Source organism: Phyllostomus discolor, chromosome 1 (assembly GCF_004126475.2).
Source record: "Phyllostomus discolor isolate MPI-MPIP mPhyDis1 chromosome 1, mPhyDis1.pri.v3, whole genome shotgun sequence".
Taxonomy (NCBI): domain Eukaryota; kingdom Metazoa; phylum Chordata; class Mammalia; order Chiroptera; family Phyllostomidae; genus Phyllostomus; species Phyllostomus discolor.
Window position 1 is genome coordinate 48888384 of NC_040903.2, and position 72089 is coordinate 48960472.

General features: G+C 35.9%; 1 protein-coding gene across 1 annotated transcript; it reads left to right on the top strand.

The window, feature by feature from the left end:
* The first annotated feature begins 252 nt into the window (after positions 1–252).
* MRPL1 (mitochondrial ribosomal protein L1) lies at positions 253–59039 on the top strand. The gene is made up of 9 exons (XM_028506513.2): positions 253–490; positions 1608–1716; positions 11547–11805; positions 14417–14500; positions 15601–15672; positions 19644–19755; positions 28721–28827; positions 51159–51240; positions 52491–59039. Exons 1-9 carry the CDS (start codon positions 460–462, stop codon positions 52607–52609), a joined length of 975 nt encoding a protein of 324 aa, XP_028362314.1. The 5' UTR covers positions 253–459; the 3' UTR covers positions 52610–59039.
* The last annotated feature ends 13050 nt before the right edge of the window (positions 59040–72089 follow it).

The window sequence follows — 72089 nt, forward strand, 5'->3', positions numbered from 1 at the left end:
TCTCAGATCTGTCATATGAAAACTAGATATGTTATATAAATTTGTTAAGTAGTATTGTTCAGTTGATCCTAATGACACAGTTTGCCAGCAGGGGCAAAATGTAGTATTGATTGTTAAGATTAATTTACACCCCCGCTGATTTTGCGCTGAGTTAAGAAAAAGTTTGTTAGTGATTGGGATGTAGGAAGAGCCGATTTCCCTAAAGATGTTTAGGCTGTCCTATCGGAACCCTGAAACACAGTTTCCTGGGCAGCACGGAGGACTGAAGGTAACACCGCCACGGGGCGCCGGGGTCCAGTGCCTTCCCGCCTCCGCACAAAGCCTGCTTTCGGTTCCCGCCCCTTTCTTGCTCCTTTTAATCCTTTCCCCCTCTGCCAATTTCGGAAGGGAACCCTTTCACAATTTCTTTCGAATTGAAGCGTAGGACTTATTTTACCAACACAATCCGGAACGATCAACATGGCGGCGCCCGTAAGATGCCTTGGTAGAGGTAAAATAAGGTGGTGTGTGGGTTTGGGGGGGAAAAGACTTCTGGTGCAGGGTCTCCTGTTGCAGCCATACTCTCCTACGCACGGGTCTGCACTGGTAGCTGGAAAAGCCGCTTGCTCTTTTGGACTCTAAGGTCTCCTAAGGGTCACTGCTGCTGAAAAGCGACCTTTTCAGAGGTTTCACTTCTTTCTGGAGCCGTCCACCCTAGGAGTGGTCTGGGAAGGGGATGTACATCGACACCCGTAGGGACTGAGGCAAGGACAAGGTTCTATCTCTGATACTGGGGGTGGGGACTGGATATGTGAAGTTAGTTTTGGTAAGAAAAGGTGGTGTATATGTGTGGCTCACAACTGTAAACTCTAATGTTTATAAAAATGCTCGCTAGTGCTTCAGAGTTTTACATAGTTGCAGGCGATTTCAATTCTTAAACTTCCAAAGACGTTGTCGATTTGATCAACATTTTTCATTTGGCGTTTGTTTCAGACATACTTCTTGGTAGCAACTCTTCCCAGCGTTTTACAGCCCTTTTTTGGTATTTTTATTTTGTGTTTTTGAAGCACAGTGATGTGTATTGTTATTAAGATAGATTTAGGTGGAGGCAGCATCACCCCTACTTTACACATTTTAGATATCCATACGTGCATGAATCTCTTGTTGGGCTGTTTTTTGTCTTATTAGTTCGCCATTCTATACTTCTGCCAGTACCATAGTGTATTAACTACCGTAGCTTTATAACAAGTCTTGATCTCTGGTAAGTCAATTCCCTTCACTTGGTTCTTATCTTTCAGAAATACCTTGAGCAACTCTGTGAATGTACTATTTATGAAAATGAATAAAATTTAAATTATTTAAAACATTCAGGATATGTATTCTGTAATAATATAGCTAACACACTCTGAGCCTGAACTAGATTAAAACTAAGTTAAGGCAAAATTGTTCAATTAGTTGTGTTTACTTGGCTTTAATTTCAAGAAGTAGAGTGTTCATTATTACACTTTTCAAAGAATGGTTAAGAATCGCAAAATGTTGAATGTTTTTGTTTTGGAAAATAATTAAAACTGTAAGAATTGTGAGTGTAATTATTTAATATTAATAATTTACATTTTTTTTCTTTCAAGTCTTGATACATCAAAGGTATAACATCTCTAAGGTGGCCTATCAGGCACCTCTTCATCCTTGTTCTGCATGCATTCAGGTGCCCAATAGACATTTTGCTGCTGCTAGGAAGTAAGTATTTTTTGTTTTTAGTTATTTCATTTGCTATCATTTAAAATTCTGATTAAAAAATATTATACTTGGTTCCATAAATAGATACAGGGACATACAGTTGTAAAATCTGTCATCTCTGCTTCTTTGACTATAGTCCTGTGTTCAAGATATGACTTATTATAATAATACTTAACACTTATTGAACCCTGACATTCAATTATGAATTTAGTCTCCAAAGCAACCTTATTTAGAAGCTATTGTTACTTTACTTTTTTAGAGACAAAAAACAGGGCACCAATAGGTTATGGAATACTTGCCCAAGGTCACAGAGTTAGTAAGTGTTGGGGCGACTGGAGGATTTTGTGACATAATAAATTTTTGTATTGGTTTCTGCTCAGTGCCTGACATAGAACTCCTAAAACCCTTGTAAATCTTCTGAGTGTAGGGATGCCAGGAGCATCTTTTGTTCCAATATTGGGTCTTTGATCCATTTCCTGATACAGATCTCCTAAAACCCTTGTAATATCTTGGGTGATAGGAGCACCCTTTTACTAACAAAGCAACTCTTGGTGAGCTCCTATGTTGGGTCTGGTTGAAACCATGATTAGAAGCGTGGAACTTTCAGCCCCACTATCTATCCTCCACCGATGGGAAAATGCCTGCAGATCGAGTTTATAATTGATCATGCCTACGTGAAGAATCCTCCATCAAAACCTCTGAACTGTGGGATTCAGAGAGGTTCTGGGTTGGTGAACACAATCCACCTGTCAGAGGGTGGTGCTCCAAAACCCAGTGGGGACAGAAGCTCTTATGTTAAAGACCCTTTTTGATCTCACCCATTTATCTAGCTGTTCATCTGTATCCTTTATCATATCCCTTATTATATAATAAACTAGTAAATGTTAAATAAGCGTTTCTTTGAGTTCTGTGAGCCATTCAAGTAAATTATGAAGCCCGAGGAGGGGATTGTGGTACACCCAGAATTAATAGCCTATTGATCAGAAGTAGTGGAGGCTGGGCCTTGTGATTGGCACCTGGGGGCAGTGTTGAGGGACTGAGTCGGTAACTTGTGGGATCTAATGCTGAACCACGTAGAGAGTGTCAGAATTGTATTGAATTGTAGGGTACCTTGCTGATATCAGAGAATTGGATGATGTGAGAAAAAAAACATGCATTTGGTATCATAATTCTTGTGAGTAGAGGAAAATAGTTCTATTTACCTATACGTGCTGTTCTGTTCTTGCTTGCTTTTAACTTAACCACATATCTTGGAGATTGTTTCAGATGAAACTGTCCATTCTTTTTTTTTTTTTTTGATTGAGTTATAAATGACATATAACATGCTAGTTCCAGGTATACAGCATAATGATGTGATGTTTGTATATATTGTGAAAGATTGACCACAATAAGGCCAGTTAACATCTATTACCATACAGTTACGCATTTTTCTTGAAATGAGAACTTTTAAGATTTTTCTCTCAGCAATTTTCAAAATACACAATACAGTATTATTTACTATACTCACCATGCCGTACATTATAGCTCCATTACTTATTTATTTTATAGTTGGAAGTTTGTACCTTTTGATGATCTTCACCCATTTTGCCTATCCCTCGCTTTATCCCTCTGGTAACCACTAATCTGTTCTCTCTCTCTCCCTCTCTCTCTCTTTTGACTTTCATATGTAAGTGAGATCTGATAGTATTTGTCTTTTTCTGACTTACATCACTTCGCATAATGTCCTCAAGGTCCATGCACGTTGTTGCAAGTGGCAAGATTTCCTTCTTTTTCATGGCCTGATAACATTCCATTGTATACAGGGTGGGGGGAAAAGTAGATTGACAGTTGTATGTTGATAATAATATAAGAATAATATATTGTATTATTGATAATTAATTCTTATATTATTATCAATTATTGTATTACTTTCCATACAAACAACTGTAAACCTACCTTTGCCCTACCATGTATATACCACATTTTCTTTGTCCATCCGTCCATCCATTGATACTTTGGTTGCGTCCCTGTCTTGGCTATTGGAAATAATGCTATAGTGAACATGGATATATTTCATTATATGAATTTACCATAATTTAACCATTTTCTTATTGATGCACATTTACCCTTTCAATCTTTTGCTATTACAAATGATCCTGCAGTGAATAGCCATGAACATAGATCTTGTCAAATATTACGAATATTTTTATAGTATAAATTCTGAGAAAAAGAATTTTTGAGTCAAAAGATGTGTGCGTTTATAATTTTGGTAGGTAATACCAAATTACCTTAATAAAGATCTTGCCAGTTTAGGTCCTTCCTTACCAGCAAGCAGTATTAAAATGCCTGTTTTCTGATACACAGTGTAGCCAAAATTTTTTATTGTTGCCAATTTGATAGGTAATAAATGGTATCATCGTGGTTAAATTGTAATTTTTTTATTGTTGAGGTTGTATATCTTTTCACATGTTAAAGAACCATTTATATTTTTCCTTCCTGTGAATTTTATGCTTGTGTTCTAGTCCCATTTTTTAATTTGTTGATTAGTAGGAATGCTCTATATATTATAAATTAACACCTATGTGCACTGTGACTTTAATGTGATTGAACTGTTAGACCAGAGGCATGGACTAAGTGCTGTGGGATCACAGATGAAAAGTCAGTTCTACTTGGAAGAGAGTAGTGCAAGAAATATTTGAACTGGGGTTAGAAAGATAGGATTTTGAAGGGGTATTTGAGGAAGGTGTTTCAGTTGGATAGAGACATGAAGTAAGTGATATGGATGTTACACAGTGATATGACTTGAATATAGGATAAAGAGAGAAGTGATGGAAATGTAACTAGAAAGGAGGCTTCCTTTGAGTGTGAATAGTGCCTAGGTTCCTTTCTGTTGTCGAGAAGGTGGAGAAGTGTTGATTGTGCTGATTTACTTGCCTGCCCAGCAGTGAGTGAGAGTGCCTAGCTTTCCATATTCTACCAGCCCTAGATATCATCAGTCTTTATTTGTGTTTCTTCAGTGTATTTCTAATTTACATATTTTGTCCATGTTTCCATTGGGTTGTTTGGCTTTTTTTTCTGCTTTGTTAAAGCATTTGTTTATTGGGGATATTAATTATTTTGAGAATATTTTATCTTTAAATGTTTTCTTTTATCCTATAGAAATTTATAATTTTATATCTTTAAATTCTATTCTAGTACAACTTTCAAAATTTCACCAGCCTAAAAAGCATGGTATTAGAAGTATGCATGCTTCAAAAATGAAAAATTATAGCAGTTTTTTCCATGCCTGACAATGAGTTATTCAGTAACTTGAAGGGAATCACAGTATTCATAATTATAGTTGTGGTTTCAATTTTTTAATGTACTGACTTAATAATATACTAAAAAATAGTTTTTTCATGGCTAATTTTTAAAATCAGGATCTGAGACAGTAGGGAAGCTTGTGCTTGCTTTTCTTCTCTTGTCATTCTGAATCTCCCCACTCCTCCATGCATGTGTATACATGTGTACACCATGATTTGCCAGTGGTGGCTCCCGTTTAAAAAAGGCCACTGTGTCTTCTCTGACTCTGGCTCTGTTCCTCTCTTGACAATAGGTTGTTTTTCTTGCTTCTTGAAGTATTTCATCACTTTTTGTGGACTGCCAGACATTTTGTGTGGAACATTTGAGACTGAAGTACATTATAGTAATTCCTGGAAATGCGCATGCCTCTTCTGTCATGCGCAGGAATCAATCCAGTCAGTTATCTAAGGTTTGGTTTTGTTGTTGCTATGGTTATCATCAGCCTCGAATTTCTGTGCTGTCACTTTGTTCTTTGGGTGGGGCCTGGGATGCTGGAAGGCTTTTCTCAGTATTCCTGGTATATGATCAGTTTTCTACCTTGTCTGTGCAGCTGTGGGGGAGAGGATTCCAGGGGCGGAGGGTCTCTCTCCATGCTCTTGTCCCTCCCCTAGTAGTAGAGTGTCCTTGCTCGGTGCTTGTTAGGCTGGTGATAGGTGTGTGTGAGATTCTCTGTTTTTCAAATCCAGCCTTCATCTTAAGTAGGCCCAGCGTGGCTAGACCTTGGGGATGGGGTTTTGTCAGTATTTCTGTCCCTTGCCCCCGTGGTGTGTACTTATTGCAGACCTTGTGCGAGAATGTCTGGCCGTTCCACATCTTTATTGGTAGACCATACTGTGCACAGGACTGTTTCCTGCCCTACCCCCAGGGGTAGAAGTTTCCGTGTTTTGTTTTGTTTCTTCTTCTTTCTTTCTCTCACACTAAATGGGTATTTATTTACCTGTGCCCTGGAGGGTTTCAGGGTTACTGCTTTTCTGGCTGAATTGGCCAGTCTGCTTCTTGCCAGCACCCTCAAGGGAGGATTTCTACTCCCCTGGCCTGCTCCAGTATTTCCCAAGAGTATCTGGTGGAGGTCTGTGGAAGGGCCCTACAAACTGAGGGTGAACTCCCCTTGCGTTTAGATCTCCCAGGGGATTTATACTGTCACCCTAGCCCTAAAATTTTAACTGACTTTTTTCCCTGCCTGCTTGCCTTTCTCTCATACTCTGCTGCAGGTGAGACTTGCCCTGATGGTGTGTGTGTGGGGTCGGGTAGGGAGTGTGGTTGACGCCTTGGATTTCAGGCTACTCAGTTGCCCTGCAATCTCAGCTCTGTGACAGAATCAAGAAAAGTTGTGATTTTTATTTGACTCTTTATTATTATTAAAGCTCTTTCCAGATTTTTAAAATTTTTATTTATTTGTATTATTAATGCTTGGGTTTTATTCTGTCAGCTTTTACATTGTAAATGGCAGCACACCTTCTGCATTAAGTTTAATGAATAAACCAGCATCAGAAATGTTAGTGAATTTATTTGTGATTTATACTGTGAAATAAGAATTCCAAACATTTGCATGCCATTAATAGTTACCTGCCTTAGGCATTTTCTCTTTAGTTCTGTTTAATTCAGTTTAGTTCGACAGAAGTTGTGTACCTGGCCACCCTACCCACTTCCTTCAGTGTAAAAGGCTTCTTCAGTCTTCAAAGGACTGGGATCTCTGGGGTCGTAGATCTTCAAAGTTCTTGAAATTACCTTTATCATAGCACTGATTTTTTCTTATATTGTTTTATTTGGGTGTGAACATGGAGTTATTTTTTCCTTTCCTGCTTTTGCTGTTGGGGGAGATATGAGGCAGGGGGAAGGTTGTTACCTGAGTACAGTCTCTTCCTCATTTAATCTCCGTGGTTTCGTTACCCAGGTGACTGCAGCTCAATTCTGTTCTCTTTGATTCAGATGGCCAGGTGTTTCTCCCTCATTTTCTGAAAAAAACCTTTCTAGTATGATTTGTTTTAGGCTATGAGAATTACAGTATTTAAGCTCTCCTGATAGGGCCTTGCATAACTACATGAACAGCAAAGTTCTTTTGGACATGATTCTTGTGAATAAAGATAGACAGTTTTTGGAGGTCATGGAAAGCAGGCAGTGGGTCTATGAAATTAATTATTGTTTTGGAAGAAAGTGTTTTCCTTGGAGTCCTATTTGATCTATGTTATAATGATACATACTTTTTTTTTTACTAAAGCAGTGTTCCATTTGTAACTTAAAAATATTTTCACTGAATCAACTCAAATATGTATTTTATAAAACATGGTCTGAAGTATAAATAAATAAATTGTTGTATACCCAACTCAGGCTCTTTATGTATCAGACTTTTGTTGAGTTTTGCAAATATTTATTAATTTAAAAATCATAGTTCAGCCTTTGGGAATTTCATGTTAATTGCAAACTAAATGGACAGGTTCAGCCACAATTAAAAATTTAGTGGTGAAATCTGCATTTATGTAAAGGAAATGTATAGGTTATGGCTAGGGCTCTTATTCATTTTGTTTATTATAGGTAGAGAGTTTGTTACTAAAACATGCTCTCTGGACTCCTTCTTCCATTGGCCTCACTGTTCTTTTACTAAATATAAAATAAAAATGTGGTTTTTCCAGTTTGGAAGGTTTCAGGATTTTGTGGAGTACTTCTCAGGTAGCTGAGATGTGTCACATGCATCCCCTTGGGCTCCTGCTTAGACTTGTCATCACCTGTGTCCTATTGAAAATGAGCATTGGCATTATCTGCTGTTCTGTGAAATTGTTCATTAGCTGTGAGGATATCATTGACAGTTGTGGTAATGAAGTTTTATTGAATGCTAAAAGTGAGAGTGGAATTATACTTTTGAATGGTTTTTGAGGTTCTTTTTTTAAAAAATTATTTTGCTGTCACCCATTTCTTACACATTTTATAGTACCTCATGTTAATTTTCTGTTGCCGACATAACAAAGTACCACAAATCATGTGGCTTAAAACAAGTTTATTATCTTGCAGTTTAAAAAAAATTTTTTTTTAAGATTTTATTTATTTATTTTTAGAGAGGGAAGGGATGGGGAGAGAGAGAGGGAGAGAGAAACATCAATGTGCGGTTGCTGTGGGTCATGGCCTGCAACCCAGGCATGTACCCTGACCGGGGATCTTGCAGTTTTGTAGGTCAGAAGTCTAATGTGGATTTCCTGGGCTAAAATCAAGGTGTCAGCAGAACTTCATTCCTTTCTGGAGGCTTTGGGGAAGAATCTGTGTCCTTGCCATTCCCTGCTTCCAGAGCCCTCCTGCATTCCTGGCTCGTTTCCCCCATCCTCCGTCTTCAAAGCTGGGAACAGCAGACTGAGGCCCTTTTCATGCTTGAATTTCTCCTGTCTCTTCCCATCTTGGTCAGATGCTGGTGGGAAAGGGTCAGCTTTCTCTGTTCTCAAGGATTCAGTGTGATTTGGCTGGGCCTACCTGGATGTTTAGGATACTCTCTCTGTTTTGAGGTCTTTAACCTTCATGACATCTGCAAAGTCCTTTTTGCTGTGTAGATGTGGACATTTTTGGGGAGCCATTATTCTGCCTACCACAGAATCCAAACATCATTATCAAATATTATTTCACTAATTTAAAACGTTTATGGCTAAAAGATTATAGGTGTGATTTGAAAATATATAACATTCTAGTGTTCTTAGCTTCAAACACTTAACTGCAATTTCCTGTTGAACATATGTTTTAGATATTTTGTAAGCACCTTGTTAGCTTTTGCTATATAACAAACCACCCCACAATTATTTGTCATCGTGCACACATCTGTGGATCAGCTGATCTAAGCTAGATTTGGATGGGTGTCACTGATGACCTTGGCTGAGCAAACTACATCTGTGAGCAGGCAGGTCAGGTGCCAATTGTCTAATCTCGCCTCGGGCTCTGTGGGGGCAGCTGTGTTTCATATGTCTCACCTTCCTACTTTTGGGTTAGCTCAGGCACGTTCTTATGAAAATGGCAGAAATACAAAAATACAAGTGAAAATACATGAAGCCTCTTGTAACCTAAATGTAAAGCAGAAAGACTGTCACTTTTGCTTGATTCTGTTGGCCAAACTAGTCACATGGCCAAATCAGGGTGATGGGAAATATATATACTTTACCTCTTTAAATGGGAGGAACTTAGCAAAGGAACTTGAGTGGAGAAAAGGTTGTAAAAAAGTAATATAAACAGAGCCATTTCATTTATTTTTTAATCTTCACTCAAGGATATGTTCACTTGTTTTAGAAAGAGGGGGTTGGGGGAGAGAGAGAGAAAGGAAGTGAGGGGAAGAAAGAGAAAGAAACATCACTCCTTAGCTTCCTGCAGGTGCTCTGACCCTGGATGGGGCCAGCGGCCTTTTGGTGTACAGGAGGAAGCTCTAACTGAATCACCTGGCCCGGGGGGAAAAACTGAGTCACTTTAAAATAGAGTTGGAGCTGCCATCCCAGAGGAACTTGCTTTGCAAGTCTACTCCTCAGAGCTTTGGAATGTTAAAACTGGGTAAAATAACCTTTAGACTGTGCCCAAAGCAACATAGAATCCTAAACAACTGTTTGCAAAGATAACAAGAAATCAGATAATATGGCTGTGACTATTTGGGTTTCTGCCTGCATCAGTTTTTCCAGACAACCTATTTGTTTGGGTCTCAAATAAATGCTGCCTCTTTCTCATGTTGGTTTTTTATTTTAGGTTAACAGGGAAAAAAGAATTGGGGTCAATGATGCAACCCCACACTCAACTCTGTATTGCCCCAAACTACACTCATCTCGGTGACAACCTTCCTGTTTTGCTTTATTTCTAGTCTTAGTTAGTGATACTACTCTAAGGCCTAGTCAGTCACCCAAGCCAGAAACCTAAGAAGTATTCCAGAGTCATCTCTTACCCCCTTTCCTGTATTCAATATTTATCTTGTAAATGGCTTTCTAATCTCTCATCTTCTGTAGTCTATTACCCTCACTGTTCTGGTTTAGGCTGTCATATCTTGAGAAGAAAGGGAGGAAATAGTCTCTTACTTGTCTCCAATTTAGCTTCCTTTAAATCCTCCCTTTATATTGCAGCTGGAATACTTGAAATACAGGTGTCACTCCTGCTCAATGGCTTCTCATTCATTGCCTCTAGAGGATGCCCCCTGTTACCAAAATTCACCAGCCCCATCTTCTGCTTTACTCTTTAGTTCAAGAGTCAGCAGAATATGGCCAGTGGGTCAAAAATTTTGGTCCACAGTCTATTTTTGTATGGTTCTTGAGTTAAGAATGGTTTCACATTTTTAAATGATAATAAAAAATAAAAAGAATGGTGTTTTGTGACACATGAAAGTTACGAAATTTAAACCAGTGTTTATAAATAAAGTTTTATTGGAACACAGCTTTACTCATTAATTTTTATATATGGCTACTTTCAAATTACAATGGCAAAGTTGACTCCTTGAAACAAGAGACCATAAAATACTTGCTGTCTGGTCCTTCATAGAAAAAGTTTACCATCCTCTGCTCTAGTCAGGTAGAACTTGTAAGAGCTCCTTTGTGTACCATTCTGTTTCATGCCTCAGTACTTTTATGTTGTTTCTTTGTCTGGCTAACTCTATTTTTTAAATAATGGCTTTATCGAGATGTAATTTACATATTTTACAGTGTACTCATTTAAAGTGTACAATTCAGTGGTTTGTAGCATAGTCACAGAGTCGTGCTATCATTGTCAAGTCAATTTTGGAACATTTTCATTACTTTCCAAACAGCCCCATGCTCATTAGCAGTCACTCCTCATTTCACTAATCCCCTCCCCTCAGCCACAGACAACCACTAAACCTGTTTTCATCTCTACAGATTTGCCCATTCTTGATTTTTCATATGAATGGAATCATACAATATGTGGTGTTTTATGACTGACATCTTTCACTTAACATAATGTTTTTAAGGGTTATACATATTGTATCAGCTATCAGTATTTCATTCCTTTTCATTGCTGATTAGTATACCCTTGTATGAATATAACACATTTTATGTATCCATTGGTGAAGAGATGATGGACATCTGGTTAGTTTTTACTTTTTGGCTATAATGAGTAATGCTGTTTAAACCTTTGTGTACAAGTTTTTATGTGGTATGCATTTTCATTTCTCTTGGGTACATACCTGGGCTAATTTTTTTTTATCCTTCAAGCGTTGACTTTGGGTCATGTCTTCTAGATCTGTTTCTTAGCCTCCTAGCTAGATTAAATGTTCATTCCCTACAGTTTAACACTGGTATGTTGAAATGATCTGTTTGCATGTGTATTCCTCTAAGTTTCTGGAGAGCAGCATGAATGCCTTATTTGACTTTGTATCAACTGCAAAGAGTACAACAGTTCACTTAATATTTGTTGGACTAGAAAAACTGTAAAGCACTCTGTGCTTTATCTTATATTATTTTTTCTGTCTTGGGAATGGGCTTTTTTTTTTTTTTTTCAGTTTCTTGGAATACGTATTGAGATAACTGATCTTGAATTTATCTTTTTTCAAGGTCTGAAAAGAAAACAAAAAAAGGTACTAAAGGAAAAGCATCAGATGAAAAAAAAGATGAGATAGAAAAAATAAAGTCATACCCCTTTATGGAAGGCGAACCTGAGGATGACGTCTACTTAAAACGCTTATATCCAAGGCAGATGTACGAAGTGGAGAAAGCGATTCATTTACTTAAAAAATTTCAAATTCTGGACTTTACGAATCCAGCACAAGGAGTTTATCTTGACTTGACACTGGATATGGCACTGGGGAAGAAGGTATATCTACTCAATTAAAATGAATTTATACGTGAACAGTGGCTGTATAAATTGCCATTCCTTAATTTTTTTTTAAATCTTGCCTTTTATAATAATTTTTAGAAAAACTTTTGCACTTTCTGTACTTTAGCATGAAAAATACATTTGTTTTTTAACTTTACAAATATAAAATTGAATGTTAAGCGTACTCTGCATACTTGATGACATACATCTTCTATTTAGCAGAAAATCATTGGTATAGATTTCAACAATAGTAGTATTAAAATTAATTGAGGTATTACTGTAACTTTGAAAAATAACTTAAGCTGGATGTCATGTTCCTGCTCTGTAAGTGAGGGTTTTGGATGAGCTCATTGGCCTTCAGAGATTTCCTTAAAGTTTATATAGGTGGGGTGCTAAACCCTCTCATTGCCTCAGTCAGAACCTCTGGTTTGTTTATACATTGCAGTTCCATGGAAGACTTTTGTTTATAAAACTCTAAAAGTAGGAAAAACACTACATTAGGATTGATGTCCATTATAGCTCCAAATTTTGTAAGTTTCTCATAATTTCTTGGAAATGATGTTTAAATTTTTATTCTCAGTATATCTTTTTTGGTCAAGCTCAAAGGTGTAAGTTTTTGAATACAATTCAACAGCCTCAACAATAACAACAGTCGCTGAGCTTGTGGGAGGAGGCAGCATCCAAGTGCTTAAGAGCATGGGCTCTGGAGTCAGACTCCAGCACAGGCCGGCCTCCAGACGTCACCACGTATTTCCTCCTTGAGCTTGGGCTTCTGGTTTAACCTCTTCAAATCTCAGTTTTTTCATCTCTTTAAAAAAGGAGATAAAATGCTTAGTTCAAATGGTTATAGCAAAGATTGAATGAGATAATGCATATAAAGGACTTGGTAGGTATTTAATAGTAACAATCAACATTTACTGGAACTTGTCATGTACCAGCCACAATACTAAATGCTTTGCATGCATTTTCTCATTTCCCTGCATAGTAGTCTCAGAAGAAGCAGCTGAGACGCAAAAAGTGAAGAATTTGCTCAAGGTCACAGAGTAGGGGGTAGAGTTAGGATTTGAACCAGTCTGTTTTGTTTCTTAGTTTTTATCAGAAACAGTTTGTACTAGCTTTGTTATAATTTTATTTTATACCACAGTATTACTGTTAGTTTACTTATTTCAGAAATATTGTGGTGTTCAAAATGATCACTTTCTCAGTCAACTGTTAATGTGTTTCATAAAGATGTCTTGTAGGACTACAAGTTTCATTTCATAAGTGGAAGCCACTTATAAACTAGACACATTGAAAGGGTACTGTTGTCTTCCTGAGACATTTTTTGTTCTTGATAGACTGCTTGTACAACAAGCCAGTATTCCCCAGGGGGTGCTATTATTATGATTGCTTGCCATTAAAAATGTACTGAAACCAGTTGTGACATGTTAATGGCAAAGGAATGCCAGTGAATAAAATTTGAGTTGCATGTCTGATAGAATGCGTACTTAAGAGTTGGTGCCTCTTGTCTGAAAAGAAATCCTCAGGAGGTTTTTTCTACTCAAAGTAAACTAAAAATGCAATTTTTCAGTTGTAATTGGGAAAGAACCCCTTTTCTCTTTTTTCCCAGACCTTAAGATTGCACCAAAACTGTGGACTGAGAGCTTGTTTCCCTGTGAAGTTTCCCTGAGAAGTCGGAGGCACAGGCCTAGACAGGTCCTTTACTCAGCGACTGAACGAATTAGTTGTGAGGCCCTAGGATCTCCACCCATGTTGGGGTGCCTCAAGTGCATACCACTGTTTACTTTAGATTTGCCAATTCTCTTCCTATGTATATCTGAATGTGTAGGTGGGCTAGGTTGTTTCAAACTAGAGCCACTTGGAAGAGCCTTTTAGGCTTGGCATTCTGCCTTAGGTTTAGGGTTAATATCACTGGGTTGTTTAGAACCAATGCTGGAGATTAGGGGTGACCCACTGAGCTCTCAGCTGGATATTGTCTGTTTTTCAGCATATTACAGTTAAATTCATGTTATCCTTGATGATGTCAAAAGATTGCATTTTCTTTCTTTTTTTTTTTTTTTTTTTTTTTAATTTTAGAGAGAGGAGCATTGAATTGTCCCACTTATCTATGCATTCATTGGTTGATTCCTGTATGTGTCCTGACTGGGGATCAAATCTGCAATCTTGGCGTATTGGGACAACGCTCCAACCAACTGAGCTACCTGGCCAAGGCTAAATGTTCTTTTAAATTTAATTCGATGTGGCAAACATTGGATTTATTGCCATCCATGTGGAAAGCATTGTACTAGGTGCTGGGGAAGATATGGATATGCGAATACATCTCATAATATATGAGAGACTGTGATGAAGAATGTAGAGACAAAAGCCAAGTACCATGGAGTATGGCTCTGGGAAGAGAGATACAGATTTTTGTCATGGTTTCTTACAAAGGAAATATAATCTCTTTCGTCTTAAATTGTAATCAGTGAATAGTTCTGGATTAATGAGAGGATATGTAGTAGAATTAAAACATTAAAAACAAAATATGTCACTTCTTTTTATAGATATGAGAGATACAGAAAAGATGAATAAATTTTTCATAATCACTTTTCCATTGTTGTGTATTTAGAAAAAGGTGGAGCCATTTGCCAGTGTTCTTAGGTTGCCGTACCCATTCGTTTCAGAAATCAATAAAGTTGCTGTATTTACAGGGGTGAGTAACCTTTATCAGTGTTTTATGTCATTTAATTAAGTACAGCACATTAATCAATGATTAGAATAACTGAATGAGCAGAGTTGCAGAGAGTATTCACCTAGTTGCAGAGCATTCACCTAGTCTCATTTTCCCTCTTCGAAGCTCAGAGCAGTAAGACGGCTCATTTGAGGTTATGTTGTTAGTGTGAGAAAAAGCTAAACCAGAAGATTGCCTTCATTGTTATTAGTCCACCACATTGTATCTTTCACAAGATACGGAAGAAAAGTATAGAATTTATCCTACTAGCTCCTGCTTCCTACTCAAACTCCTCAAACAACAATAAAATTATTTTAAAGCAATGGGCCCACATAGTGCTATGAAGACATGGAAACCACACTTTTAAAAATATCTAGCCTGGAAAGTGAGGAAAGTCAAGGCTGTAACAAATATAGTAATAATAGCCTTTTGTCAATCTTTTTATATTATAAACATCTGTTTATAATGTGTTTATGAACTTGCTTTGTAAAGTGTTTTGGTTCTTCTTCGTCTGTCTCACTTTCAAGAAAGAAATTCTTTTTTTCCAGAAGAGTGGAGCATATGGCTGTTAGAATGCCACAAAACTTTAGTAACTAAGGCAGTGATACATTTTCACAGTAAAACCAAATGATATAAATGGAACATAGAGAAAAAATAACTAATATTGTATATCTTTTTTTGAATTTTCAGACAATAGGCTAAATTTTGGTTCTATCACTTATTAAATTAAAAAAAACTTTTCTATTTTGGTTTTATAAAATATCTCCATTTAAGTTAGCAAAACTAAGTGTTTTTAATCTTTTACTTTTGGAAGATGATGTATTTATGGCATTGGAGATTTAGGTTGAACCACTAGGTAGGTTCCTAATGCCTTATTTTTTAGTACTTGCTCATGTTACAAGAAATACCTCAGTCACCAACAAACTAATATTTCTGATGCATCTCATTGAAAATTGACAGATTTCAACTCACAGTAAAAGCCACAATTTTTATTTTTAACTGTGATATTATTTCTGACAAAATACTTGAAAGTAGAATGAATTTGTTTAAAGATTGTTGTTTAAACTATTGTATTTCGGTAGAATGCATCAGAGATTAAAATAGCAGAAGAAAATGGAGCCGCTTTTGCAGGAGGAACTAATCTCATTCAGAAGGTATAGTGTTATTCTCACATTCTTTGGTTACAGAAATTACTGTTATCTTTGCTATCCATTTATTTATTCCATGTGGAACATAGCCACTATATTCATGTATTTTGATAAATGGTTAGTAGAACTTTATAGAACAGGGAAATATTTTCTGTTCTTTTGAATTTCAAAATCAAGCTAAGAAAAAACTGTCCAGACATTCTGATATGAATTATGCTTGATTTATATAGTGATTGTTATTTTTCTTGCTTTCCGTGTGTTTTGTGAGAGTTTCGAGGGTAGACTGGAAAGGGCAGTATGACTCTTCATGGTTTTCAATGTGAGGTTTAAATGAAATCTGACAGGTAGCACACATAGATATCTCCATTCATGTTTTGAAAATCAAATATTTGTTTTGCCTTTTTTCGGGGTGAAAAGTGTGATTAGTTTTACTAGATCATAGAGGATAGTATCTGACCTCTATAATGTGGTACTCTGGGTTACTTTCAAGTTTTAACGCCCCACCCCTCGGCCCCTTCCTTTCAGTTCAGAGTGACATAGGCTCAGCATGGAGGCAATAAATGATTATGTAGCCTGAATTGAGAAAATAACAAAAAATTTGTGGAGCCTGTTCAAAACAGGACTTTTTTCTTTAAAAATAAACAGGAAGAATAGGCATGTCTGTTGAATGTTGGGAGTTATTTCTGTAAGTACAAATGATTTTTCTTAACATTCTCTAAAATCTTTTCCAAATTTAATCATATAGGTTTTGGAATGCTTTTCTTTTTGTTTTCAGAACAGGAAACAATGATTTGAAAATGTGTCTTTTGCCCCACATTCAGATTTTGATTAGGGGAAGTTTAAACTGGAACCCTCTGTTGTGATGTATAACAGTGCTTATAGTTTGTTTTTTTATTCTTTCTTTTTTAAAAAAAGATTTTATTTATTTATTTTTAGATGGAGGGGAAGAAAGGGAGAAAGAGAGGGAGAGAAACATCAGTGTGTGGTTGCATCTTGAGGCGCCCCCTACTGGGAACCTGGCCTGCAACCCAGGCATGTGCCCTGACTGGGAATTGAACCAGCAACCCTTTGGTTCACAGACTGGTGCTCAATCCACTGAGCCACAGCAGCCAGGGCTGCAGTTTGTTTTTTTCTTTCCCAGTAAAACTATAAATTTGGTGTGGGTTCTGGATTTTTAAGGAAAGTCTCCACATTGATTTTTCAGAACAGAACTAATGGGAAATATGAAGAGATTATGCTTTCATACGGATTTCAGGTCAAGGAGAGCGGTATTCAGTTCTTACTGATGTATCATGAATTTTAATTTAATAAAATTATTAAAAATAATACTACAGATTCTTCAGAGATTGAGAGTAGAGGTTGGTCTCTGGAGTCAAGAGAACTATTCTTATTAAGCTTGTGTACTGCCTTCTATCTGTTTTCTTCCTGCAAGCATAAGAGTATCTTATAGAACTGTCATAGCAACAATGGAGTTTAAATAGTTACCTCCACTCTTTAAATGTTAAGAAGTTAACTTCTAAAGCGTTATGCTAAGTGAAATAAGCCAGGAAGTGAAAGACAAATACCATATGATCTCACCTTTAGTAGGAATCTAATCAACAAAACAAACAAGCAAAATATAACCAAAGACACTGAAATTGAGAACAGGCTGATAGTGACCAGAGGGGAGCGAGGAGGGAATTTCAGGAGAAAAGGGGAAGGGTTTGCAGGAACAATTAGAAAGGACACGTGGACAATAACAAGGGAGGTGTGGAAATGGAGAGGAGGTGGGGAGGGCTGGGGAGGTGGGCTGGAATGAGGATAAAAGGCAGAAAACTGTACTTCAACAATAATTAAAATTAAAAAAGTTAACTTCTCAAGAAAGTAATGGTAAGAGAGCGGGAAGTGTTCTGTTGCATTAAGTTAATTAAAACATATTTGAAAAAGTAACCCAAATAAGGAAACCCAGTATATTTTGAAATTTTTTGATAAATACAATATTATAGAGACAAAACATCTCTTTCAGTGCCTATGATCTATTATTAGAGGGGAAAAGGTCATCTATATGAGGCATCATAACCAGTACAGTTTTGCATGTTACTCTCTGGTATCTTCTAAAGTGCATCCGTGGTATTTTTAGAAGGTATTCAGGTATAGAAGTAAATTCAGTACAGTTTTATAAGTAGTATCTTGTCTGCAATTTTTGTTTACACATTCTTGTACTTTTTAACTAGTTTAAATACTATTATTCTTAGTGCTTCTAATAGGTGAATGTAGAATAAACTTACTGAACTTTTACTTATTTCTTAGGTAAGACCTTAATTTTTTACAAAATTTACTTTGTTTTAAATTAACACAAGTATGCTTGGTTCTGAGGAAATTTAAAAATAATTTTGTTTTTACTTGTCTCTAAATAACTTCACTATATTTAATTTCCTACTCCATGATGTAATGTTAAGATCAACTATAGCATAGCTTTCAAACGTAATTTTAAATTTAATTTAATTCAAAGAAACATGTTTTAGAATTAGTATCAGAAATTCTTAGAATGGAAATTTCACATACCGTTCTTCAGCATTTCAAAATTGCATCTGGCTTAATAGTTCCAGTGATGACAGCCCTGGTTCTAGATCCATACTGCCTGTGTTTAAGTTCTGTGTCTGTCCCATAGAAGTGCACAGGTTGACTCATCCTCCTTCAGCCTTCAGTTTCCTTATCTGGAATGTGTGGTCAGTGATAGTACTTGCCTTGCAGGGCTATTGTAAAGACTGGATGAATTAAATTATGTTAAATATTTAGCCGAATGCTTGGCATATGATAAGTGCTTATTTATTGTAAGTTGTTATTATTAAGAGGAGCACAGTGTGTTATGTAGAGAATAAAGAATTTATAAAAGGAAAGAACAGTAACAGGATAGAATTTTAGAGTCACAGCTTAGTTTTGCTGGGGTTCAAGTCTTTAAGGTTCACTATGATCCCAAACCATGGCTTTGAATAGTGTACAATGGTAGGATTTCAAGCAAAAAGAATCACTGATAAATTACAGGTTATGGCGCAAATAACGCCCCTTTTACTTACATAAAAGTCTTTTATTACAAAATCATAAGTATGTAATTCTATAACATAACAATATCATACTCAAGCACACCATATGACATTTTAGGTGAAGTGTTAAAATTGCAGTCCATCTCCTGTGAGACATTCATGTACCTTACCAGTCACACTCCGTGGCATTACTTCTGCTGGCCCCTGTATTTATTGCCTACGCAGTGTTGCTCTAAAAAGTTGCTTCATTTTATAATCAACTAAATTTTTAAATGGAGTATATTATAGTAGTGTAATAATTACTGTGGGTGCCTGCCTAAATTAAATTAAAATGCCTTTCAAAATTGATATTATTTGTTCTTAGAATGGAATTAGGGTATGGAAAATAAACTGTAAATGAGCTTGTCTTTGACAGTCCCACTCTTTTATTTTTAGTTATTGGAGGCAAAGAGAATTTTAGTTTCAATTCTTTGTGAAAATAAGTACAGATTCAGTTCTGATGCTCTAACGTTAGGAAGGGAGTGTAGTTGCTAGTGATTTGGCAGCTAGTGGTTATTAGTGTTACCTGTGATCTACTGCAAAATTTTTGGCGTGTTTCTTCGATTTTAATGGACATATGAATTCAGCTTTGGGATATTATGAGCCAGTACACATCAGTGCTGTGTGCTAGCTTCTTAACACGTTTACCTAACATAACCTCGTGAAGGAGTTAAACTTACTAAATATATATATTTTAATGGATGTGGCTGTTTTTAAAAGAAAGGTCAGAAAATGTTTTGCTTCTAATGGTTTTCATAATTGGTAAATGTATTCATATCCTTATGTTTGAAGAAAAATACTGTGCTTAATGTCTGTTTTCTAAATTATAAGGGAAATTATTGCATTATACTTTATTGTCAGAAGGATAAAGTTTTTCTTAAAATCTAAAGTTATCTTTTTTTTCCTGATTTTTAGATTTTGGATGATGAAATACATTCAGACTTTTATGTAGCTGTTCCAGAAATAATGCCTGAGCTTAATCCCTTAAGGAAGAAACTGAAGAAAAGATTTCCAAAGCTTACTAGAAGTAAGGGAGAGTTCTTTTTATTATTTTTATTACTTCAATATGCTATCAACAGCTTTCTAATACATGTTTGGTTAGGAAACAAAATTGTTAGTATAATATATAGAATAAAGAATATGTCCTGGTATTTGAGTTTTGTGTTATAAAATACATGCAGATTTGATTTTTTTCCTTTGGCATTGATATTGGTAATCTGTTATAATTTGAAAACCTAATTACTGTGTAGTACTTTAAACTTAAGTCACGTCCTAGCTTGAAATTAATTGAATGTATTATCTACTAGGTATGTTACCATCTTTACCTCTTTATCAATATAATATGTATGCTAATTTATATCAGCATTTACCATCTGTGTCAATGCTTACAGTATGCATGGCTCTGCTGATTTTTTTCTTTTACGGATATTTCTCCCTTAAAAAATCTAGTAAGAGAAGTAAGGTTGCTACATAAATAGCCATGTTAGAAATTATGAAGTATTAAATGATAAATTCATGATGTACTGCAGGTGTTCAGTAGAAGAGGAATTTACACATAGGTGGGGAAATTAGAGAAGGCGTTATTTAGGCAGTGACATTTAAACTGACCTTGATAATTGGATGAGTAGATTAAGGGGAATAATATTTTAGGTAGAAAGAATCTGTTAATCATAGACACTGAAGCAAGTCAGAAATTATAGTCCATGTACAAGAAATACCAATTAGTTCTCTTTGGTTATATTGAAAGGTACCTCTACATCAATAAGAAAGAGAATAATGGGAAATTGTGTTGGAAAGGTAGATTGGTGTCATTTTCGGAAGGAACTGGAATAAGATCCTAAAAAGCTTGGACTTCTTTTCCATATTCAGCAGGAGTTCCCTAGAAGTTTTTAAGGTGGGGAGTTCGTTAGATGTTTAATCTAGCACAAGTTCATAAGCTGTATTGTCATCAGTCAAAACTAGAAGCTGGGAGACCAGTTTGGGTGCAATTACCAGAGACTAATACGGGTATTGTTTAAAGTAAAGCCTTCATAATGAGACTGAAATGAGGAGAGCAGATGTCAACGATGTTAGGACTTTGCACTAAGTTAGGAATGGACACTTGGAGAGACAGAAGGGAAGAGTCAAATGAGGCTGAGATTTTTTTAGGTGGTACTGGATATCTGCTATAAATAGGTGTTATTTCTAATAAAAATGTTATAGTGTAAACAGAATAAATATTTTGAAATTGTTTTAGTAGATTGGGCTTCACATTTCAAATCTACTTGAGCTGAAAAATCCTGCTAAAATTTTTCATATGTGGTAGCCTCTAATACCAGCTTGAATTATAGATTATGTTCTGTACTTAAGCAATTTCTTATGTACTCTCCAATTCTTTTGTTGTACCAGAGTTTTATTTGTTTATTTTTGATAGCCTGCATTGAATAACACATCTTTATTAAATATTGGGCTGAGGTTTGGCACTTTTCTTTAGGGATTTCCATTAAATAGTGTTTGTTGTCATGGAATCAGACTTAATATTCTTTTCCAAGACAGACCTGAAATCTAACATTATTTTAGAAATTAAACATGAATTACAGTTCAATTTGATGAAAATATGTTTCCTAATTTTTTTCTAATTAAATTCAAGCCTAACAAAACCAAACAGTACTAAATATATTCAGTTAAAACAAACTATATGTCTGCTGAATGTATCTATTCAGCTAGCTCCTTGCTTTTCCCAGTGAACTGGTTTCTCACGAAGTTAGTCTTCTCTACTTCTTTATCCATTCTCTGAATAACCCTTTAGGCCTTTATGTTTTTAGCCTTGAGGGTTTTTTTTGAAAGGATCATTTTCATCACAAAATTTGGCACTGTTGTTTTTAGTCTGAAAGGTTTTCAAATAACTTCATATCAAATAGGAAAAATTTCCCTTCAAAATGCTTATTTTTATTAACAAGCTTTATTTTTACTTTCATAATGAATCATGGTTTTTGTTCACCAGGGTCAGGTTACCTGCGGATGTCCCCCCCACCCACTCCTTTGCTTAACAAAGCATCTTGAAAAAACTGACAGACCTTTCTCTTTCTCTAACTTTTTCTTTTCACCCCCACATTTTCTGTTTAACAGCACTGGCAAAACATTCGTGTTCTTTAAACATGAAGACAAATGATTAACCTGTCAAAAATGTTAAAACAGAATACACCAGATGTGCATTAGAACAAATGAAGCTTGCATTATGCATTTTCAGAGCTTGTTCAGATTCTTATTTAGGAACATTTGATTCCCCTTATATCCAACAAAAGACTTTAGGGTAAAATAGAAATTACATTTTGAGCAAATGGATGAAATTAAAAAACAAACAAGCCCCTACAGCTAAGCTCATTAGTTTCCCATTTTGTCCTACATTTTGCTTTACTAATGGGAGTGGGTGTAACCATCTTGGCTGGATTGAATGTTCATATTTTGCATCATGTTTAATGCAGCTTTAGTTGTTTTATTTTTTTATTTTAATTGCTTATGTAACTGTAGGCAAGTTGTCTATTTTTCAGATGCACTTTTGGTTTGTTTTCTAAGTATTTCTTTTTTATTTCAGAAAAAAAAAAGACATTTAAAACTTGATGTTTAAAATTTCTTGGAATAAAAAGGGTTTTATTTTGCTTGTAAACTAGCTTCCTTCCCCTCAGCCCCCACAATATAAGTGCCCTCTGAGATTTTTTTATCTGTAATTTAGATATGTTTTGTTGACATTTTTGATATTTTTATTCCTAATTTTATATATTATTTAGAATTTACTTAAAAAATACTGGTATGAAAAATATCTTGACTTAATGGAATCAGTTTTCTATTACACATATTAAACCATGGTAGGTACTGCAGCATATATGGAAACAGATTCTTTTAAACCATACTGAGTTTTAGGCAAATATTTGGGAAAGGGACATGATTAAAATTTGGACCCACTGCCCTAGCGGGATGGATCAGTTGGTTGGAGTGTCATCCCCTACATCAAAAGGTCTTGGGTCCAATTTCTAGTCAGGGCACATACCTGGGTGGTAGGTTGGACCCCCAGTCGGAGCACGACGGGAGGCAACCAGTCAGTATTTCTCTCTCACGTCAGTGTTTCTCTCTTTATCTCCCCCCTTCCCCTTTCTCTAAAATCAATAAATATATCCTTGGGTAAGGATTTAAAAAAAGTGGACTGACTAATGTGTATTTCTCTTAATATATAGCTCTTAGAATTGGATGTCAGTGCTCCAGTTGGAGTCTTGTCAAAAGGATACTCCAGCAGAGTTGTCCAAAGAGTATTCCCATCTGCTGAGCAGGGGGCTGCTTTTTGTAAGGAGGTTGGGGTTTTGTCACATTTGATAGTAACAGATGTAAAATTATTGAAATCTAACGTGAAAAATACTTTTAGCTCATAAACTGACATGGTATGGCTTGCACTAGTGAAACAGTCTGAACTCTTTGGTTATATGAAGAAAAATACTGAAAAAGGAATTTTTATAGAGTAATAAATTTGAAATTTTTCTAAATTGTTCCTCCTGTGTATTAGTTTAAAAAACATTTATGTGTGAAAGATTCCAATGACTAGTTACTGTTACAATTACTATAGACGAATTATTGATGTATGACAGCTGGTTCTGTTACTCTTTTTAAAAAATTTATTTTATTACAGCCCCCTTGCCCTTCCTCATACACACTAAATGTTCTCCTTTCCAGGTCTTTGGACTTACTGTCCATTTGTGTGTAATGCTGTTTGCTTATTTTCCTGGCTTACTTTCTCATTCTAAACAAAAAGGCCTTCCATGACCATCTTATATAAAATATGAACTGTCACTTCCTATTAACACTGGATTTCTAATTTTTTGTTTTTATATTCTTTTTAGGATTTAATGCTTGTGGCTTCTTAGATTTTTTTTTTTATTTGTGGGAGTGTATTCCTCCCATTAGAGTAAGGGCATTTTTTGGTTTTGTCCACTGCTATATTGCTATGGCCTAGAGTAGTAACCTGGCACATAGTTGGTGCACAAGAAATATTAGTACAGTACTTGAACATTTAGTGCAGCATTCAGTTGTGAGAAAATACAGATTAAATACTGCACCTGAAGAGTAGAAAATCTATAATTTGTAGGAGTTTTTTTGGATTAAAATAATTATACTTATAGTTATTGAGTATCTGCAGTGGGCCAAGCCTGGAGTGTGATGGACATGAAGAAGTCAGACAAGGTCCTTGCTGTCTTGAGCTGAGAGTCCCGTTTCCCCCAGTACATAAGCTAGCTTAACTGAGCGTTTAACCATGCTCAGATTTCTCTAGTTAGACAAACAGACTGAAAACAAAACACATTCCCCTAAAACTTTCATTTCATTCAGCTATCCTTTCTAGCTACATTCTTAGTCTTTTTTGATGTTCCACACAAGTTTTTCCAAACAAATTCTTTTTAGTGGTTGGCTGTCTCCATTTCCTTACCAAGCATAACTCTTTATCTTTCTCCCTTGCATACAGCTAAAATGTGGCTCTCGGTAGTAATCACGGGTCTTTCTTTTGCCACATTTAAAGATCTGGTCTTACTTTTTTTTCTCTTTCCTGAAACTTTCTTTTACACTTTGTAATCTTAACTTACTTCCTTTCTCACTAGCTATTCCTTCTTTGTCTTCTCTAGCTTGTATTATTCTACCTGCTTCTTCCTGTAATATTCCTTGGTAAAGAAGAAAAGAGAAAGTGCATCAGGGTGAAATACCTGACAATGTAGTTTATTGTTTAAGCCTCTATTATGTTCATTACGGAAATCAAATGGCAGTAATTAGATGAAGAGGAGGGGAAGGAATTAAGAACAAGGAAAAGAGTAGAAGAACATAAAAGTCCAGAGAAAAGAGGAGGGGAAAGTAATTACTTAGCAAAAAGGGATAGCAAAGCCCTAGAAATAACTGAAGATTTAACATTGGGTTATACTGCAAAACAGAATAGAATAGTGGTTGAACACAGACCTCTCTCAGACATGACTTGGTCACTTACTGTGGCCTTGAACAAATTTTTTAAAACATTTTTTTGTGCCTCTTGTTTATTCATCTATGAAATGGGTTTCATGTTCTCATGGTGTTTTGTTATATGCAAGAGCTTAGCACAGGCTGGGTATATAGCAAGTTTATAATACATATGTGCCTCTTGTTATTACTGACTGTCTACAAGTCCTAAGTAGCTCTTCACGCTCCATAATTACTTTAGGAGAACTCATTCTTTTTCATGTCTTCAAGTATCATTTTTACCTTCATAACTCATTATTGAGTGAGCAGATAATTATTGAGTGCCTGTTATGTGCCAGGCAGGACATTTAGTACTGCACATTGAAAGATGAAAAGAGAGTTCCCATCTTTAAGGAGATAAAAATTGAGCAGAGAGAGAAATGAGAACGTAAGTGGTACACTAAAATGCAGAAAGTGTACCAGAGGGAAAGGTACAAAGTGCTTAGAGGAATGAGGGACTACTTTGTAGAATCAGATTATATAAAGAAGGTACCAGCTATGTTGAGCACTTAAGCATGAATAGGCATTTTCTTTCCTGCCATGCATGGGGAGAACATTGCAGGTAGAGGAAATGGCTTGTACTAATGTACAAAAGTATGAGTGTGCCAGTTATGTTCAGTAAATTATAAGTAGCTTTCTATCTTTTGGTACATAAAGTATTATCAGATAGTGGTGTTCAGTGAGGTCAGACAGTGATAGGCAGTGGGCCACGTCAGAGAGGACTTTGTGTGCCATGCCGTAGGGATTAGATTTTATCCTCTATGCAGGTAGGAGCCATTGAAAAATATTGCTTAGAAGATGATACAAGATTTGCTTATTAGAATGACTATATGTGGGAGCTGTATAAGTGATGGAGTGGTGATATGAGGATGATGAATCAGTGAGAACAGAGACCAGTGAAGAGGCCACTGCCTCAGCCTAGGTGAAAGATGAATAAGGACAGAATTTGCGCAGTGGCAGTGACGACAGAGAAGAGGAAGACTGTTGTGGGATATGGAGGAGATGGAATTAACAAGAGTCACTGATCAGATATGGAGGGGAGGGAAAGGGGGGAATCTAGAATGATTCCCTGATTCTGCCTTGAGTGGCCCGGTGAATACTATTTTAAGGGTAGATATGCAGGAGATGAGGCAAGTTTGGGGATGATAATACCACGAGGTGAAGTAGGGAGAATGGAGGTATGCTGGCACAGACATACTGTTTTCCTGGAAGTAAGTCAGTGTTAAGATGAGGTAGGTTATAATAAATAAATGTATACGTTGTAATTCTATAGCAAGTAAAAAACACACAAAAAGAGATTATCTTCAAACTAAAAGGAATAAAAAAGATATACTAAAAAGTTTTTGTTTAAAACAAAAAGAAGACAGTAAAGGAAAAACAGAGGAACAGATGAGATGAGACAAATAGAAAACACATTAAAATAAAGACCTAAATCCAGTCATATCAACAGTTAGGTTAATTGGAAATGGAATAAACAATTCAACCAAAAGGCAGAGATTATAAGATGACTAATAAGCAATCCAATTATATGTTGCCTATAGGAGACACAGTGTATATTCAAACACAAATAGGCTGAAAGTAAAATATACTATAATAAAAGGTATGTGAATGTGGTCTCTCTCTTTCTCTCTCTCTCTCTGATAATGGAGTCAGCTACAAAGTGCCTAAGTCACGGGCAGAGAGCAGATACAACATAGATACAGCATGGATATGCTGGACGAAAGGGAGATCTGCGTCCCCAGTGGGACATAGTGGATGAACTTGCTACTCAGCACAGCGCACGATTTAAAATTTATGAAGGTTTTCTAAAATTTTTCACTTAATATTTTTGGACACAGTTAACCATGGTAACTGAAATCATGGAAAGCTAAATGGTGGAAATGGGGCACTACTGTATTAGCATCTTACTGTTTATTATTAATCTGTCATACCATTTAGTATTCAGTTGCATCAGAGTGTGGTACTAAAATAACTTTGTATGTTTCACTGGTTGTTGCCTCTGCACGTCCCTTTTCTCCTAATTAAATTTAAAGCTCCTTGTGGGTAAAGTGTTCCTGAGCCATACTGAACAACTCAGATGATCCTTAAAGTAATATATGCTGAGGGTATAATGTGCTTTCTATATAATGAGATTTAAAAAAATTTATTGAATTTATTGGAGTGACATCGGTTAATAAAATTATATAGATTTCAGGTGTACAGTTCTATAATATATTGGACTGTGTATTTACCACCCAAAGTATAGTGTTTTTCTGTCACCATTTATCCTTAAACTCTTCTACTTCCCCTACCTCCCCTTTTCCTCTGGTGATCCCCATGCAGTTGTCTGTGCCTGTGAGTTTTGTTTTGTTTTGTTTGTGCTTAATTCCTTTACCGTTTTCACCCAGCGTCCCAACTCTTCTCCCCTTTGACAGCTGTTAGTCTGTTTTCTACATCTGTGAGTCTGTTTCTACTTTTTTTTTCATCAGATTCCACATATAAGTGAAATCATATGGTGTTTGTCTTTCTCTGATTGGCTTATTTCACTTAACATAACACTCTTCAGGTACATCCATGCTGTCACAAATGATAAGATTTCCTTCTTTTGATGACCAAGTAGAATTCCATTTTGTAAGTGTACTGCAGCTTTTTTACCCACTCACCTACTGATGGGCACTTGGGCTACTTCTAAATCTTGGCTATTGTAAATAACATTACAATGAACATAGGGGTGCATATATTCTTTTGAATCAGTGTTTCAGGTTTTTTTGAACATAATTCCCAAAAGTAGAATTGCTGGGTCATAAAGTAGTTCCATATTTAATTTTCTGAGGAAACTTCATACTGTTTTCCACAGTGGCTGCACCAATCTATATTCCCACGAATAGTGGGTTCTCTTTTCTCCACATCCTTGCCCATACTTGTTGTTTGTTGATTTTTTGATGATGACCATTCTAACAGGTATCTGAGGCGATATCTCATTGTGGTACTCATTTGCATTTCTCTGATGATTAGTGATGTTGAACATCTTTTTATATGTCTATTGGTTAAGATTAGCTTATGTTTGGAGTCTCCTGTGTGATCCTCTGAAAATTCTGAGTTTTTACTTTGACTCTAATTTTCTCCTTTCTATATTTAATTGCATTCTTTTTTTCACTTTAATGGAGGACAAGTTGACATTAGAATCCAATAAATTAAGTTTTAATTCTTAACTCTTTTCATGCCAGCTCTATACAGTAATGAGCTGTATCATTCCTGTGATATTATTTCCACTGCTAAATGTTGCTACTTTTCCTAGTTCCTCAGCTTCTTAATGGTAAGGCAGGTCATGTGAATTTTACACAAAGATAGGTAAAATGTTCTTAAAAGATTTTAGGACTCCACTGTTACCTTTTATAATGGATTACTTTACAGATTTTAATTTTTTATCAGTGTTTCTAAAGTAGATAAATGGCATCATTGCATATATTTATTTGTTACCTATTACTGTACAAACAATATTACCACAAATTTAGTGGCTTAAAACAACACAGGTCACATGAAGCTCCAATCAAGGTGTAGTGTAGAGCTGTGGTCTCATCTGAAATTTGACTGGGGAAGGATTCAGAGTCATGTGGCCTTTTGGCAGATTTCAGTTCCTTGCAGGTTGCTGGCCTGGGGGCCTCGGTTTCTTACCCTGTGGCCTTCATATGCATCTCATAACATTGCATCTTGCTTCTTCACAGCCAGTATGAAGAGAATGTCTTCCAAAATAGGCATTTTAGTTTTATGTAATGTGATCATGTACACATAATCATTCTGTTGGTTAGGTTGTGGATCCCATCCACACTGAAGGGGAGGGGATTATACCAAGGCATGAACACCAAGAAAGGAAGCTACCCTAAAGTATCTCTGCCACAGCTTATTTACTTACTTTGTCTTAGCATAAGATTAGTGCTTTTCTTATTCAGTAATTTTTGCTACTTGTTTAGGTGCAGTGATAACTTTGGATTTTTTATTTTTCTAACCAGATTCCATTGGCCGTGACATCCCCAAAATGCTTGAGTTATTTAAAACTGGACATGAAATTAAAGTAGATGAAGAAAGGGAGAACTTTCTCGAAACTAAAATAGCAACCGTAAGTTACAGTGGGAAGTTATTCAGTAATCCTTTTTTTTTTTTTTTTTTTTGCTTAAGTGATTCATTAATGATTTATAATAGAATATACCAGTCCTTTGGACTTGTTGTTGTCACTAGCATTGGGAGTGGCACTAAATATGCTCATAGATTTTTTTTATTGATTGAACTTATACATTTTAATGATACTGTAGAATTTCTTTCTTCCAAGTTATGTGCCACCCACTGACATTTACTTGGCCTTATTTGATTATCTATTCTATGTATGTTATTTTTATTCTCTAATTTTTAAGCTTATTGAAAGTAGGGTCTAGATCTTAATGTATGCCCTATAGAACTTTGCATAATACTCAGCCCATAGTAGGTATTTAATGCTACTCTAATGGAATTGAGTAATTTATTTTATTTTTATGAATTATTTCTGATTACCCCTGCATGGGTTTTAAAAATTGTTTGCCTATTTACAGAAGATGCTAGAAATCAATTTCCAAAGCTGCTTTTAGGACACTAATGTAGATCTGTCAGATTTTATAGAATTGTGGTTTTAAGTGCATAGATATTTGCTAATATCTTTTTATACTAAAGAATCTCTAAAATGCCTATTTAATATATATAATTTTGTTCCTGTGCAATAATTATAGGGATAACAGTAATATTGATTGCAAAATGTAAAATGCCTACCACCTGCCAGGCACTGTTTTAAACACTTTTTATATATTCTGTCTTTTAATCCTCAGACCTATGAGAGGCAAATTATCATCCCTGTTTTTTAGATTAAGATGACAGCACAGAGAGGTTAGATACTTTTTTCAAGGTCTTGTAGCTAGTATGAGGCAGAGGTATTTGAGCCTCACCCATCTCAAGAGCCCAGAGTCTTTACCCGTGGACCACCCAGCCTCATGGCTGCAGTGATTTGAAGAGCTGTTACTCCTCCTCCATCCTACTCCTAAGAAGGATTCTGCATTACAGCCAACAGGCAGTAGTTCAGGCTAACAGCTGTGCCCACTGTAGATCATGAGAAAGATAGAAAAGTTGTTCAACTAGTTTTAGGGAAGAAAACTTAACTTTAGAAAGGGCAGGAGTCGGGGGTGGGAGGGCAAAGCAGGTTTAATCCAGTGAGGGATCGGGGAACTGCTCGTTGCCATCATTACCGCCAACGCTTAGCTCCAGTTCACCTGGCATTGAGCTGTGCTAGAATTTGATGTAGGAATTGACTTGTTCCCAAAAGGCCTGTGGTAGTGTTTCTTGTTTCTTAGGGAAGGTAACATTGTAATATATAAAAAAAATTAAAACTCAAATACAGATTTTTAAGAGAATATTCTGGGGCTGTAGAGGCATGGGTTTGAATCCCACTTCTGCTACTTAGGGAGTGGCAGGCTGTAAATAAGTTTCCTCATGTTGTTGTGTCTCAGATTTCCTTATCTATAAAATTTATGTGGTGCTATCTGTTTCACATTGAGGTTTTAAAGATTAAATAAAGTTTTTAAATGATAGTAGCTGTTGTCATTACTGTTTTGGTTGGGCTTTGGGGACTGTAGAATATCTTTTTTAAAAATTTTATTTATTTATTTTTAGAGGTGGGGGAGGGAGAAAGAGGGAAAGAAACACATGCAAGAGAAATATCATCCATCAGCTGCCTGTTGCAAGCCCCCACCTGTGGACCTGGCCCACAACCCAGGCCTGTGCCCTGATAGGGAATTGAACCAGCGACCTTCCTGTTCGCAGGCCAGTGCTCAATACACTGAGCCACACCGGTGAGGGCTAGGGAACTGTAGAATATCTTTATAAGACTTTCTATAGCTAGACTTTTTCTTTTTTTTAGGTAATATCTTTATTATACTCAGTAGGCAGTAGTTTATATAGATCCTGACTCAGCATATGAAACCATGGCATCTTATTCATTCTTCTCAATAAATACCATAATGATTAAGACTTGAGCTGCAGATCAGACTACCTGCATCTTTTAGAGATACAGTGCTTTTTTGTAATGAAAATGAAATTATTCTGTGTGTTTAAAGAGAATCTTTTTGAATACTACTTAAACATTATAGTATAATAATGGGTTTTAGAGTCATACTGTCTGATTCAAAGCCTAGTACTAGATTACCCCCCTTGTTCTCTGAGCTTTGTTTTCCCCCATGTAAAATAAAGTTAATAATGATACATACTTTCTAGGCTAGGAGGGAGTAATATGACGTAATAACCATTAAAGACTCTACTTTGGCTTGAAATGGAGGAACAGGGACCAGATTTACCCTCTTACTAAAACAATTAACATTAACTTGATACCAAAGACAGACCAAAAAAGACAGTCCAGTATCATTCATGAACATAGATATTAAAGATGTAAACTCAGTAATAAAGTAACCCCTATTTAAAAATCAGCAAAAGATTGAAATATGCCTCACAAAGGTGTGAAAACACATTGGAAGATGCTCAACATTATTAGTCAAGGAAATACAAGTTAAAACCACAATGACACATAACTACATATCCATCGGAATAACGGAAATTAGAAGGACTGACTGTACCAAGTGTTGGTGAAGATGTGGAGGGACTGGGATGCTCACACGCTGCTGTGGGAGTGTAAAGTGATGCTGCCTGCTCTTTGCAAACAGTTTGGCAGTTTAAGAAGTTTAACATCCAGCTCTTATATGACCTCACCATTCTACTTTCAGATATTTACTCAGGAGACATGAAAACATATCTCCATACAAAGACTTGTAAACGAGTGTTTATATCAGATTTATTTGTAATAGCTAAAAATTGGAAACATTCCAGTGACAGATGAATATATAAACAAACTTTGTTGTATCTCCATAATAGAATATTCTTTAGTAATAAAAAGAAACTACTGATACATGCTTTAATGTGGATGAATTTTAAAATAATTACGCTGAGTGAAAGAAACCAGACAAAAAGGAGTACATACTGTATGATTCTCTTTATATAAAATTCTGGCAAATGCAAAATACTGTATAGTGACAGAAAACAGACCAATAGTTAGTTGCCTTGGGAACAAGGGTAGGAAAGAGGGATTACAAAGTAGCATGAGCAATTTTGAGGATGATTGACATGTTCATTATCCTGCCTGGTGATGGTTTCTTCAATGTATACGTCTCTTATAACTTAATAAATTCACACTTCAAGGATGCGCAGCAGATCCCATGGAATACTATTTACCAATAAAAAGGAACGAACTCTGGATACATGTTCCATTGTAGATGAACATCAAAACCATTATGCTCATTGAAAAAAATCAGGCACAGAAATCACATACTGTATTATGCTATTTATATGAAATATCTGAAAAAGAAAATTTATTTTTAAAGACAAAAAGTAGATTAGTGTTTACCTGGGGTGGGGGTGGGAAAAAAACAGGCATTAATAGTAAATGTGCATAAGGGATCATATTGGGATGTTTTAAAACTGGTTGATGGGGTCCTGGCTGGGTAGCTCAGTTGGTTGGAACATTGTCCCAATATGACAAGGTTGTGGGTTTGATCCCTGCTCAGGGTTCCATACAGAATCAACCAGTGAATAAACAAATAAAGGGAACAGCAAATCAATATTTCTTTCTCCTCTTCCTTCTCTGTTCCTCTTACTCTTTAAATATCAATAATAAATTTAAAAATTAAAAAAAAACTGGTTGATTGTAATGGTTGTCCAACTTGATCACTTTACTTAAAAATAATTGAACAGTAAGGTAGAAAATGGTGAATAATATGAAATGCAAAATATGCCTCAATAAAATTATTACAAACATGCAATGAGTCAGAAATACCTCAATAAAGTTGTTTAAAAAGGAATAAAAATTTGTTTACCATTGTATGTAATACAGTATAACTATTCCATAGAAATATTTGTTGTAATTATCAGAGGTAACAAATTTTTTTTTTAAATCTTGAAGTGAAGTAATATAGCGTCCTTAAAAGTTCGAAATTTCTGTGAGTGATGTTTGCTTACTATATTTTGCCACCTGTGTGATACTAGAATTGGATTCAGGGTGAGTGTGCAGATGAAAGGGGCCTCCTTATTTTGGATACAAGGAGGGTATTAAGATCAGCGTCAAGAAATATAGCCCATGGGCCAAATCTAATTGTGGCCCATTTTTAATGCAGTCTCTGAGCTAAAAATGGTCTTTGTTTTGTTTTGCTTTTTACAACTACTTAAAAATGTGAAGAATTTGCTGCAGAGACCACATGAGGCCCACAAAGCCTAAAGTATTTAATATTTGGCTGCTTCTTTTTTTTTAAGGGAAAAGGCTTGCTGACCCCAGGTCTAGAAAGATGTATATGGGGAGAGTGAAATGTATTAGTTTTGTGTTTTTCTCGGGTGTGAGAACTCAGCCACTTAGGATGCCTTCATATATTGGAACTGTGCTAATGTGTTACAGCCAGCCAGTATCTAACATTTATGAACAGATACTTGCGGGTAAATTGGTTTCGTTCTTTGCTACCATTGGTACCTATAATTTACATATTTGTGAGCTTGTGTATGTCTAGATGCTATCAGATCAAATGTTTGTATTAGTGAAAATTTCATTCAGTGATGCTGACAGAGCAGTTTATTATTGGAATATTTATCCTTTATTTTTCAATCATTTATATTGCTCTCATGTAGTCATTTATTTTCTCTTGGCATGAAGAATGAATTGGTTGGGATAAATGTAAGTTATAAATGATCAAATTTAAGGAAAATATCTTAAAGCATAAAACTAAAAATAAAGGTTCACAGGGAAGAAGAAACACCTTTCTACAAGTGGACCCTAGCTCGGGGCTTTTTTTGTTTGTTTTTTGTTTTTAATGTTATGGCTCTTTCCATGAAATAGAAATGAAACTAAGGCAGATTCTCAAAAAAATGAACTTGAGGCATAATATGTACCTGTCCAGTATGTATATTCTAAATAGCAGTTTAATTTCACAACTTTAAAATAATTTACTTGACTTTATAATAGAGCAGATAATATAATAGTCATAATTCTGCTGCCCAGATAACTCTGTTGACATTTAAAATTAATATATGCACTTGGTTAAATTTAGTTTACACAAATATGGAAGGAAACACTGAAGCCTTTTCTCTGAAATTGTTTTCTTGTGGGGCTTCTATTAATAGTTTTATTTTGTCCTTCCAGAAATGTTAAGACACAAACACCCTTTAAAAATTCATTTATATTAGGATTTTATGCCACCTACGCTGTTCTGTACCTTTCTTTTCCACTTACGTAGCATAGATGTCTTCAAAGATGTGAAGACATCTGCCATGTTCTTCTTAATGGCTTTATAGAGTGGTGTTCCATTATGTGTGTGTACCATAGCCAGTTCCTGCAGATGAGTATTCAGTTTGTGTCCAGTTTGATGCTATTACAAATGATACTTGAATGACATTCTTATGAATATATATTGCCAATTTTGTCCAAGTATACCTGTAAGGTAAATTTTTAGAAAAAGAATATATGTTGAAAATTTTATCATATTACCAAATTACTCTCTAAAATGTTTGCACTAATTTATCATTTATCCAGTATGTGTGAGGCTGGTTAACATGCTCACCAACATTTGATGTTATGCAATGTAGTCATTTTGTCAGTTTGTTGGGTGGTATATTACTGGGGGTGTGTGTGTGTGTGAGTGCATATGTACTTTTACCAGCTTAAAAATTCTAAGATGAACATTACCATAGTTGATAAAATTTTCTGTTCTACTTCTTAAGATTTTAAGTTTCTTCATTTCTCCCCACAATTCTTATTCCTTTTCGTCTCAAATATTCCTAGGCCTGGCCTGATTCTCTATCTCTTTTTTTGTGTGGGGTCCTGTGACTCCTTTACTGTGGACCCTGTCTGACAAACTTGCTCTGTTTGCTAGTGCTTACTCAGTGGAATTGGTAAGAACCATGTCTGTTGAAGGTTGAACTTAATGTAAAAGTACTGTTTAACAAATGTTTATTAAGTACTGACTCTGTGTCAGGCACAATGTAATGCAAAATAGAATAAGACCTTTTTTCTTAAGAAAGACATGTGGTAGGGGAGCTACCTATGGCAATAAGTTATAGAGAAGTGTAATAATAAAATATATATATGATGGAAGGAAGTTGCAGAAAAGCAATGATTGTTGTGTAATTATGGCGTGGAGCAGGTCAAGAAGTTTCTAGGAGTTTGAAAATATATACCAGGTAAGTTAAGGGTCATTCATATTTTAAAATAATATGTGAGATGATGCACAGACTACTAGTATACATCTAAATTGGTTGAGGTGGTTTAAAAGGACCAAATAACAGTGACTAATCATGATAGAAGTTATTTTTCTCCCAAGTTTGAGCCGGTGGGCAGCTCAGGGCTATTTTGCTCCACAGAGTTAACCAGGAATCAAGGTTCCTTCCTTTCTCTCTGCCTGTCTCTCTCTCTGTCTCTCTGTCTCTCTCTCTTCCATCTCCTAGAGTCTTTTATTCTGTGTGGATGAATCTTGCTAAGACCAAGTAGTACTAACAGCCAGTGTGAAGGAGGCAGGAGAAGGTAGAGAGCAAACAGCTATTTCTCAAGCATGGGAACCGTTGGCCTCATCACTTTTGCCCCATCCCATGGTCCAGAGTTAATCACATGGCTTAGCTGAAGGTCTGTGATACGTAGTGTCTAGCTGGGTGGCCATGTGCCTAGCTGAAACTTGTTTTAAAAGTTTCATTTATTGATTTGAGAGAGAGAGAAGAAGAAGAAGAAAGAGAAGAGAGAAAGGGAGGGACATCGATTTGTTATTCTGCTTGTTTATGCATTCATTGGTGGATTCTTGTATTTGCCCTGATGGAGGATTGAAGCCACAACCTTGATATATCTGGGCAATACTCCAACCAACTGAGCTACACAGCCAGAGTCCCAGCTAAAACTACTTAAAAGAAGAGGGGATGGATTAGGGAGACAAGGCACAGCTGAGGAGGAGCCAAGAAACCTAAAAAAGAAAATAAAAGATGGGAATTTTTGTTCAATAGTTCATTGCTATATCCTCAGTTCAAATAATTGTTGAATGAATGAGCAAATGTACAAATGTACAGATAAACAAAACTGCCAATTGAAGATCAATTAAAAATTATTAAACAATAGTATTATGTAATATGTAATGAATCAGTGTTTTATTCTATGAACATTTGACTGCTTTACACTAAACTTTTCAAACAGTCCTTATGGAGTAATATTGAAATAGAAAATTTTAATTTCTGCAATTTCATGAAAGGAATCAGAATTATCGTGTCCTCTGTTTATTATGGGAATACTTAGCCAGGTTTGTATTTTGACATTACTCAAGAAAATTAAATAGTGCACAGATAGTATCGCATAAACCTGCCAGAATAGAGATTTTGATGTAATTTTCAAAGGGTGCCTGTTAGTATTTTATAACATACCACAAGTCCATTTTATGTTAGCTCCGAGGTGCTCAGAACCTGCTTTGCTTTTTTCCACTGATAGATTCCTTGTGTGGTTTCAGATACTTGGCCTCCATCCTACTTTTCCAGAGCACTTGTAAGTGTAATTTTAAGCCATTTGCATTGTTGATTGGCTTTCTTAACTTGTCCTTTATTATAAGGTAAAAGTTTTTTCTAATTTTCTATTAGTGTTGACTTTCCTCTTTTACAAGAAGCACATATGTAATACTTTTACATTTGTCAAAAAGTAAAATATTCTCTCTTGCTCTCCACTTTGCCTAATGTTAACTGTCTCACGTATTTCAAAAACAAACAGATGTGATAGTGTCGTAGTAAAACTGCACATTAAGATGTATTAGGAAGCATTTCCTTAGAAGAGAGGACATGAACTGTAGTTGAAAGGGAAAGTTTGGTATGTGCTTATTTGGTGTATTTAACCTATCATAGTATTTAATACCAGCATAAATGATGTAACTCTCGTGGCCTATTCCATATACTCCTGAAAGAGCTTATAAAATCAGACCTGTGTTTCTGTACATGTGCTTTCAAGCGGCAACTAGCTAACTGTTAAATAAAATCTCACATATGTAGAAGTACTTATATAGTTTTCATTAGAAATGACTGATTTTCAAATCAATTCTAACTGAAAAATATTTTGAGATTCATAAAGGTAGATAAAGTTTGAGGACAAAAACAGATTTCCATTATAGTGCACACTGGATTTTTTTAAAAGATTTTATTTATTTACTTTCAGAGAGGGAAGGGAGGGAGAAAGAGAGAGAGAGAGAGAGAGAGAAACATCAGTGTGCGGTTGCTGGAGGTCATGGCCTGCAACCCAGGCATGTACCCTGACTGTGAATCGAACCTGCAACGCTTTGGTTCACAGCCCGTGCTCAATCCACTGAGCTACGCCAGCCGGGGCTCACACTAGATCTTTTAAAGTGTACTATGAAACTTTCTTAGTTTTAGATTATTTTTTGTAGTGTTGGCCCCTGTATAGGTGCTTTACTGTCAGCACTGCAACTTGATAGAATTCCACACTTTTAACAAGTATTTGGTCTTTAAAAGAATGTTTAGTGAGGACCTGCTATATATTCCAATCAGCTTTCTGTCTTATTTTACTTTTAATATTTTATTGACTATGCTATTACAGATGTCCCAATTTTCCCTCATTGCCCCCTCCACCCCACCCACCCCTCATTTCTATAGTCAGTCCCCACACCATTGTCCCCGTCCGTGGGCCCTTCGTGTATGATCTTTGACTGATCCCTTTACCTTCTTTTAGTCAGCCCCCTCCTGCTCCTCCCTCCTCTCTTACAGCTGTCAGTCAGCTTTCTCTTTTAATTTTTCACTTCAGAGTAATTCTTTTCAAGTGCACGTGTACATACAAGTGACTTTTAGAAAAGACTTTTCACTGTAAAAGTTTTCTGAAAACCATAAAATCAGGAGTATGATGTCTTATCTTCATTTTATTTTAGAACATTGGGGACTCCTTGGGCTCATAGCACTTTAGAAAAGAAAGTCAAAAGAGAAATTAAACCATATTCATAACATTTCTGGTAAGAAAGTAAGAAAACATCACATTTTCTTGGAATTTATTACTTCATAAAGCCTTGCTTCTAGTTAAGCTGTCACTTGTAAATATCTTCAGTGTCTGCATATTTTTCCTCAGTTTTTTATTTTGAAAATTTTAAAATGAATAGCAAAGTTGAAACAATGAACACCTATGTACTTACCTAGGGTCACCAATTTTGTCATATTTGTTTAGAAAAACTAGTAATGGGTTGCTTAGAGAAAATACTTTATTTTCTGAACCACTTAAAGTTGCAGACATTATATATAACACTTCATCCCTAAATGTTTTGCATTGCATAGCCTAAAAATAGGTCTTTCTCCTGATACATGCTTTTTTATTGCTACTCTGTTCTGTGTATAATTTATGATTTCCTTTTTCTTTAGCCTGCTACCCTGATATATGTTTGGTTGTTGGTTTTCTAGTTTTCTAAGTTTTCTATGAGATTTGTGAATTTTCATTATTTTTTAATAATGAATTTAAATCTGTGAATTTGTGTCTAATTACATGTTTTGATATTTAGTCCTCGTCGTTCTCTCTTTTAAAAAAGATTTTATTTATTTTTAGAGAGAAGGGAAAAGAAAGAGAAAGAGAGGGAGAGAAACATTAATGTGTAAGATACATAAACTGTTGTCTTTTGCACTGCCCCAACTGGGGACCTGCCCTGCAACACAGGCATGTGCCCTGACCAGGAATGGAACTGGCGACCTTTAAATTCCCAGCCTGTGCCCAGTCCACTAAGCCATGTCAGCCAGTGGTACTTTTCTAAATAATCTGCCCTGGTACATTTTATTCTCTTTTGAGAGAGTGTTGTAAAATTTGTAAACTTTTTGTCTTGTTTAAAAATCTGTTGTATTCTAGTTTGACTGCTTTTGGTTAAAGAGTGCATTCTTTATAGTTTTAAGTTTTAAAAATTCCTTGAGACTTCATTGTGGCCTATAGAGTTAGGTTAATATGCTTTTTCCAAGTATTCCATGAACACTTGAATATAATATGTTTTCTGAGGCTTTAGGTAAAGATAGGGTATTGAACACCACAGTGGTAACTTATTAGAAAATGCCAAATCCTAAATCAGCAATGGAGAAAGCTAAAAAAAAATGGAGAAAGCTAAATTTCAGGATCTTCAAAAAGTGTCAGGATCTGGCTCTAGACACCCCTGAACCATTAGTGGCATGTGTGGGGATGGTGCAAGAACCCTCTCAGATAGGGAGGATTTAGTTGAAAACGAAAATTCTTACATACTTCATGGCACTGGGTAACCACCCTTTCCCGTGCCAGTAGGTGGCTGGAAAGATCAAAACAGAGAATCTCTAAACTGAGGGAGATCAGGAGAAAATTCAAAACAGGTAGATTAAGTGAATAACGTATACTGAAGTGCTGAGAAAAACATTCTTCCCTCACTCCCAACCCCATACCTTCCTCTCGCCTGACGTGGCTCCCAGTACGCTGGCAGGCAGGCCTCACCCTCTAGTCAGGAGGAGATTAGACGAGGCTCAGTTCAAGAGCAATAGCAGTAATAAGGTTTGTGAGCAGTTTAACAATGTTCTCCTTCTCATTTGAACATTCATGGTAGTTTTACTCTTTTTTCCAGTCTCTGGATGAAGAGTAGTTGTTCATTTTTGGTACTTTGATGAGAATTATTCGACATGATTTAAAAATAATTATTAATACTTCATAGTTAAAACATTTTTAAAAATTTTTCAATTACAGTTTATTTTCAGTATTATTTTTGTATTGGTTTCAGGTGCACAGCATAAAAATAAGACAATTACTTACTTTACAAAGTGTTCCCCATGGTATTTCCAGTTTCTACCAGGCACCATACTCAATTAGTGCAATGTTATTGACTGTATTCCCTATGCTATACTGTAGCTCCCTGTGACTGTTCTGTAGCTACCAGTTTGTACTTCTTAATCCCTGCACCTCTTTCACTCAGTCCCCCAAATCCCGTCGTATCACAACCACCAGTCCAATCTCTGTAAATCTGCTTCAGTTTTGTTGTTTATTTTGTTCTTTAGATTCCACATATAAGTGAAATCATGTTGTATTTGTCTTTCTCTGACTATTTCACTGAGCGTAATTCCCACTAGATCCATCCATGTTATCACAAACAGTGCGATTTTGTTCTTTTTATGGCTGACTAATACTCCATTGTGTGTATGTACCACCGCTTTTTTATCCATTCATCTATTGATGGAAACTTAGGTTGCTTCCACATCTCAGTTATTGTAAATAACACTTAATGAACATAGGGGTACATATATTCTTTTGAATTAGTGTTTTGGGTTTCTTCATGTAAATATCCAGGGCTGGAATTGCTGGGTCATAAGGCAGTTCCCTTTTTTGAAAACTCTCTGAACTGTTTTCTATACTGGTTGCACCAGTCTGCATTCCCACCAACAGTACACAAGGGTTCCATTTTCTCCACATCCTCACCATCACTTTTTTGTTGATTTACTAATAATAGTCATTCTGACAGGTGTGAGGTGATAACTTGATTATGGTTTTAATTCATATTTCTCTGATGATTAGTAATGTTGAGCATCTTTTCATATGTCTCTTGGCCACCTGTATGTCATCTTTGGAGAAGTGCTTATTCATGTCATCTACCCGTTTTTTAGTTGGATTGATTTTTTGGTGTTGAGTTGTATGAGTTCTTTATAAATTTTGGAAATTAACCCCTTATCAGCTGTATCATTGAAGAATATCTTCTCCCATTCAGTAGATTATCTTTTCATTTTGTTGATGATTTTCTTTAATGTGAAAAAAAAATTGCTGTCATCCCATTTGCCCAGGGAGATATAGCAGAAGAAATATTGCTAAGATAAATGTCTGTGATTTTACTGCCTATGCCTTCCTCTAGCAGATTTATGGTTTCAAGTCTTATATTTAAGTATTTAATCTATTTCGAGATTACTCTTATGTATAATGTAAGAAGGTGGTCTAGTTTCTTTTTTTTTTTTTGCATGTATATATTTCATTTTCCCAACACTATTTATTGACTAGATTTTTCTTACTCTATTACATATTCTTGCCTCCTTTGTCAAATATTAATTGCTTATATAGGCATAGGTTTATTTCTGGGCTTTCTGTTTTGTTCCATTGATCTGTATGTCTGCTTTTATGCTAGTACCATGCTGTTTTGAGTGCTATAGCCTGGTAGTGTAGTTTGATATCAGGTACCATGATACCTCCAGCTTTGTTCTTCCTTCTCAAGATTGCGGTGGCTATCTTTTGAGGTTTTGTATAAATTTTGGGGTCATTTGTTCCAGCTCCTATGAAATACACCATTGGTATTCTGGTAGGAATTTCATTGAATCTATAGATTACTTTTGGTAATTTGAACACTTTAGTGATGCCAGTTCTTTGTATCCATGAGCACAGATATTTAGTTTGTTTTTGATGTTTGTTTTTAGATTCCTTTTTTCATTTTTCTTTTTTTTAATAGCTCTTTGAAGTTTAAAAAATTTTTTAATCCCTCTCTCCTTTTTTCCCCCCGCCTTTGTTTTTCCTGTTTTCTTCATCTTAAATGTTCATCTACATTTTGGAAAGACAAGAAAAATATAATTAAACTTATGGGAAAATTAGTATGAATTAGTGAGAGGTAAATACTGCAGAATAATTTTTCAGTGACATACAACTTAATTAAATTTGATTATGTACAATATGTAGTAAAAAATGTTTGCTTGATGCTGCCTGAATTAATAAGTTAGTTTATACTAAAAAATGTTTATAACATACAAGTTCTTTAAAGATGTTTGAATGTTTCCCAATAATTTTTTAAAGATTTTATTTACTTATTTTTAGAGAGAAGGGTAGGGCCAGAGAAAGAGAAAGCAAGAAACATTGATGTGCAAGAGAAACATTAGTTGGTTGCCTCCTGCATGTGCCCCAACTGAGGACCCGGCCTGCAACCCAGGCATGTGCCCTAATTGGGAATCGAACCAGTGACCTTTAGCTTTGCCAGACAGTGCACAGCCAACTGAGCTACATCATTCAGGGCAAAACTATGTACTTTGAAAATACAGGGTGGGGCAAATGTAAGTTTTCAGTTGTACATATGGGAAGTAATACACATATTAGTAAATAATGATATAAGAATAAACTGTGTTTTACATACTCACATCTGTAAACCTACTTTGGCCCCACCCTATCTGTATGCCCCTTGTTCTGATTTAGTTTAGAAGCTTACTATTTCTATACTCTATTAATATGTAATTAGAACATAAAATATCGAATAATTTGGAATTGGGAAGACTTCTAAAAACTTTACTAAATATGATTAAAATTTTGAAGAACATCTTTTCAAACTACATTATGTAATATCTAGCTTTTTTAAAAAATTTAAGGTTGCTGAATGACTATTATTTTTTTTATTGTTCAAGTACAGATTTCTGCCTTTCTCCCCCACCTCTCCCCACTATCCCAGCCCTCCCCACCTCCCTTCCCCATTTCCATTCCCCCTTTTTGTCCATATGTCCTTTATCATTGTTTCTGCAAACCCTTCACCCTTTTCCCCCATTATCCCCTCCCTTCTCCCTTCTGATCACTGTCACCTTGTTCTCAATATCAGTGTCTTTGGCTATACTTTGCCTGCTTGTTTGTTTTGTTGATCAGGTTCCATTTCAGGGTGAGATCATATGGTATTTGTCTTTCACCTGCCTGGCTTATTTCACTTAGCATAATGCTCTCCAGTTCCATCCATGCTGTCACAAAGGGTAGGAGCTCCTTTCTTTCTGCTGCATAGAATTCCATTGTGTAGATGTACCATAGCTTTTTATCCACTCATTTACTGATGGGTACTTAGGTTGCTTTCAGCACTTGGCTATAGTAAATTGTCCTGTTATGAACATTGGGGTGCATAGGTTCTTTTGGATTGGTGTTTCAGGGTTCTTAGGATATAATCCTAGAAGTGGAATTGCTGGGTCAAAAGGCGTTTCCATTTTTAGTTTTCTGAGGAAATTCCATACTGTTTTCTATAGTGGTTATACCAGTCTGCAGTCCCACCAACAGTGCACTAGGGTCCCCTTTTCTCCACAGTTTCTCCAACACTTATTATTTGTTGTTTTGTTTATGATGGTCATTCTGATCGGTGTGAAGTGGTACCTTATTGTGGTTTTAATTTACATCTCTCCTCTGATGGCTAGCGATGCTGAGCATCCTTTCATATGTCTCTGGGTCCTTTGTATGTCCTCATTGGGAAAGTGTCTGTTCAAGTCCTTCACCCATTTTTTAATTGCGTTGCTTTGTCTTCTTAGAGTGAAGTCATGTGAGTTCTGTATGTAATATCTAACTTTGACATGAAGAGTTATCATAGCATTAAAGGAAAAACAGGAGACTTCCGGACAAGATGGAGGCATAGGTAGACACACTTTGCCTCCTCATACAACCAAAAGAAGGACAACAACAATTTAAAAACAAAAAACAACCGGAACTAAGCAAATTGAACTGTATGGAGTCTGACAACCAAGGAGTTAAAGAAGACACATTCATACAGACTGGTAGGAGGAGTGGAGATGGGCAGCCAGGGTGGAAAAGACTTGTGGCAAAGCAGCGGCTGGCGGACCAGGTGGTCCTACATTCGTGTCCAGATAAACCAGGTGAAACTGGGGAGCAAGACAGACCGTGCAACCCAGGGTTCCAGTGTTGGGAAATAAAGCCTTAAACCACCAATTGAAAATACCTGTGGGGGTTGAGGTGCAGGGAGAGACTCCCAGCCTCACAGGAGAGTTCGTTGGAGAGACCCACAGGGTCCTAGAATGTACACAAGCCCACCCACGTGGGAATCAGCACCAGAAGGGCCCAGTTTGCTTGTGGGTAGTGGTGGAAGTGACTGAAATCCAACAGAGAGTGGAGCAAGTGCCATTGTTCTCTCTTGGACCCCTACCCCACATATAGCATCACAACCCAGCTACTGCATTACCCCGCCCTGGTGAACACCTAAGGCTCTGCCCCTTACTATGTAATAGGCGCGTCAAGACAAAAAAAATGGTCCAAATGAAAGAACAGATCAAAGCTCCAGAAAACATACAACTAAGCAACAAAGAGGTAGCCAGCCTTTCAGATGCACAGTTCAAAACACTGATAACCAGTATGCTCACAGAATTGGTTGAATTTGGTCACAAATTAGATGAAAAAATGAAGCCTATGCTAAGTGAAATAAAGGAAAATGTACAGGGAACCAACAGTGAGGGAAAGGAAATTGGGACTCAGATCAATGGAGTGGACCAGAAGGAAGAAAGAAACAACCAAACAGAAGAGAATGAAGAAACAAGAATTCAAAAATATGAAGTGAGGCTTAGGAACCTCCAGGACATCTTTAAACGTTCCCATATCTGGATTATAGGGGTATCAGAAGGGGAAGAGGAAGAGCAACAAGTGGAAAAGTTATTTGAACAAATGATAAAGGAGAATTTCCCCAATCTGGCAAAGGAAATAGATTTTCAGAGAGTCCCAAAGAAATTATACCCAAGGAGGAACACACCAAGGCACATCATAATTACATTACCCAAGATTAAAGATAAGGAGAGAATCTTAAAAGCAGCAAAACAAAAGGAGAGAGTTACCTACAAAGGAGTTCCCATCAGACTGTCAGCTGATTTCTCAAAAGAGACCCCACAGAAGGGGCTGGAAAGAAGTATTCCAAGTTATGAAAGGCAAGGACCTACATCCAAGATTGCTCTATCCAGCAAAGCTTTCATTTAGAATGGAAGGGCTAGATAAAGTGCTTCCCAGATAAGGTCAAGTTAAAGGAATTCATCGTCACCAAGACCTTATTATATGAAATGTTACAGGGACTTATCTAAGAAAAAGAAGATTAAAACCATGTACAGTAAAATGACAGCAAACTCACAATTACTAACAACCATACCTAAAACAAAAACAAAAACAAGCTAAGCAAACAAGTAGAACAGGAACAGAACCACAGAAATGGAGAACATGGAGGGTTATCAGCAGGAGAGCGGGAGAGGGAGAGGTGGGGAAGGTATAGAGAATAAGTAGCATAGATGGTAGGTACAAAATAGACAGGGGGAGGGTAAGAATAGTATGGGAAATGTAGAAGCCAAAGAACTTACAAGTATGACCCATGGACATGATCTAAAGTGGGATAATGTGGGTGGGAGGGGGGGGTGTCCAGGGTGGAGGGGAGTGAAGAGGGGAAAATGGGACAACTGTAATAGCATAATCAATAAAATATATTTTTAAAAAAGGAAAAACAACTGTACCCCCTTTAAAATAATAAATATCCAGATTTGGAGGGCTTACAAATAATAATGGTATTGGCAAATCAAACCTAAGCTCATTTTCTTAAAAAAAAAGAACAAAACAAAACAGAGGGTAGGACAACTCATATATATGTTTATACTAGATTGTGGCAAGACCTGATTTAACTATGTTTCCTGTCTAGGTTTCAAATATACTTGGATCTTTGATGTACTTAATATAAAGGCAGTGTGTTCATGTGCTTTCCCCCCCTTCTTTTTAAAGTTGTAGACATGGTTCATTCACTATGCTTTGCTTGTGTAATGCTAAATTGTTTTGTGGCAAGTATATTGTCAACCTGGCAGCTGATGAAAGATCCAAAGTGTATTGTAACAAAAATAAACAAGTTCAGGGGAAGGGAATAAACATAAATCTTGCATTGAAATCAGTCTTTAGTCTTTACAAACATGTTAGAACAGGCAACGTGAGTGTGTTGGAGTTCAGTTAAATAACAAGATGTGCATAGCTTAGTACCTGGAAGTTTTAGTCTTATTTTGAAGGAACTAGGTCTGTAAGTTGAAAAAATGGCAAGCAAAGAATATTGCTTAAATCAGCTAGAAACAATAGTGGGCTAAAAGGGGGCAGTGCATTGGCTCAGGGCTCAGTGCCATTTTCCCTCCTCCACCTCCTCCATTCCTTCCAGTTGACGATTAACTTTTATTTTGTTGCATTATTTCTGGTATACTATAGTGTGCTGTGTTATAGGTAAGGGAATTATAAAGAGAGGAAGGCAAAATGTAAAAGTCAAATTCTATAGTATTTAGTTCTTATTAAAATTAAAGGAAGTGTATTAGCAATAGCTCTTAGATCTCCAATAATATGGGGCTAAGAAAGGGGAACTAATATTTATCCAGAACTCAGTGTGTACCAGCATTTTCCTTGATGCTTCACTATGAAAGATACATATTTAACTGGGATAAATAGTCTTTGTAGTATTTTGGTTATACCCTTTGGTTAGATTTTTATCAGTAAGTATTCTTACCACTAGGAATATTAGAAACAAAAATAGTTTACTATCATTTCCAGTTTTCTTTCCTATACTGTTACAAAATCAGATGATAATTTTCCAGAATTTGGGGGAATTGAAAGTGAGGCTTTCCCTTTCTATTACATATCAATAGTAGCATAAGAACCCTAACCAGTGTGACTCTGTTGGTTGCGTGTTGTCCCATGAAGCAAGAGGTCACTGGTTTGCTTCCTGGTCAGGACACATGCCTGGGTTGCATGTTTGGTCTCCAGTTGGGGCACTTATGGAAGGCAACCAATCAATGTTTCTCTCTCCCATTGATGTTTCTCTGCCTGTCTTGCTTCCTCCCTTCCCCTCTCTAAAACTAAATAAAATCTTTTTTTAAAATAAATAAATAATAGCATAAGATGAACCATACTATTTGAGAGAATAGCTAACCTTTCTCTTTAATTCATTGCATTAACTCAGCAATGCAGTGATCATTCATCAATGGAATAACAGAGATGAAGAATACAAATGTAGCATTATGTGTCAAAGGAAAGTAAACTGACATGCTTTCCTTTGTTTGCCAGTCCATTTGTTAATAAGTAGTTGCCCGTATACTGCACATGTAGCTTTCTTTTGTTAGCTTTATTTCAAAAAACCAGTGATAAACACGGCAGCTTTCATAGAATTCTGTATTTCCAGATGCTGGGAGAAGAAATTGAATGGATCTGAAAGATAATTCCTTGTGACTTTCATTAGTGTTACTTTTAAACATATAATAACATTTACTTATATAGTATTAAAATAAGCAATAAGATACCTGTTATGAATTTAATATATTAAATATAGAAATAATTAAGCATTTTTAAATATATTTACCATAAGCAGTGATGAAAGCTGCTTGAGCCTTTAGATTTTGGTAGGTAATTAATTTGTTAAAGTGATGTAAAGCATAATTCATACCACTTGTCTTTGCATGCATTTTATATATTTGTAGACAAATAATGCATATTAATAAAGGAGTTGGCAAACCATGCCTTTTTTTGAATCATATGTGAACTCAGAATGGTCTTTTAAAGAACTGTATAAAAAAGGAAAAAGAATATACAGCAGAAATCATATGTGGCCCTCAAAGCCTAGAGTATTTGCTGTCTGATCCTTCACAGAAAACGCTTGCCAACCCTAAAATGTAAAGACAGGCCACGTAAGCTTGGCAAGTTTCAACTCCAGGTGGGAAGGTGAAAGCACGTGACAGCCTGTCTCTCCCATGAGTGCAGCCACTATAAAACCTGGACAGAATGAATGGAGCAAGCTGTTTGAAGATTCTGAAAAATTAAATAGTGGCAGGCAAATTAGGGAAGACTAGAATTTGAAGTACTACCAAACTGGCGGTGAGTTTGCCATCCCCCCCCCCCCCCCCCCCGTGTGGTCACGTGGTCTGGTCTCAACCATAGCCTGAAACCAGGAAGTAGACCTCAGTGCTGGCAGAGGGAGTCCAGAACCTACTGCTTCAGGCTGGAAAAGTAGAGGTCATGGCTCCTAGTAGTAGCAGTGGGTGCAGATTCTTTCTGACTAGAGGATCTGTGGTCCCAAGAGGATCTGCCTTTGCTTTTATTCTCTCTGTCTGCCTGCCAGTTGGCCCCCACTGCAGGAACAGTTGCAGAAGTAAGTGGCAAAATGGGGTAAATAAAGTCCTAACTCTCTGGGCTGAGTGCCAAAAGGGACTTATAAAATTATTTATGTTTTGGGAGACATAATGATAATATCTCTGTAATGCTTAGAACAGAGCCTAAGAGTAAGACCCAATAAACAGCTGCTTAATCAATCATTATTTTCCATAATGTTCTATGGGAAACACACAGATTATCTTCCTTTTCTTGGTCTAGACTGTTAGGAGTCATGGGGATTAAGAGTATTGGCCCATCTGCAGCAACCATATGCTGGGCCGCCTCTATACAGCCTTAGAACATGGCACTTGGAAGGGATTTGGGGGGTCAGATGTTCTAACATGTGCTTATTCAAAGTAGCAGTCCTTGCAGTTTCCATTTACATATGGTAAGTCACCTCATGGCTATCAGTACAGTTACAGTGACAGAAGCTGGCCACTTTAGGAAGACCATATGATTATTTAACAATCATGTATACACAGTTTGCAATTTTTTTAGTTTTGCCCTCTGTAAAATGTAAAAAAATAAGTTGAATCTTTTTTTCACACTGTAGTCCTTAGTAAATCCAGAATATTTGAACAGACTTAATTTCTATACTGGCAATCCTAAGTGAGGCCTAGGGATCTCGTTTAACTGACACACTTTTCTCAGGACCCTTTCTTCTCTCTTCCTCTTTCTTTTAACCCATGAAGATATATGCTAATTTTTTGTATGCCTGTGTGCATGAGATTTGATACCCTTGAAAGCATTTAAGAATCACTACTTTGCCCTGCTGGTGTGGTTCATTTGGTTGGAGCATCATCCTGTACACCAAAGGGCTGCAGGTTCAAACCCAAGTTGGGACACATAGGGGAGGCAACCAGTTGATGTTTCTCTCTCACATTGATGTTTCACTCTCTAAAATCAATAAAAATATTTTTTAAAAGAATCACTGCCTTAGACATGCTCATGACTACAATTTGCTCTCCATACATCTATATCTCAAAAGGACAAAAAATGATTAAGAACTGCTGTTCTTTCTCATAATGGTAGAAAGTGATTGAAGACAAAGGTTAGCTATTTCATGGAAAGAGGAAAATCTGACAGTTAAAGCAAAGAGGTAGAGTTCACCTATACCCACTGAGCCATTAAAATCTTTGGTAAGTCTTCCATCTAGTCTGCTTAGGGAATTCTTACATAATAAGGTATGTTAAGCAGAAGGATTGGTGAAGCAGTCTTTTCTTGAAACATCTATGATGCAGAACGAGGATGCAAAATGTCTATAGTACAAAACATCTATTATGCAATAACTATTTTGTCCTGCAGTAGATAACCATTTTAGCCAAAGATAGATAGTGTTATGACTAACTAGTATATATTCAAGAGCATACATTATGTACACACACAGGATGCATCACATAGTTCAGTTGCCCTTCAAGGTCAACACATTCCTTTTGTTTTGTGTGTTTTGTTTTAACCAGCTGTACCAAGTGTCATACTCTGCTATTGAGAATCGAACAGTTGTCTCCTCATAATGGCCATTCTTGACTTCCTTCGCGAGACCACAAAATGTTACTGCATGAGAAAGCAGTTTTGGAAGTGCAGAATAGAGAAAATTATAAATGTTACTTTCATGAGTTATCTCTAGATTGTTATCAGCCCAAATAAATTTCTCATTCACACATACATTTTGTTTGTACATAGGTATCCTGTCATCAGTAGTCAATTAAATAACCACAGTTATGGCCATAAAAATACATATACTTTTTCATAATTTTGTACAATTTAAAAAAAAATAAAATGAAGCGTTAAGGCTACAAATATATTTTTAAATTCAGTAGATACTCAGTATTCAGTAAAGATAGAGGTGAATTTGGATAAAAGTGTAAACTATTTTAAAACTTAATGAAATCAGCCCTGGTTGCTGTGGCTCAGTGGATTGAGTGCTGGCCTGCAACCCTACAGGTCGCTGGTTTGATTCCCAGTCAGGGCACATGCCTGGGTTGTGGGCCAGGTCCCCAGGTGGGGGCACATAAGAGGAAACCAATCATATCTCTCACACATTGCTATTTCTCTTCCTCCCTTTCTCCCTTCCCTCTCTAAAAAGTAAATAAAAGTCTTAAAAAAGAAAAACTTAATGAAGTCATTGAAGTCATTCTGATGAAAGTTACAGGGAAGTCATTGTTTTCCATTTGTGAAGCCATGTCGTTATTAACTCACTGTAGGAATGACAGTATAAGTCAGCAGAAATTATATAGCAGTTACAAAATGCTGGTGAGTTTAGTATATATAGTATAACAAACTATTTAAAAAGTTTAGTTGGACATCTTGCTCTTTGTATCTGCTGCTGTCACAAATTAAGTTAGGTTTAGATCTTTAACCAAGAGTAAAGGAACTTACTAGATCGATGGTGATTAATTCAGTTGATATGGAAAGAAGCACAATGTGAGGTAAAGGGTAGAGTTAAGAGGGGAATGAAAGGAGCAGGGATATGTGTTGTACCCTTGGTGTTTTTGTTTTCTAACTGAGCAAATGTAAGGTGCCTTGTCTGCCAGTCTATTACTACTTCAATGCGAATGGAAGTCTATAAGGTCTGTAGACTTAGAAAGGTGAACTGAGCATTGCTTGGTATTTTTCCCCCCCAGAATTCCACTTCTGGACTAAAGTGAAAGTTCGTCCAGTAGTATCCACACCTTCTCATTTAGGGTGTGATACTGCATCATTCCCAAGAGAGTGTTGGGTAAATTTGGTCTGATGAGGACGAGGGTGACTTTTTCAGGAGAAATTCTCTTTATGGTTATGTGGCACATTTCTCAGAGTCATTGGAGAATAGGAATCTTGTTTGAACTTGAACTCTTACTGTGTGATATTTGCTGATTATGCAACTGTAAGTTTTATATGAATGTTTAAAAATTGATTCATTTGGTAATGTGCAAAATCCTGTAAATATTAAGCTGTAATGTAACTGGTTTTAACTGATATTTAAGAATAACGTGCATTAAAATTTGAAGGATGAACACAAGGACTTTGCAAAGGTGTGAGTTTCCCAGGGTTTAGGAGTTTTATGAATAGGTCTGGTTCCCTGTATATATTTACTTATTGTATTTTTTGCTAAATAGCAGAATAATTATTTTTGCATCATTAGAGTGTGAACATAGCATCCTGAAATATCTCCGTGTGAGACATAGGTTGTCTAAAGGTGTGTAGTCAAGTAGTTTTATTTTGAAGTTGTGATAGCATTAATTGCTAAACATGTTCTTAGTTTTCCTTAAAAGTAAATCAACAAATAACTTCAAGAACAAATAACACTAATTCCTTGAGGATTAGGGATAAGGTGTGTGGTATGTTCTGCTCCAGGATATGTTTTGGGGAAATTACTTGGAAATCAAGGATTTTCATATAAATACTATACAGTTACCAAAATTTGTATTATTTTCTCATTTTCACATCATTAATGTTGTATATGTTATATGTCCTTTTTTTTTTAGCTGAATATGTCAAGTGACGAGATAGCTGCCAATCTGCAGGCTGTTGTCAGTGAAGTTTGTAGGCACAGACCACTGGATTTGGGTAAGTGGTCAGCTGGAGTAGACTTCCCTAGAGCCCTGTGATGCTTTAAAAATGTAAAATATTAAGAAAACAATCAAGTTGATATGTAACTACAGTAGCAGTGATATTTCCAGGGATTAAATAAATGAAATATAATTTTCCAAAGGATTTCTAATTACCTTATTAACAAGTGCAGTTGCTTAGAGAGGACACCTCTCTAACATTAATGGGAATGCTGTACATCCTGAAACCTTCGTAAATTTCCACAGGATTTCTATCATTATGTGTAAAGTTCGCAAGAAAACCGACTGCCTTAAACTTAAAAGGACATTGAATAGAAACTAAAATCATTTGTGAAGTGGCGCTGTGAAGCCGCACTTTCCACGTGATCACTGGGCACACGTCAGTGCCCTCATCGTTGCATCCCCGCCCCTCACATTGCGTCCCGACGGAGGTCTCACTCAGCCGCCTGTGGCCAAGCAAGTGCCCTTACACTCAGGACGGCCTGCTTAGAATTTCATCATTGTAGGCATCTGTGTCTTTGGGTTTTATACCCAGATGGCTAATTTAAATACAGTCTTACACTGTTTTTCACCTTCTTTGAGAGTTAAACACACTGGTAGAAGTTCCTCATTTGTTAACTCAGTTGTCCTGTATTTGGCCACAGTACTTAGTAATGGCTTGCATATTTATATGGATTCTTACATTCCACTGAGAACTTTGATTTGAGTGTAGGCTCCTCTCAGACTAGCCGGAATAGATAGAATGATGGATGGTAAATTTCTAAAAACAATAGTTACTCTTTTTTTGCCATTTTAAACAAAGTCCCTTAATGTTCCTCATAGGAAAAGCTTTTAAATTTTTTAAGGGCTCTTATTAAATGTTTGGTAGCATAAAGGTAGCATCTGTGTTGACTGTTTTAAATAAATATTAGAATATTTCTATCAAGTGTAAATATTGCCACCTGCTCCTTCACTGTTGACTTTGCAATAAAATAAATTTGAAGTGACCATATTCTGGCAGAGAGAAATGAATTATTTGTGAGTACATGTAATTTAGAGGATAAATCTCTAATATTCTAGAGTGTAGCTGGTCTGTCTTCTCTAAAAGTGAAATGATCTTTCCTTTCCTGTACTTCAAAATGTTAGTTTAGTAATGTCAGTACTTACAACATAGAGCATGAGTGCTATAAGGCTTCTAGTTGTATATTTGTATTTGCTTGTAGGTATCTATGGTACCAAATGAAAGCTGATTCTTGTCTTTGTTTCTAGGACCCTTTGTGGTACGAGCGTTCCTTCGTAGTTCGACAAGTGAAGGTTTATTACTAAAGATCGAGCCATTGTTGCCTAAAGAGGTAGAAACCAAAGAAAGTCACAAAGAAGCTGCCTGAAACTGTTGTGTTGTGAAGTTTTTTAAAGTGGATTAAGGAGAAACAGAAAATTATAAAACTGTAATTTCTACATTTGGTGTCTTGTTGTTTCTTGATCATCATACTTGAAAGTGGATTTTCACACTGGAAAATCTTACAACACTTTCAACAATAAGAAAATAAAATTCTGTCTGTGTTTGAAACTACCTTTTAGATCCTATTACATCTCCTTCCTTAGAATTCATATTTTACATGCTGAAATTATAGCAGCAATTTCTAGCTTAATAACCTTCCCTTGAGAACTACATCATCCTAGGGAAAAGTAACATCTTCCATTCCCCTAAGAGGGAGACTGGCGGAGTCATGAGCTATATCATAAATATGACTGTTTTCTAAAGGAAGAATACAGAAAATGTTGGAAAATGTTCGTTCTAAAAACTTCTGAATGTTACTTTGATAACATGAATATAGAAAATGATTAAGCCATTAAAATGTGAGTGGGAAATCGTTTTTCTTCATCTTAGGAATCAATTTATAATACACTTTTATAATAACTGTGTATTTTTATGGTGTTTTACAATATACAAAACACCATGTATAGTGTTTTCACATACTTAACCTTGTTGGATCCTGAATTCTGCTTAATAGGAAGTAATAAATTTGGTTAGTGTTTGTTGGATGATAGAACAACCTTTTTTACAGATGAAGAATCAGGCCGAGAAGTTACATGTCTTTCATCAAGTGCCAGGTTGCAACTGGTATTGGTTCTTAAGTGTTTACTGGTGTGTGACAAAACAGGAAGAAAACAGAGGATAGATCGTTTTGGCACACAGTTGCCAACTGTCGTTTCTTGAGAATGATTTCCCTTACTCTGCGATTATCTTTCACTCTTTTAGGGCTGTCCACATGCGTTTTATGAAATAATAGTGCCGATAAATTTGTTGGTAGGTTTTAATACTATCCAGTTGATAAAGAATATTTTGACAGCTCCATGAAGGTCTCCCAAATTGTTTTTGAAATTTTAGTAGTCTGAGAAGTGCAAATGACCATGAACAACCACTATATACCACTCAGTTTTTTCCCCCCAAGGAAATTAAAATTTAAAGGCTGTTTACCAAAAACAACTAAACTACGTTGACTACAAAATAGTAATCGCAGTTACCTCCTATTGAGGGCCTACTATTTGTTGTCTTATGCTTTACATGCATCCTCTCACGGAACCCACAGAGCAGTTTCCTAAGGAGGGTGTCGCTCCCATTTCACAGATAAGGAAATTGAAACCTGTACGAGGTCCCATAAGTGGCAACCTAAGATTCAAAGCTAGGAACTGTCTGATTTTTGAAGCCTGTTCTTTTAACTATTAGGCTATTTTACTTTCTGTTAGTATATTCTAAGATAAATTAAACTGTTAGCACTTAACATTTTAAAATATTGAGAAATTATACTTTAGTTTCTTCGTATCTCAGGATGTAAGGCTATGACGTAACTGATGGGAAGGAAGAAAAGAGCGGGATGAGTGAGAAAAGAGTAGTGCAGTATGGAGAGAAAAATGATCTGCCTGTTTCCCACGATTCCCATCTTTTGAAAGCTTACTAATTATTTGAAGATTCTAATTCACAGAGTAGAAGCTCTATTGTATTTGTAGATTTTCTTCTGATTAATAGAGTAAATAAATATGCTTTTGTTACAATTTTAGAAATGCTAATATTATTTTTAAAATTTTTCATTTTTATTTTTAGAGGGGAAGGGAGGGAGAAAGAGAGGGAGAAAAACATCAATGTGTGGTTGCCTCCTGCATGCACCCCACCTGGGACCCGGCCCACAACCCAGGCATGCACCCCAGCTGGGGATCAAACCTTCCACCCTTCAGTTTGGAGGCCAGCACTCAATCCACTGAGCCACACCAGCTAGGGCAAAAACACTAACAGATATTTTTTAGATCACTCATAAGCCTACTACTTATAGATAACCAGCATTAATATTTTGATGCCTTCCATTGTCTGTTTCAATGGACAGAAACAACATGCATACACACTGTAAAGTAAGCATTTACCTGTACTATTTAAAATTTCATATAAAAAGCATCATTTTAATGGCTGAACAATATTCCATCCTATTGATTCTTTAATTTATGGAATCATTTCCAATTTGGAGGCATTTAATTCCCTTTGGTCCCCTCTATTTTTTTAATGCTTTAGAGAAAATCTTTGGGCATAATTCATTTTGCTCTCTATTTCTAGAAGTGGCATTCCTGGGTTAAAAGGCATGGTAATGGCTAAAGGTCTTATGCCTTAGAAAGGTGCCTTTTGATCTGAGCAAACCAGAACAAGGAACTATGGTTGGAAAACTTGCTCTGGGCAAGAACATTCCAGGATCTTATTAACTGGTCTATGAATAAATAATTCCTTACCCTTCCACTAGAGCATTCTTCTACTGGCTAACTAGAACCAATGTCGAGTGTTTATAATGATATGCTAGATTACTCTTTCTCTTTTGTATTACTGCACTATTCGATTTTATTAGAAATCAGTAAATCTTAAGAGTAAAAACTTTCAAATTTTATAGTAAATACTGGTAATTCTGAAACTTCAGCTTGCCTCAAAATCACTTGGAAGGTTTGCAAGCACAAATTGCTGGGTTGAACCCAGCATCCACTCAGCAATCTGGGATGAACCTGGGAAATTTGCATTTCTAACGAGTGAAAGACCAAAGGCTTGGGGTAGGACAGGAGAACCTATTCAACAGAGACTTCTTTTTTTTAAATATAGCAAGTAGTTAATGACAGTGTCCAGTAGGTGGCAATAATAACCTTTCCTACAACTTTTAAATAGATGGCTTTTGGTAAATGACTGTTTTTTTATTTGATTATAAAATAAAATGACAAATACAGACCACCGATGCTTTGTTTTGGAATGAATCTGTTTTGCTGTTTATTTTGTTTTGTTGCGGGCACGTTACAGAGCTTGCTTTAGGTGTCACTGCAGTAATGCATATGGAGGATTGTTTTATTTGTCTCTGTTTTAACTCTTAAAGAATCTTTCAAATACACAGAAAATTTTAAAAATAAGATAACACCTATTTAGTTGACACCCAGCTTTAGCAGTTAGCAACATGGTGCTATTTTTCTGATTTTTCTAGTTACATGTATCCCTTTCATCTGCTCACCAGCCCCCCTCATCCCTGGTAGAGTGAACAAAAGGAAATCCCACACATCCTATCACTTAACCTACAGAGTTTTAAGAATAATCACGCTATAATTATAAGAAAATTTTAGATCCATTTTTCAGAACCTAGTGTTTTTGTATTCTGTTCTGGCCATTGAGGGCCTTTAGTTTTTTTAACCTATATTTTTTTATATAATAATGGAAAAAACAAAAATATTTTTAGTGTTTTGAGAACTTAGAGAACATAGTAATGCAATTGGCCACAAAATGTCATGTGAAATGCACTATTTAAAAGAAATTGTTATTTTCACTTAAAATTCTTAAAATGTAAAATTGCAAATAAAATTACAGATTTGAATACAATAGATTAAAATATGAAATTTTCATCTGAAGGTATCCAAAAGAATGAAAGTTCTACTGTATTTTCTTTTTAAAAAATAGAAGCACATTAAATAAATTTGGCAAGTAGAAAAAGGAAGAACACAATGAAGAATTTAAAGAACACGGACCTGCCCTGGCCTGTGTGACTCAGTTGGAGCATCGTGCTGTAGACCAAAGGGTCAGGGGTTCGATTCCCCATCAGAGCACATACCCTGGTTGAGAGTTCCATCCCTGGTTGGGGCATGTACAAGAAAGCAACCAATCAATGTTTGTTTCTCCCTCTCTTCCTCCCTCGCTGCCTCCCTCTCTCCCCACCTTCCTCTCCCTGCTGCCTTCCTCTCTCTAAAAACAATGAAAAAAATGTCTTCAAGTGAGGATAAAAAAGAAAACTGACCATAGTTGCTTAAATGGCATTTTTTATAGTTCCTTTTTTCCTCTCTATACAGAGGACTTCTTTTTCCCCAGAACACAGGGTTGAGGTCCAGTTGGGTGAGAGTAGGAAGGAAGACACCTTGGCTCTGGAGGTTCCCTGCGTGTGCGGCTCTTTCGTCCCTTTCAGTCGAAAAAAGCCAACTGAAATCCTTCCCAAGCATTTGCTAAATAAAGGTCTAATACTTTATGTATTTTAATATGTGCTACATAAAACTTTATATTATTGTTTTTGAGTAACTGCTTTGAAAAGTAATGAAAGTTAATTTAAACTTTTAAGTTAAATAGAGTAACCTAGTGTTTCCCAAAGGACTATATACCATCAGTGGCACAAGAAATTAATAGTAAGTGAACAACATTTTAAATCATTAAGTATGTCTTCAATATGTATAGAAAAACATAGTTAACACATAAAGAACATGATTGCCTAGGATGACATTACAGTGGGTGATTCTTTGTAGTTCATTTTAAAATATAGCTAAGGAGGGGAAGGGTAGTAGGGAGGGACTGAGCAAAAAGGAAAAGGGACTCATTGACATGGACAACAATGTGGTGATTGGGGGAAGAGGAGGTATAAGGGGACTAAATGGTTATGAAAAATATAAAAATAAATATTAAGCAAATCATATAAATATGTAAATTATGTAAACTGCTTGCAAAAGTGGCTGCATTATTTTACATTCTCTCCAGCAATGCATAGGGTTGCGGTTTCTCCACATCCTTGTCGACACTTGGAATTATCTGTCCTTTATATTATAGGCATTCTAGTGAGCGTGTGGTAGTCCTATGTGTTTTAATTGAGAAAATGGCTTGTTTTGTTGGGAAAGTCTTTAGGGGTAAATGATAGTAGTTTTTAAATACATGACATTTGGAAGGAAGAGTACATTTACACCATGAAGCTCCAGAAGTACAGCTGGGAATGTAGATGATGGAGAAGCAAATTCTGGTACAAAGTTAAAGTGCTGTGGACTCTTATAAAGTAGTAGTTACCTTTTTATTGTGTGTATTTACATGCAGCTTGGTTAGTGTTCTTCAGTTACAGTCGACAGAAATGACTGACCGATGGAACTGGAGAAGGAATGTATTGTACGGGCATGGGGTGGTTCACAGAATAGGAAGCAGCTCAGCTCCAAAAATCTAAAGAGCGGGAACCAATGGACAGTGTCCCCAGAGAGCTACTGTCAAGGCGCATCAGCTCTGCTTTCTGACCTGGTGTCACTCCACTCGAGATTCTAAGGGGAGAGAGTCCACTTAGCCTAGTTCAGTTTGCATGCCCACTCCTCGGTCAAGGAGAAAGCAGAATTGATAATCTTGCCAAAAGTATATGCAGTTGGTGAGAAGAAATTCTCCAGGGGAATACTGAAGAACTTTTACCAAAAAAAGGGGGTTACTGGGTGCTAGGCTGGCAACACCAATGAATGCCCACTGCACAAGTTCACGACCTCTGATAAATATTTAGAAAGAATCGGTACCAATCAGGTTTCGACAAAACTCTAAGGCCCAGTCAATCCTTATGGATTGACTGTCTATGAATGGATGTCTATGAAATCAATAACTATTTCTTTGAGCTCAAAATATTTATTTTGTTACTCAAAGTATTTTTAATAGCAAATGTTCTTCGAATGTAAAGGAAATGTTGCCTATTTTTGGAGGGGAGAAATGTCAGTTTCACTTTATTAAACAGACATGAACACATTCCCATGGTAAAAGATCAGTCACAGCAAAATTTGTGTGATTCCCCCACCCAGCCTCCCTTGTGGCTGTATGTGGATCTTCAGTACTTAGATTATGTCTCTAGATCTATGCAGTTTATTGCCTGATGGCATAGGGAGGTTTTTCATATTTAAAAACAGTATTATACCATATACATTGTTTTATAATTTAATTTTTTACTCAACATTATCTAGAGCATTATTCCATGACTACTGCATTTTAAGGAATGCTTTATAGTTGTCCATAACATGAGCACACCTTGGTGTATATTAGCAGATGTGTGTTACCAGCCGGCATAACACACATCTAACTGACCGGCATATCATACTGAAATTGCTGAGAACCAGTGATAAAATGAAATTCTTAAAAGCAGCCAGAGAAAAAAGAAACATCAGGGGTACCAAGATAAGAATTATTACTGATTTCGCTCTGGCTGGTGTGGCTCAGTGGATCCAGTGCAGGCCTGTGAACCAAAGAGTTCCTGCTTCGATTCCCAGTCAGGGTACATGCTTGGGTTGTGGGCCAAGTCCCCAGTAGGACATGTGTGAGAGGCAACCACACATTGATGTTTCTTTCCCTCTCTCCCTTCCCCTCTCTCTAAAAATAAATAAAACCTTTAAAAAAATTATTACTGATTTCTTGTCAGAAATCATACAAGCCAAAAGGAATAGAATGATGACTTGAAGTTAAAAAAAAGTTAACCTAAGATTCTGAGTAAAAATACCCTCCAATAATGAGAGCATCATAAAGACTATTTTACAAAAGCAGAGAATTTATTTCTAGCAGACCTGAATTACAAGAAATGCTGAAGGAAATTCTTCTAGAGAAAAAAAATGATACCAGATACAAAATCAGTTCTGTACAATTGAATGAAGGGTGATAGAAATATGTGGAAAATACAAAAGATGTTCTTCTCATTTTATCATTTCTATTAAAAATTACCCATTAAAAGCAAGTGAAATAACACTATAGCGGGGTTTATAACAGTTTGAAGTAAAATGCATAAAAATAGCACAAAGGTTAGCAGGAGATACATTCATACATGGCTCACTTCAGCTGGGTGCAGTTTTCTGTTTAGTGTTTTTGTGGATGAAACCACATAAAATCAAAAGTCAAGTTATACTAAAAAATTTTGCCATAGTTTTAGAACAAATTTACATTTTCCAATTATTGTAGAATGGACTGCATAGTTCACTGAGTCTGACAAAGTTTACATCCTGTGACCATGATGAAAATCAACATATAGAGCATTTCCATGATTTCTCAAAGGTTACTTGTGCATTTGGTACTAATTTCTGCCTTCAATTTAGCCCCGAGCAACAATAGATTTTCATTCTGTCACTATAGTCTTGCTTGTTGTAGAATGCCATATACGTGAGTCATACAGTGTGATGCATTGTTTTCTGCCTGACTTCTTTTGCTTAGAATGATTTGAAATTGAGCCATGTTGCTGCATGTATCAATAGATTATTCTTTTTTGTTGCTGCAATGCTCTTCATTGTATAGATACACCAAATCTGTATCCACCTATTGATGGTTTCCAGTTTGTGGAGCTATTACAAATAAAACTTCTATTTATATACAAGCTTATTTTTGGTGGGTATTTGCTTTCATTTCCCTTGGGTAAATAATGGAACCACTAGGTCATATGGTCAAGGGACAACTTTCATAAGAAAGAACCTAATAGGTCTCCAAAGTGGTCGTACCATTTTGTACTCTCACAGCAATATCTGAAGGTTAAAATTGCTCCATAGCCTCTGGAACAGTTGGGTTTTTAATGTTTAATTTTAGCTATTCTAGTGGGTGTGTAGTGGTATCTCATTGTGCTTTTAATTTGCATTTCTCTGGTGACTAATGTGGTTGAGCTTCTTTTCATGTGCTAATTAGTCATTCTCCTATCTCCTTTGGTAATTAAAACAAAGTGTCTATTAAAATCTTTTGCCCTTTAAAAATATTGGGTTGTTTGTCTTTTTATTATTGAGTGTTAAGAGTATATAATCTGGTCTCAAGCTCTTTGTCAAATGTATGTGTTGCAAATATTTTCTTTCATTTGTGGACTGACTTTTCATTTTTTTAGTTGTGTTTTTCAAAGAGCAGATTTTTAAAGTTTTTGTAAAGTCCATTATATTGATATTTCTTGTGTAGTTAGTGCTTTCTGTATCCTATGATGTCTTTTCCCAAAGTTGCATGTTTTTCTTCTGTATTTTCTTGTTACATCTTTTCTATAAGGTTTTAATGTTTTATCTATTTTAATGGTTATGACACATTTTAATTAATTATTTTGCGTAGTACAATGATAAAAGTGTATTTTTCTTATACAGACATCAAATTGTCTCAGCGTTGTTTGTTGAAAAGGCCGTCTGTACTTCCATCTTTGGCGCCTTGGTCAAAAAGTAATTAGCATATATGTGTGGGTCTGTTTTTGAACTCTGTATTTTGTTCCACTGATATATTTGTCTATCCTTATAGTAATACCAAATTGTCCTAATAGCTTTAATTTATGGTAACTCTTAAAATCAGATAACGTAAACACTTCAGCTTTATTCTTTTTAAAAAAATTGTTCTGGCTGTATTAGGTTCTTTGTATTCCTATATAAATTTTTGAATTGGCTTGTCAATTTTTGCAAATAGGGCTGATGAGATTTTAGTGATCTGTATTTAATTTGTTTTTTTTACTTTTCAATTACAGCTTACTCTCAGTAGTATTTTGTATTAGTTTCAGATGTACAGCATAGTGGTTATAAAATCATACACTTTACACAGTGTTCCTCTGATATTTCCAGTACCCTCCTGGCACCATGCATAGTTACCACAATACTATTGACTGTGTTCCCTGTGCTATATTTTAATTTAGAAGAGAACTGGTACCGTAACAATACTGGGTCTTCTAGGTGGAGAAAGTCTCTTTCTAATTTGCTGAGAGGATTTTGTTGTTGCTGTTCATTAATACGTGTTAAATTTTATCAAGTGCTGTTTATGCATCATTTGAAGAACCATATGGATTTTCTTTTGAAGTTTGTTAACATGGTGAATTACATTGATTGTTTTTCAAATGTTAGACTAACCTTCTGTTCCTAGGATAAATCCCACTTGGCCATGATGCATTTTCATTTTTATACATTGCCAAATTACATTTGGTAATGTTTTTAATGGGAACTTTTCTAAATAGGTTCAGGAAAGATTGATTTTTGATTTTCTTGTAATAGCTTTTACTTTTGGTATCAGGGTAATGCTGGACTCAAAATGAGTTGGGAAATACTCTATTTTCTGAAACTTTCTGCAAAATAACTATTACATCATCCTCAGATATAAAATTCACCAGTGAATCCATGTGGAACTAGAGTATTTTTTGTGAGATTTTAAGTAGCTAATTCATTTTCTCAAATGATATAGGACCCTTATTCATGGACAACAGTGTGGTGATTGCTGAGGGGAAGAGGGAATAAGGGAACAAAATGGTAATGGAAAAAGTACAACAAAGATTAAATAAAAAATGATACAGGACTATTTGGATATTTTTAGAAAAATATTTTTCTTTTGTTCCAGTTTTGGTTTTGTAAAATTTGGCTATCAAGGGATGGATCTATATTTTCCAAGTTGTTAAATTTATTGCAATAAATATTTTTAAAATTGTTTTTCCCCTTAATATCTGTGGTATCTATGGTTATACCTCTGTCATTTCTACATTGGTAATTTGTATCTGCTCTGTGTTTTTTCTTGATTCTTCTAAACTAAAAGTTTATTATCTTATTGATCTTTTTTTAAAGCAGCGTTAGGTTCATTGAATTTTTTTTGTTGTTTGTGCATTTTATTTTTAAATGAAAATTTTATAGCAGCTTTATTAAGATATAATTCACATACTGTACAATTCAGCCACTTAAAATGTACACTCAATTTTTTTAGTATATTCAGAGTTATGCAAGCATTACCACAATAAATGTGAGAACACGTTTACAAGCCCTCAAAGAAATCTATTCAGTCACTCTTTATTTTCCCAGCATACCTTACCACAGTCCTTGGCAACTACTTTACTACTTTCTATCTCTATAAATTGGCCTATTCTATATTTTATATAAATAGAATTATATAATATATGGTCTTTTGTGACTAGGTTCTTGCACTTAACATACTGTTGTTTTTAAAGATTTTATTTATTTATTTTTTAAAAAGAGGGGAAGGGGAGGAGAAAGAGAGGGAGAGAAACATCAGTGTGTGGTTGCCTTTGGCATGCCCCCTACTAGGTACCTGGCCTGCAACCCAGGCATGTGCCCTGACTGGGAATTGAACTGGCAACCCTTTGGTTTGCAGGCCCACACTCAAGCCCACACTGAGCTACATGAGCCAGGGCTCACTTAGCATATTGTTTTTAAGGCTCATCCATGCAGTAACATGTGTCAGTACTTCTTTTATTTTTATTGTTGAGAAACATTCCATTATGTGGCCACATCACATTTTGTTTATCCATTCATCAATTGATGAACATTTGGATTATTTCTGTTGTTTGACTGTTATGAACAATGGTACTGTAGACATTTATATACAAGTTTTTTGTGTGAATATGCTTTCATTTCTCCTGGGTATATCCCTGGCAGTGAAATTGCTGATCCAATGGTAACTCTATATTTACTATTTGAAAGACATATCAGGCTCTTTTCCTAAGTGGCTGCATCATTCTCTATTCCCATCAGCAGTATGTGAGTGAGGTTTCCAATTTCTTTACATCTTTGTTAACACTTGTTATTATCTGTTTTTTTTTTTTTTTTACTGTAGCCATCCTAGTACGTATGAATTCGTATCTCATTGTGGTTTTGATTTGCATTTTCTTGATGGCTAAAAATATACTTATTGTATTATTTGAAGACGTGTATTCAAATTCTTTGCTCATTTTAATTCAGTTATTTGTCTTCATATATTGTAGATAAGAGTTCTTTATCAATATATGGTTTGAAATTTTTCTCCCATTCTGGTGGGTTGGCTTTTCACTTTCTTCATGGTGTCCTTTGAAGCACAAACATTTTTACTTTTCATGATGTGTGATTTATCTGTTTTTTTTCTTTTGTTTGTATTTTTGTTATTGTATCTTAAGAAACTCTTGCTTATTCCAAGGCTATGAATATTAAAGCCTATGTTTTCTTCCAAGATCATTAATAGCTGCAGCTCTTACATTTAGATCTTTGGTCCATTTTTAGTTTGTTTATATGATATGAAGTAGGGGGTTCAACTTCATTTCTTTCTATATGAATATTTTGTTGGTCCAGCATCATTCATTGAAGAGACTGTCCTTTCTCTCATTGACTTGTTTCAGCACCCTTGCTAAAAATCAAGTGACTATAAGTGTGAAGGTTAATTTCTGGATTGATTCTATTTCTTTGATTTATATGTCTATCCTTTTGCTAGTACCACTCTGTCTTGATTACTGTAGCTTAGTAGTAAGTTGTAAAATCAGAAAGCTGTACCCTACAATTTTGTTGTTCTTTCTTAAGATTGTTTTGGCTATTTGGGGTCCTTTAAATTTTCATTATAAATTGTAGAATCAGATTGTTCATCTCTTCAAAGAACACACTGGAGTTATTTTGTGTGTATGTAGGGAAAAGAAGATTTTTTAAAAATGAGATATAATTGACATAAAACATTACATTACCTGGCTGGAGTAGCTCGGTGGATTGAGCATCGGCTGTGAACCAAAGTGTCGTAGGTTTGATTCCCAGTCAGGGTACATGCCTGGGTTGCAGGCCATGATCCCCAGCAACCCCACATTGATGTTTCTCTCTCTCTTTCTCCCTCCCTTCCCTCTCTAAAAATAAATAAAATAAAATCTTTAAAAACAAAACAAAACAAAATTAGTTTTAGGTGCACAACATAATGATTTACTATATGTATGTATTATGAAATGATCACCACAAGAAGTTCAATTAATATCCAACATCACACATAGTTACATTTTTTTCCTTATGATGAGAACTTTTAAGATCTCTCTAAGCAACTGTCAAATATACAACACAGTATTGTTAACTATGTCAGCGTGCTATATGTCATACCCCCAGGACTTGTTTTCCAACCAAAAGTTTTTGCCTTTTGACCACCTTCACCCATTTCATCCACTCCCCACCCCCACCTCTGGTGACTACTAGTCTGTTCTTACTATACTTTTCTGTATGGTTGACAGTAATAACTGCTTTTTTATTCCTGATTTCAGTAATTTGAATCTTCTCTTTGCTTGCATTTGTCAACTTTTCAAAGAATTAAGTTTGGGTTTTACTGGTTGTCTCTATTGTTTTTCTATTTCTTATTTAATTTATTAACACCCTATTCTATTATGTCCATCCTTCCCTTTGCTTTAGATTTAATAATTTACCCCTCTTTTTCTAGTGTCATCAGGTAGAAGATTAGGTCATTGACTTGATATCATTTTTCTTTTTTAATATAGGCTTTAAAACTATAAATATTATATTCATAATATATTATAATTATATTTCAAATATTATATCAGATATTATATTTGATATATTGCAGATATATAGTTGTTACAGTAATAAATTATTGTATTGAACAGAAAGATTTTGAAAACTTACCCCTTAAAAAGAGATTTTAAAAAATCTACCACGCCTTTTCTAGTGGGTGTTTAAATCCATTTTCCACTTCCTCTAGACTTGTCATAAAAATCAGTATTTTTTTCATAAAGGATTCATTTTTTTTCTCTTAAATTGTTTGGTGATATGCTTGTGCATTTACTATTTTTAAAAGTTTCAAAAAGCTGCTGATAATTGGCAGTATCTCACCTTAATTCAGGCTGTCAACAATGCCAGGCTAAGAGAGCATATTTACCAACAATTACTCTTTAATCCAAAATATAATATTCTCTTTCTTTATGTTCCTTTAAAAAGAAAGGGTTGATTTCAACTGCTGCTCTTCTCCCAGCATTGCCTGCAAGTTAGACAGCAATTTTACACAGATTAAAAGCTAAATTAGCCATTAACAGCAGGTGGACTTGTCATGCTATCTCAATGGCTTCATTGAGAATTCAAAGGGATAATAAACCAGAGCCTTCATTACATGTCTTTAGTTTGGAAAAAAATCCTTTTTCAGTCAGAAAGCTAATCATTTAACAAGTATGTGTTCCCATGAGAAACTCATATTTAGGTATACCAATGATGACTCAACATTCTAAAAGAATAAAATTCAACACAACAGAATTCTTGGAGTGCTCAAAGAATTTGAGCACCAAATATGGTGTGAGTTTGGTTTAATGAGAGTATGTAATTTTGAAAGCAAATGTTGACTCTTATAGCCAAGTTTTAATAGCAAGGTCAACAAACATCATTGAGCTGCTAGTTGTGAGAACTGAAATGGAGGGGTGAGTAAACAATGCTGTCATTGTTTTTCCAAATTTTTAATTTAATAGATGTTAGATGGTTAATTCTAGATGATATTGATAAGCTTCTCCTGATTGGGTGATAGCTAGAAATCATAAAAATGATTGAACATTCTCTAAAAATACATGTCATGTCAAAAGAGTGAACTGTTTTTGTTGATAAGTTTTAGTTAACTGTTCAGCCTAGGTGTGAATTAGAATGCTCTCACTTCTTGTTTTCCTCTCATCAGATTTCATTTTTCCTTTGTAGCGCTTAATAAAATTTATTTGTTTTAAAACTTAAAATGTACAGCTATGTTCTATATCTGCCTCTTATGTACATATATATTTTGACCACTATATATCTAGTACCTAGCACCATGCCTGGCATGTAGTATGTACTCTAAAAAATTGTCAAATGACCAATAAAATGTCTAAACCTCAAAATCCAGTCTTAACTTTGTTCTGATGTAAGGAATGACTTAAGCTGGTCACTTACCCTCCTTTTGTCTCTTCTGCCTCCTGTAGTTTAGTGAATAATAATGACACTGTACATATAATGCATTATATATCTTTTTTAAAAGATTTTAGTTATTATTAGAGAGAGGGGGAGGGTCGGAGAGAGAGGGGGAGAGAAATATTAATATGTGGTTGCCTCTCACACATCCCCTGTTGGGGACCTGGCCCAAAGCCCAGGCATGTGCCCTGACTGGCATTCAAACTGGCGATACCTTGGTTTGCAGCCTGCGCTCAATCAACTGAGCTACACCAGCCAGGGCTACATTATATTTCTTTAATAGTCAAAACATCTTCATAGAAGTCACTGAATGATTGCAGTGTGTCAGGTACAGTTGTAGGTGTTAAGCCAAAAAGTGAGCCAAAAAGACTAAAAAATTGTGCCTCCATGGAGCTTACATTCTAGTGAAATCTGTTTTGTTTTGGTCGTCACAACAACCCTGTGAGGTGGGTAGGACTGATATTATTAATGATTCACTAATGTAGAAGAGAAACTTGGTGAAGTTAAGTATTTACTCAAGATCAATCAGCTAGTGAGTCCAACAACCAGATATTTTATATCCATAGCTTTTCCTTCCTCCCCTAGCTCCTCATCTATTGTGTAGGAGTTTCTTGGGGGAAAAGTAAGGTCCAATTTACTCAACATCCTCTGTAAACTATACTACATAAATACAAAGTGATGACATGATTTAGGGATTTTTAAAAATGAGGTGTAATCGACATACAGCATTATATTAGTTCAGGTGTACATTGTAATGATTCTGTATTTGTATGTATTGCAAAATGAGCACCACAAGTGTAATTAACATCCAATCATAATTTGGGTTTTAAAAACTATGGCATTTCAACCTTAAATCCAAAGAATTTAAAATTTAAATGTGAATTCCTTTGTTTAGATATGGCATGCTACTGTTCATGTAACTTCTGAGTCTTATACCTAGACCCTTGACTGCAGGCGTTGGGGCTTCCTATTGTTAAATGTTCTAATACTGTGCATTAGTATGGAAATCTAGACAGTGCTTACAGTGGGTAACATATTAGTTGCTGAGCAAGGGAAATTATTATGCCATCTGCTGCCTCTTATAAGGTGTGTTATTACCCAACTCATTTTCTGAATCAACATACTGAAAGTATCATAAGTTTTGGAAATTATAGTAGCTTGCACATTTCTCAACTAAATAAGCAGTTTATAAGGAAAAAACCTACCAATTTGTGCCTCTTCACAACTTTAATGGATTCCCTGAAAAAATATTTTTGTCTTTCAAAATTTATTTTCATAACTTTTATTAAACCATCAGATCCCATATGCAAACTTAAACAAGAATTTTTCTTTGTTATGAACTTTCAACAGTTCTTTAGCTTTGCGAGTAAGGTACTGATGGAAAATTTATTTATTTTAATTTGAGCACTTCAAATTCTAAGAGCATTAAAATGCCCCAAAACATGCATAAGCTTGTGTACAGGAAGCTAGTAAATAGAAAATAAATCTATTTGACAGAAATGACAAAGTAATTTCTTTCTAAATTTACACTAAAAGCCATACATTTGATATAATTCTATTCAACTTTTTATCCTATTAAAGGATTAGATTACCATAGAAAACTAACTTCTAACTTCTCGAAATGTGTTCCTTGAGTGTGTTTCTTAAGATATTAATAACTGTTATTGGGGGAGAAGAAAGGTGTCTGTAGCCAAATATGAAAAAGCTAAAGAGGTTTTTCCACTCTCAGCATTCTCAGAGTCTTTAATATGTTAATATGTTAGTGTGTATTACAATCCCTAGTGGGCAATACTTTCGCCAACATTTTGCCACAAACCTTTTTTTTCTTAAGAGTATCTTGTGTGACTAATGTTCTGCAAAGCATAATTTGGGGAACACTACCTTAGAGTATACTCTGTATTTGCGTAATAGCCTAGGAAGTCTGTATTTGCCACAGGCTGCTTCTCAGTTCTCTCCTCTCTCTGGGCACTCACAGTTGTACCCAAGGCTTCAAATGTGACTTGTGGTCTGATGATGCCTAATACGTAAATCCACCAACTCAATCTTCTGAGCTCCACATCCATGTAGACATCTGTCTATCCAACTTCTCCAGGTGGATATTGAGGCCCTCAGATTCAGGTATCTGAAATTGAACTCAATATTTTCCTCTTAAATCTGCTTCTTTTGCTCGTTTCCTATCTCATGGAAGCCTGCTAGTATCTGCTCAGTTACTCAAGCCTGATTCTCAGGAGCCACCCTTAACTCTTACAACTCATTTCTTCTTTCTCATCCAACCATCAACATGACCCAATTATCCTACATTTCTTAAGTAAGTTTACTTCATTCAAATTGCATCTAACTCAGTTTAAGCCTCCATCATCTTACATAGGTTGCTAAAGTAATCTTTTCGTTTAGCATCATTCGATAGAAATATAATGCAAACCATGTGTAATTTTAAAATTTCTAATGGCCACATTAAAACTTAAAACAGGTGAAATTAATTTTCATAATATATTTTGTATAGCCCAATCGATCCATGATACTATATTTCAACATATAATTCTATGACATTCTTGAACTACATAAAATTATTGATATAGTTTACATTGTTGTTTTTGCACTAAGTCTTTAAAACCCTGTGTGCATTTTACTCCTTTAGCTATCTTGGTTGTACCAGCCACTTCTGAAGAGCTCACTAGCCTCGGGTGCCTGATGGCTGTATCAGACCACACAGCTCTAAGTTGTTTTCCTCTTTCCACATTCTCCACTTTTAGTCATTCTCTCCACGGCAGCCAATGCAGCATATCTGATGGTATCACCTGCTCGATTCCACGTTGCTTTAGACTTCAAGACCCATGATAATGTGCTGTACTTCTCCAGCCTCATCTCACTCAGCCCCACCCTAAATTCCATACATACTGATCTATTTGTGGTTGTTTTCCAAAGACATAATGCCTTCTCTTCACTAGCCTGTGTACGTGTTATGGCTTCTGCTTAGAACAATTTTTCCCACCCACTTTCCCAGGCAAACTCCTCCTGTTCAAGTCTCAGCCTAGATTTCACTTCTTTTAGGATACTGTTCCTAAATGCAAAAGCTAAATTCTAAAAGCTATTTCTATGAACTCTCATTGTACCCTCTACCTATTCAATATTAGTACTTATTATAGTGTATTTTATTATACAGTAATAACTTACCTCCAAGCACTAGGCTGTAAACTACATGAAGGTAGGGATTATGTCTGTCCTTAATTCATGGTTTAACTAACTAGACTGGAAGCTTCTTGAAGACCAAGCACGTGGTACATGCTCAACAAATGATTTTTAAGTGAAAGAATGGAGACATAGAGTAATGTAACAGCCAAAAGACCTCTGCCCTACCCCCGTGATAACATCATCAGTCCCTAACTCCCCATACCTGGAAATATATTCATTCAGCAAGTATTCCCTGGTCTGCTGTATGTCAGGCACTGAGCTAGATATTTTGTGTCATTGTGGAAAGTAGCCTGCCTTGTTGATCAACAGTAATATATATCTTTTATGTTTTATAGTATGATAGCCCCAAATTAGCATGCATCAAAGAAGTACCATAAGTTAAAAGTCTGTGATTATAAGAAGCAGACCCATTTCTGACTAATCTAACAACCTAGGGAGATTTACTGAAAGGATAATGTAGGTAGGCCAGAATAGAAGGAACTGAACAACCAAATTTTAGGAAGCTTTAGGAAAGACAAGAACAAGACAGCTCCAGATTTCTCAGCCTCAGGAATTCAAAGAGATAGTTATCAAACACGTGTCCATCAGATTACTCAGGTAGGTCCTAGGTGTGTCTGCTCAAGAGTTAAGTTCTTGGGAGGAAAAAACCAAACAAACAAACCCAGGATCAAATATCTGCCTTTCTGGTCAAGATCAGGAAATAATGCTGGCAGAAGGTGGGATAGTGGGAAGGAAAGTCCTCCAGGAAGACAAAAACAATATCTGTTACAGTTATGAAAATATCTCTCAGGGACTAAGTTTCATGGAAAAGGTGTCTGAGGGACTTAGTCAACTTCTTAATGATTATTATTTTAATTAGCATTTATCATGTAGGAGATCTAATAATCCAAGTAAAATTTTAATCTTTGTATCTGATACATTCATTTATGATTTGCATTCATTCATTTATTCAAACATAGAGGACCCATCTTGCCAAACACTGCTAATCAACAGGGTTATAAAGATGAATTAAACATAGTCCCAGCCTTCAAAGAACTTGGTCTTGTATGAAAATAGTCATGGATGGCCCTGACCGATGTGGTTGGTTGTCATTCCACAAAGCAAAAAGTTGCTGGTTAGACTCCCTGTCAGGGCACATGTCTAGGTTATGTAGTCCCCAGTTGGGACGCATTCCAGAGGGAACTGATCCATGTTCCTCTCACACTGACATTTCTCCCCCTCTCCTCCTCTCCCCCTCTCCCCCTCCCTTTCCTTCTCTCTAAAATAAATAAATAAAATCTTTAAAGAAAGAAAATAATCATGGATGGATAATATGGGGAAATTGGAGTAAGCTTCATAGAAGAGGTTGGGCTAGGATGAACATTAGTTTACCCATTGAACACGAAGTAGGAAAGAGTTCTAGAATGCCAACAGAGGGAATGGCAGATGAGCAGTTCCCAAAACAGAAGAGAGATATGTATATTTAAGAACGACATGTAATTCAGAATCTCAAGAATGTAATGTGTTCTTATTTGTATGTGTTGGGACAGATGGGGCAAAGAGAGTGATTGGTGATGACACTGGACAGGCAAGCAGGAGCAAGGTTGTGAAAGGCTTTGCATACCAGTATCAGGGATTTAAATTTCATCTTGTGTACTGTGGGAATTCTTGGAGAGTCACAAGCAAGGGATTGCAATGATCAGATTTCCATGTTAAAATGAGCATGTGATGGCTGTGTAATCACGAGATTGAATGGAAGAGAAATAAAGGTCAAAGAAACTTCATAAGCACTATATGGTGAAATTAACGAAAAAATTATAATAAGGCTTGAACATAGGCGGTGATAATTGTGAAGGGGGAGAGGAGGCAGATAAATAACATATTTAGGAGGCAACAGACAAGATCTTATGGAGTTTACTTTTGAATTTTTTTTTTGTTGCTCAGTAATAGAAAACTAAATTCAAATAAAGGAGTTCATTGGGTCATGAACCTGGAAAGTTTAAAGGAAAATACAGCTGTTAGGTTCAACAGTGTCATTGAAAAGGTTTGTTTTCATCTTGCAGTTCTGCTTTCCACGGTATCGGATTATTTCAAGCCTGGTTTCTTTCTTGGTGACAAAAATGACTGCAGCCATTTCAGGCCTCAACTCAGAATAACACAAGATCCAGAAAGTGAGAGAAAGTGTGCAGGTAGCCTTGGGTAGCCTTTTGGAAGCTTTTTTAGGAGAGACAGAAAACCAAAAGTTATCTTGGCCCATTCCTGATCAAATCCCTATGGCCAGGAGAATTTCAAATTTGCCTAAACTAGCTTATCTGAACCAAACACTTTAGCAAATGATGAGCCCACATCTGGGAATAGGGTCAACTTCCCACAAGCGTATGACTCAGGAATGGGATGGGTATCATACTGAAAAGTTAGTCTGGAGAAGATGAATGCTGGTAAGTTTACCCAGGGAGAGTTACTGTGGGATAAATACTCTTCCCAGAATATTGATGGTGAGAGGAAGAAGAATATATAAAGAGATAGAGGGTGAAGGGGAAATTTTAAAAATCTTTCATCCCCTTCTTTCCTTCCTTCCTTCCTTCCTTCCTTCCTTCCTTCCTTCCTTCCTTCCTTCCTTCCTTCCTTCCTTCCTTCCAATAAACCATGCTTATAGGCTAATACTTTCTTTTAGATTTCATTTGCCAAACTGTGTCACATGGCCACACCCAGCTTCAAGGGAAGCTAAAAAAAGTAAGTACTAACTATGTAGTAGAAGACAGAAAGGGAGAAAGA

Bases quoted from the DNA above. Each gene is read 5' to 3' on its own strand.
- MRPL1 (XM_028506513.2), top strand. From the start codon at position 460: ATGGCGGCGCCCGTAAGATGCCTTGGTAGAG. The intron at 15,673-19,643 runs GTATAGTGTTAT...CCTGATTTTTAG, and splicing joins GAACTAATCTCATTCAGAAG to ATTTTGGATGATGAAATACA. The intron at 28,828-51,158 runs GTAAGTTACAGT...TTTTTTTTTTAG, and splicing joins TCGAAACTAAAATAGCAACC to CTGAATATGTCAAGTGACGA.